Source organism: Seriola dumerili, unplaced genomic scaffold (genome assembly GCF_002260705.1).
Source record: "Seriola dumerili isolate Sdu_G_001 unplaced genomic scaffold, Sdu_1.0 BDQW01000319.1, whole genome shotgun sequence".
NCBI lineage: Eukaryota > Metazoa > Chordata > Actinopteri > Carangiformes > Carangidae > Seriola > Seriola dumerili.
Window position 1 is genome coordinate 267,534 of NW_019174574.1, and position 72,089 is coordinate 339,622.

The following is a 72,089-nucleotide window of genomic DNA, read 5'->3' on the forward strand; positions in this document are numbered from 1 at the left end:
TAGCAAGCGGAGCTGTATGTCGAAGGTAAGACAGCACACATGACTGAAGATGTAATAAACATGATAATCCTCTTCACTGAAGTTACAACAACACCTCACTCTGATGAACAAGTTCATCTGTTAATTCAAGACACAAAGAGAGAGAAAGAGAGAGGGAGAGAAAAGCCAGTGCTAACTGCTTTCTTCAGTACACGGTAAAGGAGATGATTATGAAGAAAGCCTGGAAAAAGAAAAATCAATACAAAGGCAGGGTGCTAATTTTTGAACAAGACTATGTCATGGAAATATTCAAGAAGAGGAAAGAATACATAGGCATTAAAAAAAAGCCTTAAATGAGAGAGGTTTTTCCAGATGCCGCTGTTAAAAATCTAGATCCACTGCGAATACGGCCCTTGGATGTAAGACAATGCACAAGAGTTTGCAAAACAGTTGAACAAGAGAGGGCTGCAGGTGGATGTACTGGGGAGAAGCCTGCAGGGGACAGAGATGGTGGCGCAGCTTCAGAGAGTGTTGCCATGGGAACAGGCTGGAGCGGCAGATGACACCGCTGGGAAGTGGGAGTTTATGCCTGTTTTTGGAATTTCAATTGTTTTTCACTTGATTATGAGCTGCGCAATGTTCAAGCTGCTATTGTTTGCTGTGGTTATGGAAAGCTTGTAAGGACAGTATACAGTATAACCCCACAAAAAGAGCATGAGTAATATCTCACTCCTGTCAATGAATGTGAATGGGTTAAATAACCCAATAAAGCAGAAAAAAGTCATTCTAAAAATAAGAATAGTTAAAGTTATCTTTATCCAGGAAACACCCTTATTCAGGAAGAACATGAGAAGCTAAAGAAATATGGTTTTGAAAACACATTCTATAGCATGTATAGACAGTCACAAAAGAGGGTTGGCAGTACTTGTATAAAACTCAATTTTGAATACTAGAAAGAAACAAATGACAAAGAAGGTTCTTATTATTATTAGTATTATTATTATTATTAATACTTTATTGTCAAAGGAAAATTTGAAAAACTAGATGGTCATATATATGCCCCCCCAGAGAGTGACAAGAATTCCTTTGAAACTCTATTGACAGCCATGGCATCAGAATCAGAAGGCATTGTTATCTGTGCAGGGGATTTCAATGTGATAATAGATCACAAGATGGACACAACAAGTACAAAAAGAAATAAGACTTACCTAACTAAAATCATTACTACATTTTTTGAAAGTACAGGGGATGGTAGATGTTTGGAGAGAACTCCATCCAATGGTAACATTGAAGCAGTTAAGTCACTGCAAGATTCATTAGATCCAATAAGATACATACCCATACACTGAATACTTACTAATTAAACAGTACAAATTAGAAAGGGAAGGTTAAGAATTGGAGAGAGAAATGGACACTGAACTTCACACCTAAAATAAAGAGTAAACAAACAAAATCACAACAATTATGTTGGTGGACATGTGGGAACCAAGTAGCAAATCGTACACGCATTTTTGGAAATGCCAGACATTACGTGAATTCTGGGAGAATGTAAATGCTGCAATTAAAGATGTCCTGGGATATGCAATACTTAAAGAAAGCAAGGTTATGTACCTTGGAAATATAGATGATTACGTCACTGAGAATGTTAGGTATATGACCAGGATATTATTGATCACAATTAAGAAGGCAATAACAAGAAATTGGTACAAACCTGGGCCCCCTTTTATAGAACCATGGTTAGAAATGATAAGAGATCTGTTCTATGAAACTGACTTATCGGCTAAGTGAGCTGAGTGAGGGAAAATGTTTTGCCAGGAGATGGAAGAAATGGCTGACCTATGATACAGTGAGGAATGCCTGTACACCAACTGATTTATAGATGATAGGAATATGGACTTGTATACGACTTTCCTTGAGTATGGATACCTGTAACCATGGCTATTTTGTTTTCTTTTTGTTTGTTTTATTTTTTCAACTGTTTTGTTTGATACGTTTATGTTCGTTATGAATGAAAAAAAGTAAAGATGTACCTTTTAAGGAATCTGATTGTATGTACAAATGAAAACTCAATAAACACTAAAGAAAAAAAGATCGCTAAAAGGAGCAGAGAGCTCTGATTGCTGAAGCAGAACTAGTGTAAGTTTAAATGAAGAGGGGGTAGTTAGACACTGTGATGAAGAAAACAGCAACATTAACTGTGTTCAGGCAGAGCAGGAATAAACGCTGCTAACAGTAACTCCAGTAACTGGAGATAAGACACTACACTGACTGCAGCACATCAGCACATGAATGGCTGCTGACTGTTAGTGAAAAGACATTTTCTACAGTTGAAGTAAAATTACTGTGTAAAAATGGTAAGTTAAAAAGTCAGTTAAAAAGTGTAAACATGTTTCTGCGTCCACTCCGATCCTGTATATCAGCATGCCTGTAAACCCCTCTGTTTCAGCCCTGTTCAGAACAGGTTGTTTCTGTGTCTGTAGCTTTAAATGCAAATGAGCTGTGCCTGACCATACCCCTCTCCCGAAGGAGATACGGCTTGGGTTTCTGGCAAAATGCTGTAATGTTTATGGTGACCGTTACCAGCGACCTGGTGTCAGAAGCGCTTTGGTTCAACCATATGACTTTTATCCAGAATCTGACGTAGAGGGTGAGGCTCCTAAAGAAGTTCAAACTCTACAACTGCAGCAGGATGTTTCTGAATGGTTGGTAACCAATTTTGTGTATTTTGACATTACATTTTCAGTTTGTTGATGTGTGCAGGCACACAGTTACTAACATGTATCTAGGTAGTTAATGCTAACTGTTACTGTCTCTTCATTACTGGGAGCTCTTTTGGTAAATAAGCACTATTGGGAATTGTGTAATGTAGTTATCTGTCATGCCTCCTTAGATATACTTTTACAGTCTATGAAAATGTTTGTTGTCTGACGACTGCTACAGGTGTTCAATGTCGAGACTAGTAATAACACAACACAACCTCAAATAAATTTGTTTAGCTGCTCTTTGATTTGTAAAGTTTTTCTATCAGCAGATAGTGTGCATATAATATATGAATTCAGAGGAGTCATTTCTTTAGAAACGATCAAGCATTCATTTACATCAAATGAGGCACTTATAATCAGTGATAATAAAAAAACTGTAGGATTCACTGGATCCATATAAAAAATTGTGAGACACAACATAAATATGTGTTTGCAAGACTAAATGCCCGATCCAGGTGTTTTAGTCAGTACAGGTATCTCGCCTATAGGAGTCGGTGAGCTGGTGCTGGGGCTTCCTTGGTCGCAGAATCTGGGTCGTCATTCCAGCCTGCGTGGCCCTCGTGCATCCGTGCAGAGTTTCTTGATGCCACAGGCCAGTACGTGGGTTTTAGACTGCCCCATGATAGAACCGGGACACATAGCTGGAGATGACCTCCTCCTTCTCAGGCCGCTCAAACTGTGCAGTGAGGTCCTCTGGGATGGGGATGGCCAAAACAGCTTCTGTGTATGGTCCCAGGTCAAAAAAGACTTTTTCAAATATGATGTCCAACACATTCCCTATTTGATAAAACACAAAATATTTTGTTTACATTAAATATTTTTTGTTGTTTTTTTTACAAAACAATAACTGAAAGTCTGTTTCTAACTACCTCCTGACATTTTCTTTACTGTATTTTGTTTTTGGTGGAACTGTCATAATATGATATGTGCAATACTAAATATAATGTGTACAAAACATTTTTTTGTTGAAAAATAAAATAAAATAACACTTATAGAATGTCGGCTCAGCCTTAACTGGTTTAGCTCTGCATTCTCCCTTCATGGCCTTTTATTCTTGTCCCTTGTCTGGCGCAGTGGATGTTGACAGCGGAAAAGAGGATCCTCATGTGTATGAATGTCTTGGACATGGTTGAGGATGCTGCGCTCCAGTATATATGGTTCTTTATGCTTCTCATCCAATTCGGGAGTTTTTCAGTTTTTCATCCAGCTGATCTTCTCCAGTTTCTTTGAAATTCCTACAGTGCATACAAAATACATTTATTTTCATTGAAAAAGCCTTTAATTGAGTGATATCAAGTGCAGCATTTCAAAATCAATAAGTATGAGGTACCGTTAGTCTCATAGCTTTACACTGTAACTTTAAGCACACCAAGCATCTTTCATATGTTACTCAGACTGTATGTGCAATCATACAGAATACTGCTTTGTGCCTAATGCACTTTTAGTACCTGCTACTATGTGGATGGATACAATGTGCATTTAGTAAGAAAAAACTGATCACCCATTCGGTCACGTCATTTTACACATGAAAATTAAGAAGTCCTTGCAGGACACAGTAGCCTGGACACCTGTAACGAATTATATTTTTTATAAAAGAAACTTGCAATGTGACTCAAACACAGAGCAATATTACATTATAAGTGGAATTATTTAAACCTTGCAACAGGTAAATTACTGTTAGGTTTATCAAAAGTAGATGCACTTCAGGTGGCTACAGACCTGTACTTCTGATGTGAGGCTGAAGAGTCCTCAAGTATAACTGTGTGCTTAGAGTACGCGTCTCCATTGGGTCAGTCTGACATGCAACATCCGTTGTTGCAGGAAGCTGTATAGATGCACTTGATGTGCTGGCCTTAGTGAAATGGAGGTTACACCAACATCTCCTCAAATGTGTAGTTATGGCAACAGCTGCAAGCAGTGCAAAAATGATAACAACAAATGCATTCAATTATGTGTAAATTGGGTTGTCAAAAGCTTGTAAATGTTGAAAATAGCCCACTATATGTGCAAAATGCAAAAAATGTGGATTATAGACTATCCCCTTTCACATATTCCCTGTAACTCTGCGCTTATTAAGACATTCCCTACAGGTACTGTATCTGTAAATGTGATTATAAACGTTAAAATGGCCATCATAAGGCAGGACTCCTAATACTAACTTTAACAGCACTAATAAACAAGCCGAGACATCTATGCTAATGACTGCAAAGCCTATGTTTAGTCTGAATTTTACTGGCTTGACTTTACAGACAGCTAAAACGCCTTTCAAGTACGATAAAGTTAGCAGGGTGGCTCTAATCAACGTCACACAGCGGCGATACCAAGCAGAAGAATTGCATGCAATCTGTACCCGACTATACAGCGGCGATACCAAGCAGAAGAATTGCATGCAATCTGTACCCAACTATACCTGGCTGTGTGGACGAGCAAAATGTTGGCCACATTAGCTGCCATGCTAACAACACACGCAACATGCTCTCGTGTACATACAGTAAAGCAACATAAAATGGTAAAACTTACACCTCCCAAGTTTGAAGTTGGGTCTCGGACAGTCAGTGCTGATCCATGCTTTATCTTCAGAATTGTAGCGAATCCTGCATTGTACTGGCCCTCGTTGAGAAAGCAGTGAAGTGAAATGGTTAGCCCGCCCAATGTCCATCAAATATAAATTAAAACAAATCCACTGGGTCTTTAGATCCTCAGACGTAGGGGGTAAAAAAGATTTATGTGTTGGTTTGTACAGTCAACAACAGAGCAACTACCGTGCTTTGCTCGTACTTTCAACATAGTTTTACCGGAGCCGGTGATGCGAGGGAATAAACGATAGCGGCTGCAAGACGCACTCAGTGGGCGGAACACACACCTAGCTCAGGGAGTGTCACCCACCTGGGGGAGATGTTATTCCCCTACATGACGACATCAAGGGAAAATCTCCAATTGGCCTGTGTGAGCACACATTTTCTGAAAGGTGGAGCAAGCAAAAGATGGAGAGGATGGACTTTTCTCATGTTTGGGGGGTTTGTAGACAGGCTGGGGAAACATATTGCTGTTAGAAAACCATGGTAAAGTGCATTTTGCATAATATGCACCCTTTAAATTAAAGAGCTTCTTCAGGCTGTCAGGTGTATCAGTTCACAGGTGAGGACAACAGCAAGGGCAACCAATTAATTCTTGTCAGGCACTTTGCAGTCTGTGCATACAATTGAAAATTACTAATATGTACTCAGTTGTCAGTTTATTAGGAACATTTAGCTAAAACAGATGTAGTCTAATACGACAGACCTGCAGTAAATCCTCCTTCATGAAGGTTATAATGTTCAGTTTGTATTAACATTGTTTTAGACAGTTTTGATTCAACTGATCATTATGAAGGATGTGGCATGTGGAACTTATAAACTGTACTGCATTACACAGTGTTTCTGTTATTTAGCCTAAACGAGATTGATCGAGACTAATTCATGTGTGATATGAGGGACAATTAAAAAATGGATTTTAGGGGGCACATGGAGTAAACGTGCTTTCAGATGCTCCTCTGTGCCAAATTGTAAGATTAATATTTTGATAGTCTTGCATCTTATTTAATAAGCACTGGAAACTTTCCTTACATAGTTGGGTTAGCTACATTTGAGAATATGCCTAAAAAATCCAAAGACATGGAGCCACTCCTACCAGCATCAACTTCAGCTAATGCTTATGCTAATGCTATCTTCAGCAGCGGTGACTCCTCCACGTTTGTTGAGTCCACCAGCTCTGCCTAATCTACTTATTAGAAGGCTTATAAATACCAGGTGTAAATGAAGACACCCATGATCAGAAAATATCCAGATACCAGTGACGTGCGGTGAGGTTCATGGCTGGTGAGGCACTGACTTCATCACTAGCGCCCTCTACCATGAGGCAGGAGAACTGCGTGCCTCACCCAGTGCGTCTTCGCAGCCGTTTTATGATTGCTCAGCACAAGAAACACGTTACACACATACAGTTGTTGATAAAATACACTGTACATTATATACCTCAGCTAACTAAACTATGGAAATTTATAATATAATTCATATAGCAAAAGTGTTTGAACATTTTAATAGCGACATACAGAGAGATAGCAATACGGTCTCACTGCACAGCAGGCCAGCAGTTAGCCGAGCCATTGCGCAATCCATGGTGAGGCTCAGCTGGCTGCTGCCTCACCGCAAGTCTCTTCTCAGTATTTGAACGGTAAATGTCAAAATTCAGCGATTTTGAATAAAAATAATCTAAAACTGGTGAAGTTAAATGGAAAATAACTTTATAGTATAATCACTGTATACATATAACAATTTAATTAATTTTTTTTCTTTTTACTTTTTTTTTCTTTCCATGATGGCAGGTGAGGCAGTGCCTCACGTGCAGTCAGGGGAGGCAGTGCCTCACCTGCCTCCCCTGACTGCACGTCACTGCCAGATACAGATCAAATGTTATTGTTACCATGTTACCAAGTACTAATATACTAACCCTAACCCTAACCTCTGAGGGGATATCCACTCAACAGTCTGCGTCTGAATCCTAAACTTCTGATTCATCAACATTTCACTTAATCAGCAAAATATATTTAACAGTCCTTCATCACACAAACTTATTAATGTGAGATATTAGAGACACTTTACCGAGGTGCAATAGATGTTTTGGTATGTAAAATGTTAAATGCAAGACAATGGAGACTGAGATCAGTAAATATGACACAAAACATCAAGACTGTTTTCTGTGTCCCAAGAGGATTATGGGTTGGAGATTTTAGATGATATTCTGAGTTTGAGATATCTTATTTATGACCAGTGATTGACCTTGATTATGGATTCCCTTTCTATTGTATTAACCAAAAAAAACATGATTCTAAAGAATAAACAGGGTAGTTAAAGGAGAAGTGGACAGCTGGACTGTCTCCCTGCACTGGGAGGCAGTACACCCCCCCACCACACCCCAATCCACTACGCTCCCATGCCCCGCAGACACAGGGTAGCCATTAGTTTGAGTAATGCTGAGCAGACAGGTGGAAGATAATTCCTATTATTCAGATTGACATGAACCAAGTGTTTCCATCTGCACAGGACTCATGTTGAGTCACCTTTCTTGAAGACCTTAGGGTTGAATGGCAGCTAATGAGCCTTCCTGCTGCTCCAGAGTCCTGCACAATGGCTTTTACAAACTTCTCTATGAAGCAGTTGCTGTGTGCGTTGATGCACCTCCATGATTCTGGTCAGCTCACCAAATTCCCCCAAGATTCTGCATAGTGACACATATAAGACTCAGCAGGAGAAAGAGAAGGTCTGGACCCATGCACTAGGTAATCCATCACATTGAATATTTAGTTCAGTTTATTGTTTTGTCCATGCACATCAGGGCATTGTACGCAAAATTACTAATAATACTAATAACAATTAACTTTGTATTATGCAACATTCATGTTTGCTTTTTGGTTGGACAGCACCAGTTGGCCATCCAGTCTGTTTGTCTTTCAAATAACAGAACCCAGTCAGGGTAAAAACCTAGTTGATGACTGGACTGTGTATGACTGCGGACCAGAGGCTTAGAGCTACACCTCTTGTTACAGGCAATCTCGAGCCGCTCTGGTATCTTGGCTGCTCAGGAACTGCAGGGAAGAGGAGGAGCACTTCCAATACAGTGAGCCTTGCCTCCATAATAGCAAATAAACTATTTTCATTACATGTATCATTATTACTAAAGGAGGCAGAGGAATAACTAAACATAAGACACACTGAGCAGAGAGAGCAGGAGAGAGAGAGGGAGAGAGAAGTCATCGTTAACTGCTAAAGAAGCTAGCAGTTCTGAATAGCATGTAAACAACAGAAACACCAGCAACATGAAATGAGACAATACTCTTACTACAGCACAATAATAACCCAACAATAACACTAAAACGCTAGAGGGCTTTTAATTTGAAATGATTACAGGAAGGGTTGAGTTTGAATTAACACGTAATGCAATAACTTTAACACGGCAAGTGGGAGCTACTAAAAACGAGGCTTCGTACTAAAATACCGCTATGACCAACTCTACATATCAAACAGGAAGTTAGAAATAAAGACCCGCCTCTAATAAAGGTCTGCTAAATTCTGAAGTTGAAGTAAAATAAAAACTAAACTATTATGGAGCCTGATGGAGGCTGTGCTCTGTGTGAGAGACTAAATAGAGCTGAAATCATAGCTCTACTGTGTGACCAAAAATGCCACATATCAATTTTCTTTCAACTACTTTTCAACTACAACTACATTATGCTACAGTGTTGTGTTATGTTACAGTGCCACAGGTAAATTAGCAAAGGGCTGCTAAAATGAGACCACGAGCATCAACCAGCTGATCTGCTGTCCTGTTTGCTCTTCTCTTATAACAGTAAATAACAGAACCGCACTGTTGCACTGGGTGAATGTTCCTTCATTAGGACAAACATGACCATATCATTCAATCTTCTAAATAGTCCCTGCTCTTACCTACAGTATTATAAAACAACATGAACTTTGATAGTACAAAAGACGCATGTTTCCCTGACTCAGGTGAGTTTCAGATTTTTGTGAGTTGGTTTCATAGAAACATGAACAGAAAGCAACAACTTCCTGGAACAAAAGAAAGTGCATCCATAACTCTAAAAATCTGAAATAATCTGCCAATCACAATTACACACGTATACAAATGTATATCTAGCTGTAAAGTGGTTTCATCACTGTCAACTCTATATGCTTACATGTTGAAGTGTTTTTTGGATTCCACCTTGGGTCTGGGATCTAGAGATGTTTTCATTCTCATTACTGTCCGCTTTGCATTCATCTACAAGCCTTCCCACCAGCACACTACCCATGTAGGAGCCTAAATGCAGTTAATTGATGTTGGACAAATTGATAATGTAACACCATAAGTTAATTGTTTATTTATCACTAAAATGAGTGTGTGGATAGTTTAAAATATATATAACTTCTTTTATGTTTGAAATATTAAGGAATAAGGTCATTGCCTTTTAATTACTTCACACCTGAATTGCTTTGATGTTTCAGTAAGGGGAGGGGCAGGGAGTGATATCAGGTCAGTTAGGCAAGCAGAGTGGAGCCACACACTTTTTTGACTTCTTTTTCTTTCTCTTGCTTTTGGTAATTATTTTAATGACCATGGAAACGGACAATGTTTTATTTAATTTTTTGTCTGTTTTGAAGGAAACAGCCCAACTTTACATAGTGTTCTGTGGAATTTTTTAAGTGGATAATGTTTTTTGATGTTGACTAAGACATAGAGACTGAGTAGAGAGTCAAGCTGAGGCTTCATTCCTTAGAAACCTACAACCCCTTCAAACTACAGACGCTTCAAACGTTTTTTCAAACATTTCAAACTGAAGATTAACTTCACTTACTTATGTTTATTTCACAGATGAGGCAGTGTATCAGATTTTAAATGATCAATAATAACTTTTGGAACCTTGTCGGTATAAAATTTGTTATGGTGCTCTTGAATCTTGCACACACATACCCAAACACACAGAATAAAGCCTGACAGCCTAGCAGGTGCTGGTCTCTGGCTCAGTGACAATGAGGTATCACAGTTGTGCTCTCTAACCTCCCACTGCAGCTGTTTAACCTGAAGACACTGAACTGTGCACTCTGTGATGCTGAGCCTCAGGTATTCTCATTAGAATACCGCAACTACCTAGATTTGCATTAAGTGGTCTCAAACAGGCACTAAATGGAGGAAAGCTGCTGTACATCTCATACATGTCATGGAGATGACGCGTGTCTGTAAATGTCTGTGCTTCTGTGTTTGGCAGTGTAAATTGCATGAGGTTTTGTACAACAGAGCCAAGAATTCCCTCTTACCATGTTGAGACTCTTATTTTGAAGGTGAATTTCAAAAAAGTAAGATAGTGTTTGTGTGTGTCTGTCAATGTGCGTGTGTGTATTGTTGTGTGTGGCAGTAGAGTTGTCTACCATAGAGGCTCCAAAAACCCTTTCTTGCCTGGTTGAGACACTTTTTTATAAGGTTATTATCAAAAGGTGGATATGGTTTGTGTGTCTGTCAATATATGTGTGTACATATATGTGTACAAAAACAGGTTTTATACAAAATTGTCCTCACAATAATAGAAAGACATGAACACTGTGACGGACCCCTGTTCCGTCGTCAGCTGTCAGGCTGTGTGGTTGTGTTTTCACCTTGATTGTTAATTTGTCTGCAGGGTGATTCGTGGGCGGAGGTGCTAAGCGGTGGTTGAGGACACCTGGGCCCGATGTCGCCACTACTATAAAGCCTCGGCTTCATTCGACCAGAGCTCTCTCTCTCTCTCACCCCATTCATTTTGGTACACACTGCCTTTCATTCACTCACTCACGTACATTCACTACAGATTTACTGATGCTCACATCCCACCGCATTTTGGTGTTGTTTAGTTGTTGACGTTGGTCTTTTGTTAAATAAATTCATCCTAATTGTTTGTTTTGGTCTGCGTTTCCCTCCTTATGTGCCACGGCCTTAGAGCCGGGTCGTGACAACACACACACATACACAGTGCTGATTTGCCTTATAAATGCTCTCATACTTGAGAGTAATAAGGGTAAGAGTTATGAGTGTAATTAGCCAAAAAGAATCAGCATAGACATAGAGAGAGAGACATAGAGAGACATAGAGCTGGGTGAGATTTTGGCTCAGCGAGCCTCTCAAACAACTGCTATTTCTGAAAAAACAGTAAATCCTATCAGAACTATGAGCGGACTATGAGCAGCACAAGACCTTTGTGCACAGATTATGTGGCTTTGGTGTTTCTAGAGCCAAAAATGTGGACACAGGAGCAAGTTCAAAAAATGGGTCACTTCTGCTTTTCTCTGCAAATCAGCTCGTGAATTTGTATTGCAGTCAATGGGAGAGGTGGATGGTACTCCCATCACTTTGAGGTTCACTATTCAAATTCTATAAGTCTCTGTACTTAGGTAGACACTTTCTATGAAACAGCACAAATTTGTCTACTACAGAGGAAGTCATGATGTGTGAATACGGAAATAGATGTTCAGAAGGACGAGTTACACAGAATTTTTTCAAAAGGAATTCTAGAGCCTTTCACACTCTAGCTGTGATGTCATCCACTCCAGCTCTGATCACTTCAATACACACCCATTATAAAATCTAAAACAGTCTAAAAATGACATAAAACATAAACTGCGAATTTGTGTAAACCTCAATAGTGGTCAAAATACCGATTTAACCCAAAAGAGTCTCAAGTCGTGTGACCCATTTAACATTTCAACCATTTTTCTACGATGAAGTATGATGCAGCAATGGAGCTGATCATGTTTAAGAAGTCTCCCCGTTCATTCTCTATGGGAATTTTTTCGCCTTATATCACCATTTACATCATGGCTACTCGAATCGCTAAAAAAAGTCATAGCACACCATTTCCAATCGAGCCGCACTTATTGACACAGTATATTGTCTGGGTTTTCTCAAAGCTGCGGGACTAGTTACGCACCGAAATTTTGATATGGAAGATGAATAAATTGAAAAAGTATGCAGGGCAGTAATATATGCCTTCAATGCTATTGCATTGCAGTGCGCGCACACACACACACACACACACACATACACACACACACTGTCATGGTCTCAGCCTGGAGGCTCCAGGGTTTTGGTTTTTTGGACTTTTTTGGACTTTCTTGATTTAGTTTTCTGTGTTTTGGGTATTTCTAGTGTTTAGTTTAGTCTTGCCTGTCTTGTGCTCTGTTTACCGTGCACTTCCGGTTTTATTTTGTAATTTGTTTCCTTGTGTGTCTCAGTGTTTTGCTTCCTGTCTTGGTCCTGTTTTCTGTGTGGTGATTGTCTGCCCCGCCTTAATGTGTTTCACCTGTGTTCAATCACCCTTGCCTCCCTTGTCTATATAGTCTTTGTGCTCCCCTTTGTCTGGGTCGGTGCGTCTGTTTATCTCTGGGTTTGTCATCATTTGGTCGCGTTGCCTGTTCATGTCTGGTTCGTCCCCAAGCTGTTCATGTCCGGTTTGTCCTTAGTCTGTTCATGTTGCCTGTTGTCATCCCCTGTGCTTTTCGTGTTTTGGCCTGCTGTTCCTTGTGGTTCCCTGTGCTTGTTTTTTAAGTTCTTTTGTTTAATAAACCTGTCTGCACCGTCTCCCAAGTGTTGACTGCATTTTGGGTCCACCCCTACTTACCACATACCCTGACACACACACATACATTGATAGAAACACACAAACACCATCTCCATAATTGGATTAACCTTCAAAATATAAGTGTCAAAATGGTAAAAGGGAATAATTGGCTCTGTTGGACAAAACCGTATGCAATTTATACTGTCAAACACAGAAGCACAGAAATTTACAGACACACGCTATCCCAATGACATGGATACACTTTCTAGATCGATAGATAGATAGATAGATAGATAGATACTTTCTGCTTCCCCTAGGGGAAATTCATGTGTCCATTACCTAATTGTTGATAATAATAATAATAATAATAATGATGATAACAGATAATAAATAAGCAATAATAAAGATTAGTCCACTTCCTTTGGCTGAGGTGTTGTATAGCCTGACGGCAGTGGGAACAAAGGATCTCCTGAACATCTCTGTTCTACAGTGCAGTGAGATGAGACATTTGTTTCTGTAGCAGCTTCTCTGTTCTGCCAGAATGTTGTGGAGAGGATGGTTGGTATTGTCTAAGATGGCCTCCATCTTACAATGCATGTGTCTCTCCACAACAGTCCTGAGTGACTCCACACTCCTGCCAAGCACAGACCCTGCCTTTTTGACCAGCTTGTCCAGTCTCTTTGTGTTCATGCCGGATATGCTGCCGCCCCAGCAGACTGCAGCATAAAAGAGTACACTGGCCACCACTGACTGATAAAACATGTGCAGCATTTCACTGCAGATGTCAAAGGACCTGAGCTTCCTGAGGAAAAAGAGCCGGCTCGGCCCCTTCAGGTGGATGGTATCAGTGTTCAGGAACCAGTCCAGTTTACTGTCCAGGTGTACACCGAGGTATTTAGAAGTATGCACCACCTCAATGTCCTTCCCCTCAAATGTTGACTGGACCTCCGAAAGTCCATGAATATCTCCTTGGTCTTGGAGGTATTCAGACGGAGGCAGATCTTGTCACTCCATTCAATGAAGACCATCGTCAGATCCCTGTTCTCCTCTTCTTGCCCATTCCTGATAAGCGCCACAATAGCTGTATCATCCGAGTATTTCTGTATGTGGCAGGACTCAGAGTTGTATTTAAAGTCAGTCGTATACAGGGTGAACAGGAATGGAGCCAGAACAGTTCCCTATGGAGCTCCAGTGCTGCTTATCACTGTCCCTGAGACACAGTTACCCAGCCTGACGTACTGTGGTCGTCTTGTCAGGTAATCAACACTCCAGGATGTGAAGCAGGGATCCACCCCCATCCCTTCCAGCTTGTCTTTAAGAATGGGGGGTTGGATGGTGTTAGATGCACATGAGCAATCAAAGAACATAATCCTCATGTAAATACCGACCAACCCTCTTTATTCTGCTTCAATTTTACTCTGTAATTACTACATTTTTTACTCCCAGTAATGTAAGAATGGGGGGTTGGCTCATCCAAGTAAGAATGGGCCCAGTGGAGCATGTAAAGAGCGGCATCATCCACTCTAATATGTTCTTTGTAGGCAAACTGTAGGGGGTCTAGTGCATGTTCAACCTGTGGCTTCAGAAGGTGGAGAAGCAGCTGCTCCAGGGTCTTCATGATGTGTGATGTGAGGGCCACCGGTCTGTAGTCATTTATCTCAGCCGGTCGCCCTACCTTAGGTACCAGAACAAGACATGATGTTTTCCACAAGACCGGGACCCTCCCTGTTTGTAGGCTTAAGGTAAAGATCCTCTGGAGAGGCTCAGCCAGCTGGGCTGCACAAGGAGAAGAAGGAGTGTGTCAAACCTGTTGTAGAACAGTTTGAACTCATTGGCCTTGTCCACATCACCTGGTTTTGCCTGGCTGTTCTTCTCTCTTTAGCCATTGATGGTCCTCATCCCCTTCCACACCTCTCTGGTGTTGTTGTGCTGCAGCTTCCTCTCTACTTTCTTTTTGTCGTCCTCCTTCGCCTGCTTTAATCTCCTCTTCAGCTCGCTGGTTCTTCACAAGTACCTCCAGTTCATCACACTTGTTAGCCAGGGAGTTGATATTTCCCATGAGGATCGAGGATCCTAGCCTTTGGCTTAGCCCCAGCTCTGCATCTTCAGCCCCAGCTCAGCTTCTTCAGCTCAGCCGGTATGGGATCTTTAACTCCATATCTGGTAAACTTTAAAGCCAGGAGTTCTTCCTTTGTGTACATAATTTTCTCCATTGTCAGACGAAACAATGACATAAAATAAAAAACATCAATCGACAAAAAATATACAAATATATTGCAAAAAACTACGAGCTACATGGACTTGCTGCCACTTGTCAGCACATAATTTGAATAAGAGTCTCAAAACGGTAAGAGGTAAGGTAGGTAATAAAAGTTTGATCTTAGAAGCTATCATCTATTTGGGGAGATAGTGGTATAGCTTTAATGCGGATCAACTTCTGTTAGGGCATGTACATGTGTATATACATGACTTGCTATGGTTGTGGGGACAAATTTGAAACCATCAGTGTGAGGTTATTTTGGCCATTCGTGACAGCTTCAAATGGCTTTTTGAGGGACACCTAGTCAGTTTCATTCAGTCTCTATGACTGAATGAAACTGAAAGTCTTGTCCTTTTGAGATTGAAATGTGAGGAGTGAAGTACACGCACCAAGAAGCAGCGCATTCAAAATTTCTCCAGGAATTTTCAAGTGTATGCCTTCAATGCCATTGCATTGCAGGCACATAATGACTATGCTGTCACTATACTGACTATGCCCTATGCTGCTCTCTCTATTTTGGACACAAGGGCAAAGAGCTAATGAGTAGTGAAGGTGTGAGAAAGGAAGATGCTGCACATTCTAACGCATCAGACATGGAGCTTTGAGGCCAGCTCCTGGGTCATACCTCAAAGCGCTGAGAGCTGACTTTCTTCCCTTTCTTCATCCAGGTTATGCGAGGTTTGGGCTCACCCACTGCCTGGCATACGAATGATGCCACTCCTCCCGATATCCCTGTCTGATCATCAGGGGACTTGATGAAGCTGGGCATGCCTAAGGGAGAGAGATGATGAGACAAAGGCGAGGGAAGGAAGAGAGGGAGAGCAGGGAAGAGAGGATGAGTATGAGTATGAGATGGAAAGCCCTGACAGAGAAACAGCTCCAGGCAAGTTACAGGGATTTTACATTTTTACATCTGCTAGTAAGTCTTGCAAAAACAAAATGCTATCTCCTGCCTACAGCCACACCTAGTCAAATGCAACACCAGTGAAAACAGCCGAGCACCATCCTTCCCCTGTTAATAAACAGCATCTGTCAGTCTTATTATGGTGGCAGGGAGCAGACAGAGTTAATGGAAAGATACAAACCTTGAAAACCCTGCTTTGAATGCATGAATAAGTATCATAAACCAACACTGGTTTTACTGAAGCTGTGCACTGGGACCATGATACTGTATATCACTTAAATAAAAACCTGAAATGTTTACTCTTCAATCTGCAGTGAGAGCTGTGCATAGATAATAGTGTAGTTCAAATAAGTAAATCAGATTCACACTTCATGTCATGGTCCTGCATACATTAAAGGTACAATGTCATGGTTTTGACCAATATTGACACTACAGAGTAATGACTTGAACAGACGGCAACTATTTTGTCTGCATTTGGCCCTATACAAGCAAACACACAAGGACACATGCATTTGCTCCAAAGCACCCAGCATCACACAGAAAAGCATCTCTCAATATAACACTATTTCAGTGGTCAAGGGTTGGAGGTGGTAAAGGGAGAATAAATGTTGTATTTCATTTCCAAAAAGGACACATTAAAGTGATACATTTACATCTCTTGGACACATTTTCAGGAAATACATATATACATTATTATTACATTATACAATTAAATTTATTCTAATTTATTCTGTATTTCATGCCTTGTACTTGATTATTTTGTATTGTATGCCTTGTACTCGTTTTTGATCTTTTACTGTGTTGTAAGGTGTCCTTGACTACCTTGAAAGGTGCCTGTAAATAAAATGTATTATTATTATTATTATTATTATAAATGATAGGAATGATGGACAAATATACAAAATAAGAGCCAAAGTTGTATCTTCTTTTTCTATTTTTGGTATGAAAATAACAAAACAAAAACAAATTATTCTTTGATGAAAGAAGATGTCATTTTAGATACAAGAGCTTTAATGCAGGACAGTTACAAAGTACTACAACAGGACCCCCAAGTTCTTTTGTAGTACTTTGTGGTGGTAACACTCACAAAGCTCTCCTTGGAGACAGACAGCAGTAAATGTGGAGTGGTGACAACTAATTCCACGTAGGAGCAACAAAAGCAGGACAGAAACCATGTTCCACCTCAGAGACCACATTTTTATTCTGCAAGAGAGTGTCATAATGTCTGCGTTCAGAGATATGCTGAGACAGGTCAATGACCCTTCAAGTGTTGGGTGCTTGAAGGAATCAAAGTATTGTCATCTACCCCCCCCCCCCCCCCCATTTGAGTCATTTGAGTCAGTAAGCTACATAAACACAAATGCACATTGAGTTAAAGAGGTTTGCTTATGCGCCCTTGAGCAAGGCACTTAGCTCCCATTGTCTCAAGTGGAGCTGCTCTGTGGGAAACTCATCACCTCTGTGGTTAAGGTTAGAGAAAGATGGTGGTTTAAGTTAAATGTCTGAAGTCAATGTGAACTGTTTCTGTATTAAACCAGACCAGGATCGTTCCCCTGTCGCTATAGGTGGAGATTGTTTGTTTTCCACCAGAATATCTGGTCCTGCAGCCCTTTGTCTGTGAACATTTTACTGATGTGTTCAGTATCAATGTACTTGTAAATTATAAGCATTACGTTTCTAGAAAACATGATCTGGTCGCAGTTACGTTTCCTAGAAAACATTTTAGCGATTGCAGATTAGATGTATAGAAAAGTAATTTCTAGGAGACAGGGTTGCCTGAAAAGAAACAGGTCAATCAGTATTCGTTTTCACAACATTTTCAATATGGCAGCATGCAAAGAGCAAGATGAATGTTCCAAACAGGGATTAAATCCTGTTTACCCACTAATGAGCCATGAAGAGCGTTTTGCAGGCAAGACATTTCCGCAGCAACTTTTGGCAAATAGTATAATGCATTTTTGCATAGTGCTGCCCTCCAACTAGCATCTCAGAGTCAAGCCAGCACAAAAGGTTTTATCAGAGGTTTCAGAGGAAGAGGAGGTGGGTGGAGGAGAAGCAAGTGGATTGTACAGTTATTGAGCTATTAATTTCCCATGGCTGCTGTTAGGTGACCTTGAGGCTTGGAACTCTTAATGTAAAACATGCTGGTGCCCTCGCCTCACTTCACAGGCAACTGTTAGTTGTCTCTCACTTGCATTCGTCTCTCAGCCCGTGCTTGCTGTTTTTCTTGAAATGATTTCCTTAAAAATATGACAGTTTGACTGCTCACGTGTAATCCACAAGGACAGGCATTTATGATGAGAAAAAAATGAGAAAGAAAATGTAAGATTTGTCTCCATTCAAAAATGTATGTCAGAGAGGAAACTTATGATACAGCTGCAGTATCTGTGCAGCTTTTTCCATTTTGTTGTCATCTCCTTTGTAGGTCTGTCCATCTAATGTTATCAATATAAATATTGTGGATGGCTTTCTGCAAAATAATATGTTTTTGAAACTAAAAATTCAGTTCTGTCTCAGAACAGACTCAAAACACACTCATAACCCCATCTACTATTACACCTCACAAATATAACAACCAAACACAGCAGAATAAACCAAGCATCAGATTCATAGTGACACAGAGATTGAGCTCTTTAACACATTAACAACACACAGCTAATGGTTCAGCTCCTGCTAACTGCTTGACCGAAGAAAAAAAAAGGACTTTTTAAGCCACCATCCTGTACTGACTGATTCAACATTTATATTGTGCATCATGTGGCTTGTGTTTTGTCCAGTCCAGTTATGTGGCTGGGTTGGGGCTTTGGGAGTTACTCCAGGAGTGAATCTTATATGTTTATATGCTGGCCATCTAATCTGGCCATTGATGACTATTATTAGAACTATTATGGACACTAACAGAAAAGCCTTTGACAATGTAAATATACATTTAAACTACAACTACAAATCAGATTCTCCAGATGTAAGGGAACATGATTGTTTAGTACAAGAGCCAAGAAAAATCATCATTATCATTTTTATATTTTTTTTCAGTGAAAGTGAAATGCAAAAATGACCATGGCATTTAATATATATATTTAATACATATAACCATTGGCTATAAATGGCCAAATCTTTGATGGAAGATTTGACTTGACTTACTTTGGGAAAGCTTTCAATAAAGCAAACATGAAAATAGAAATCCTTTTCAAAAACATTCTTCTAAATGGAAGAACATTGTTGGCTGAAGGAGGTGAGAGATTGAACATTAACTGACGAACATAATTATTCAGCACCCCTACAGTAAATGGAAAACCACAAAACAGCTGTAGATACAGTATGACTACTAGCATTGCAAAGCCACTAAATGAGCTAGTAGATGTCTTTGCTCTAGGCCGGGGAGGCTTGGGGCTTCGCTCAGGCAAACCGGTGTGGAGTAGAGCAGGTCCCAAGGAAAAGAGAAAGCTAGTTGTGGAACAGGTTCGTAGACAGGAGGAAATATTAAGGGGTGCAAAGGCAGTGGCCCAGGCTAAGCAGGGACAGTGTGTGAATTGGGAAGGTGTAGACAAGAAAAAGCTTAGCTGGAAAGAGCTGTGGAGTATGGAGGAAAGTAGTATTAGATTTTTGATAGGGGCAACTTATGGTGTATTGCCAACTCCCCAGAACCTAAAACTCTGGGTAAATGGAGACCCGTTATGTTCATTGTGTTCAGGTACTGCAACTTTAAAGCACATTTTGTCAGGCTGTAAGGTTAGTCTGTCGCAAGGTCGGTATACGTGGTGACATAACCAGGTTTTAAAAAGCTTAGCTGCAGGAATTGAAGATTTACGGAGGCAGGCAAATTTAGGAGGGCCTAAAATAAAGAGAGTTGCAATCAAATTTGTTCAAGAGGGAGAGAAAGTTGGTAAGACAACAATGAGGCAAGGCAGCTTAGAGGATGCTTGTGATTGGGAAATGCAGGTAGATTTAGGAGGAAAGCTTGTTGTTCCCCAGGAAATAGCCAGTACAAAGCTAAGGCCTGACATAGTCTTGTGGTCTAGGAGTAGAATGAAGGTATATTTCATAGAGCTGACTGTTCCGTTGGATGCTTCAGTTGAAGAAGCATATGAAAGGAAAAGCTCAGGTATGTAGAGTTAGGGGCAGCATCAGAGCAGAGAGGATGGAAAGTTAGGATTTGTCCAGTGGAAGTAGGATGTAGAGGATTTGTAGCAAGGTCTGTTGTTTTCTTTGGTGAGGGAGTTAGGAGGAAGTGGACAGAGTGTGAGGAAAATAGTAAAGGACATGTCAGATGAGGTAGTAAGATACAGTCAGTGGATTTGGATGAGAAGAAATATGGTAGCTGGGGGCCCAGCAGGGGGAGCACTTAGGATAGACAGACTCTTAGGAGAAGCAAGGAAGAAATCCAGAAGAGGATGTGTTTTTAAGTGGGGGGTGTGGCCTGTGTTGAGCCTCTTTGAGACCATGCGGTTAGTCCAGGTGAGGTGGCCTGTATTGTTTGTTTGCATTGTTTGAATTGGTTTGTAGTGTGCTTATTGCTTTTGTCTTTGGCTGTTTAGGTGAGCTTGTTTATTTTAGGTGAGTTGTTGGAGAGCTCAGGGGATGATGGGGGGGGGGGGGGGTAGAGCACAGCCTAATCCGGCGGGGGAGAGCTAGCCCAAAAAGGCACCTCTCCCTGACTCTATCTCCCTCATTCAAAATGGCCGCCACTTTCTCCAACTGGTTAGGGGAGTTTGTTTGCTGAATCTGCTAGTGTGTTTTGTCCGAGTTGATGATGTTGTTTGTGGTAGCATAGGCAAGATAAAGGAGAAAATAGTCATGGTGTGAGGAGCAGTGATGGCTGGCATTAGCGGAGTGACTCTGGGACGCCAGTGATCACTGTCTAGCCTCCTGGAGGTGTCGTGGGACCAACTAGACGAAACACTGGTGAAAGGAGGTTCCCACCTGATGACCCCAAAGACATGTTAGTTATCATTGCTCATTAGTCTGTATAGCCAAATTAATACTTATCATAGGACTTAGGATGTTAAGCTTAGGGAACTATTCACTGAGTCTGGTCCATTTTCTGTAGCACAAGTTTCTTGTGTTTACCTTAAAAAATATGCCAATCTCACAGAGAACATGCATAACTAGAGCCACAGAGGGGAGAGAGGCAGAGAGAGGAAGCAGCCCACAGGAGAATGACCTGGCAATGGCTCTTTATGGAAATCATGAGGTTCCCAGATGCTCGAGGGGAAGGTCTCTCTTCACAGAAGGAAATGTCTTTGTCAATGAAAGACAGGATTAATTCAAATACTGTTGGCTTTCATAAAACGTTTTTCTGTATAATGGACAAAAATGAGACACCCATGAATCAGAAATGTAGGTCTAAGACCATGAGTTGGTTGCCAAGTTGTCAAGCTGTGGGTTCTTAAACAAAATACAGTTAACACACCCTCTATCACAACAAACAACAAATTGCCTCAAAACAAGTCCAGATCATGTCTTAGCTCAATGGAGAACAGTGTCAGAGCAATTAGGACAAGTCCAAGTCAAGCCTCAAGTCTTGTGAAAGTAAGTCTCAACCAAAGCCTGAGGGCTGTGAGGGTGAGTCCAAGTCACAGGTATTATAAGCAAACGCCAAGTAAATTACAGGTTTTTAGGTCTGTAAATGCTGACCATTAAAATCATTTTGAAAGCAGTGTTATTAGTGTTTTTATACAAATTGTACCTCATCCGACTCTTCCGACTCTCTTCCGACAATTCAGAGGAGCAGATTGATTCCAGTGTTAAACTACCGTATTAGCATTATATATCACCCTCTCTTCTGAATCAGGGTGCACTGAGCCTGGTCAGGGAGACCCTGCTTGACATGCTCTACCTTAGGGCCTGTCCGCCTCGTCATGTCAGTACCAAATCTAACACCAACATTGCCAAGACATTATTCTCTTCCCATCACAGACTCTTAACTAAAATTACAACCTCACAGTTGTATGCCTCAAGCTAAAGTCTAATCAGTTCATCCTCGAGTCCAAGTGAATGTACCAAATATGAATAAATTCCCTGAAGGTATTCCTGAGATATCGCATTCGAAAGGGACGGACAACCCGAAAACATAATGCCCATGGCTGTCGCCAGCCTAGCCATATGCTGACCGTCATACACCAGCCAAACTGCAACTGAAAACTGAAAACTGAAACTAGAAACCATATTCTGCATACAGAAACACAATAAGGAGGGAGGAGCCCAGCTTGTCTTTGTCAATAATTGAAAGGTCACCTAAATCCCTCTGAACTCTTATTCCTACTTCATCCTACTTCGTATTTCCCTCTGAAATAAAGTGGAGTGGAAGTATGAAGTTGCATAAAATTGAAATAGTCAATTAAAGTACAAGTACCCCAGAATTGTACTTAAGGACAGTACTTAGGGTAAATGTACTTAATAACTTTCCACGACTGCTCATACAATTACTTATGTAGCTGTAGGAAAAAAAATATTTCTATCAAATTGTGACTATGTGAAGCATTTCATCATGGGCCACCTGTCTGTCAAATTTAAAGTTATAATCTGTAACCTTCTACATTAAAATGTCTAAAAACAATTAGAACATTATTGTGTATGTTGTAGAGTTGTGTTCTGACATTATCCCAAATGTTTCCATCATTTCTCAAACCAGAGAAATCTGTGATTTTAATCATGGCAACAGTCCATGTCATTGGTTGCCTGTTAATGACATCATATTTTCTATGATCATGTCTCAAGCTAAACATTGGTTTTTCTCTAGTTTTGAGCCACATACACCTTTTACACCTTGGTGGTTTTCGACTATATATTTGTACCAGATGAAGGATTTTAGTCATCGGACGTCTGGATCTTAAGTTATCAGAGAAAAAAGCTGATTAAATGTTAGACAGCTCAGATCCCAGCCGCTGGAGACATCCTGTCCCGTGTCCAGTGAAGAACAACCTGAATCTCTGATATTTAAAGTGAAACTACTTAATGGGTGTCTCTTGTGGTTTTAATCCCCCAGCCTGTTTATTGTGGAGAGGAGGACACCTCTGTGGATAATTCAGCTACTGGTAAAAGACTTCTGAATGTCTGGTTCATAAGTTATCAGAGAAACAATCAAAACAAAGGTTACCAGTAATCTCTCGTCTCTGTCCTCCGTACAGCATCAGTGAAACACCGACATTAAATGTGAAACTGCTTTATTCAGTGTTTTTAATGGTTATAATCACTGGGTCTGTTTGGTTTCCTGAACCACTGACAGTGAACGAATCCAAACCTGGAGAAGTTCACAATAATGGTGGTGAAGACAACAACTCCTATGATCCCTTGCTATGTCATGACATCACCCAACACCGTTCTTTGTTATTGTTTTGATTAAGACCCCTAGAGGAAAAAATTATGGACTGTGTTTAAGTCCTGTAGCCTTTACAGTTTGTGAGATATTGATGATTTTATACTTAAACACTTCAATAACTCATTAATTATGAGATATATATATATATATATATATATATATATACGCTGTTTCCAAGCTAATATGGCCTGGTCATGCTTGATTTTAAAAAGTGGAACCATGTTTCTAGCCTGTATTATCTCAGAGCAGTACTGATTTCATGACAGAAATTGGCGTAGCTTATGTCAATCTCTTGTGCATCATCCACAGAATCCATGGACGGATTTTTTCTTCTATACGCCTATCGGTTGTGGAGATATGACCGAAAACATTTTGCAATATTTGTAGGAGAGGCAACATTACTGTAGATAGATGGATAGATAGATAGATAGATAGATAGATAGATAGACAGATAGACAGACAGACAGACAGACAGACAGACAGACGAACAGACAGATACTTTATTTATCCCCTAGGAGAAATTCATGTGTCCATTAGCTCATTGTTGCTAATAATAATAATAATAATAATGATAATAATTTAAGTTAATAATAAATAAACAATAATAATTTGATTAGTCCACTTCCTTTGGTTGAGGTGTTGTATAGCCTGATGACAGTGGGAACAAAGGATCTCCTGAACCTGTCCTGAATGTTGTGGAGAGGATGGTTGGTATTGTCCAAGATGGCCTCCATCTTACATTGCATGCGTTTCTCCACAACAGTCCTGAGTGAGTCCAGACTCCTGCCAAGCACAGGCCCAGTCTTTTTTACCAGCTTATCCAGTCTCTTTGTGTTCATGTCTGACATGCTGCTGCCCCAGCAAACTGCAGCATAAAAGAGTACGCTGGCCATCACTGACTGATAAAACATTATCGGAGTATTTCTGGATGTGGCAGGACTCAGAGTTGATTTAAAGTCCGCCATATACAGGGTGAACAGTAACAGAGCCAGAACAGTTCCCTTTGGAGCCTCACTCGACAAGATAAGAATACATTGGAGTGATGGCGTGAAAACATAGGATGATGCCAAGGGAGCGACACGGGACTTGAGAAAGAGGGGACTAGCAGTGGAAACTCTGGAGGAGGAGAGGGACGCGCCGACAGCCAGAGGAGGAGACCGCGCACCGGCATTGGAGTAGGAGACGGTCCGGCGGCGAGGAGAGGAAGGCGCAGAGGAATGGCAGCCAGTAGGTGGGGAGAGAGAGCGGATGAAAGGCGACACGCCGAGCAAAGGAGAAACTACAGGAATTCAAGAAAATATAGCGGATGTTTTATTGAGACTAAGAGGTGAAATGGGGAATTTATCAAGCATGACTTATTAAGAAATAAGAGGGAAACGGGGAATTTGCTAAAATCCAGATATAGGCTAACGTTAGCCCAGGTTCTGTTACATTTTATTCTATAGAATAACATATGCATCGGAAAAGATGCTAAACCCGCTCCCTCACAGCAAGGTGCAATAAAATCTTCAAAATGTTATATTTTGGCTAAAAGAAGATAGAAGGATTCTTTATTTTTGCTCATGTTCTGGATATTCAGTGAGTTTAACAGTAATATTATAAATAACTGTAAACAGCCTAAGGGCACCATTGACAGAAGAGGGGGAAAGGTAGATTGGGTAGTTTGTTATGTCTAGACACAATAATGTTAAGTCTAGGGAGAGGCCTTCTACTCAGAGGACTACCTCTCCACTCAGTAGCAGGGGCGCTGGGGAACATGGAAAATGGCCCCGGAGTTTGGAGTCCTCCTCATTTTATGTTTTTGTGTTATCTGTATATAGTTATCTAGTTCATACCTGTTCGGGAGCACAATTGAGATCACAAATGAATTGGAAAAATGACTAACAGCATTAAGATAATATCATTGAATGTAAACGGTTTGAGCTCACCAGCAAAGTGAAGGAAGGTTATGGCAAAATTAAGAAAGGAGAAAATACAAATTGCATTTTTGCAAGAAACTCATTTAACCCAGTCAGAACATGAAAAACTTAAAAAGTTTGCCTTTAAGAATATATATTACAGTACATACAGAGACGGCCGCAAACGAGGCGTCGTAATATTGCTGGCTAATTCAATACAATTTGAATGTGAGAAGGAATTCAAAGATAAAGAAGGAAGGTTTATTATGATAAGAGGAAAGATAGCGAACGAATCAATAACACTAGTTAATGTATATGCGCCTCCTGAAAGTGATAGGCAATTCTTTAAATATTTATTTGATGTTATAGCTGTAGAATCGGAGGGAATTACGATTTATGGTGGGGACATAAACGTGGCGCTGTGTCATAGAAGTGATACTACGAGCCTTAAAAGAAACAAAAAACAACTATCAAGATTTGTCAATATGTCACTGGAGAAGATGGGTTTGGTTGATGTATAGAGAACTCTGCATCCATTAGAAAGAGTGTACACATATTATTCTGCTGTCCACAAAACACATTCAAGAATAGATTACTTCTTTGTGAGTGTTGGAGACTGCTACCTGGTAGAGGAATGTAGTATTGGAGGGGCAGTAATGTCAGACTACAACCCACTCTACTTGAAAATTTGTTTAAACAATAGAAAACAACAAACGGCATGGAGACTAAATACAAGCTTATTGAACAGTGAACAGAGAAAGGAAAGGATTAAAACAGAAATTATGACATACATTGAGGAAAATGATAACGGTGAAGTGGATCCAACAATATTTTGGGATGCCATGAAAGTTGTTATTAGGGGAAAATTAATAGCTGAAACAGCACTGATTAAGAAGACAAGACTAGAAACATACAAAGAATGTACTAAAGACTTGAGAGAATTAGAAAAAAATTACCAGAATACAAAAGACCAAAAAGTGCATCAAGAAATCAAGGATCTAAAAACCAAAATAAGTGACATATTGATGGATGAAGTAGAAAAAAGAAATAATTGTCTGAAACAGAACTATTATGAAACAGGCTCAAGAGCCACCAGAGTATTGGCAAAACGTATACGAGTTGTTGCGTTCACCGGAGGACATAGAGAAGGCCTTTGAGGATTACTACAGCAATCTATACTCTCAACCTGCTTCAGCAGGAGAGGAACAGATTTTTGAGTTCTTTGGATTTACCTTCAATTGGCTCAACACAAAATGAAAAGTTAACGGCTGAAATTACAATGGAGGAGGTGACAGAAGCAATTTAAAAGCAGAAAAACAAAAAGAGGCCAGGTAGTGATGGTTACCCTGCAGAGTGGTATAAGGTTTTCATGGAGGAGCTGGCACCACTACTTTTGACATCATTTAACTGGACCCTTAAGGAAAACAAAATACCACCCTCATGGGATGAAGCAATAATTACAGTATTGACAAAACCTGGAAAAGATAAAGAACAGTGTGGGAATTATAGGCCAATTTCATTATTGAACGTGGATTATAAGATATACACATCAATTATCTCCAACAGATTGAACAAATTTGTAAGACATAATAGAAGAAGATCAGACGGGATTTATGAGAAATCATCAAACACAGGACAACATCAAGAGAACCTTACATATTGTAAATCAAGCTCAGAAGAAAAAACAGAGTACTCTATTAATAAGTGTGGATGCAGGGAAAGCATTTGACTCTGAATTGGAAAGTATGAGAACGATTCAGGCTCAATAACAAATCAGTGGGATGTATAAAAACACTCTACCATCAACCCAATGCCAGAATCAAAATCATTGGTAGCCTGACTGATAGGATAAAGCTTCAAAGATCAACTAGACAAGGATGTTGCCTGTCACCGACACTATTCGCTCTTTTTATCGAACCGTTAGCTCAGGCAGTTCGACAGAATGATGAAATCAAAGGAGTCATTGTAAATAGAACACAAGATAGGTCTTTTTGCTGATGATGTCATAGCCTATCTTGAGCACCCAGATGACTCACTCCCTGCACTGATAAAACTATTTGAAACATTTGGCCACCTCTCAGGATACAAAATAAATATATCAAAAATGCAAAGGTCTTAACACTCCATTATATTCCTTCAAGATTGGTACAAGAGTCATTTAATTTCAATTGGGATCTAAAAAAGATTAAATACTTGGGGGTCTATATCACTAAAAATCCAAATAAATTATACAAGGCAAATTACAATAGTATTAATCAAGATGTCCAGAAGAATATTGAAAGATGGTCTACACTATCATTAGACTTCAGCTCAAGAATAGAGATTATCAGAATGAATATACTACCTAGGTTCTTATACCTGTTTCAGTCTCTACCTATAAATGTTCCACAGACTCAATTTGTGAACTGGGATAGAATAATATCGAGATTCATATGGGGAGGCAAAAGACCCAGAGTAAGGTACGAAACCCTCCAGCTAACTAAAGACAGGGGAGGCATGGGCCTCCCAAAATTAAAAGAATATTACCATGCAGCCCACCTCAGGTATGTGGCATGCTGGTGTAAACCAGATTATGTGGCAAAGTGGAAAGATATGGAAAAAAATTTTGATGGTTACCCTATCCAGAGTATCACTGGAGATAGAGAAATTACAAAAAAATACAGAAAGATATGGACCCGATCACCTCATTCACTCTAGAGCTGTGGTTCAGCGTAACCAGACAACACAAAATAGAGGATATAAACGAATTAAAATGAGTAGCATTTGATAACAGTTTTAAACCGAGTCAACATGATAAGGGATTCAAACTATGGATAGCTAAGGGAATTACAGCATGGTGTACCTTAGAAGAGAAAGGAGAGCTGGAGAGTTTTCAAAATATGAAGGACAAGTACAACTTGGGGACACATGACTTGTACAGATATTTACAGTTAAGGGATTATTATAAGAAAGAAATTAAAGAGATTCTTCCATAGAAGCGAGTGGTGTGACCCAAATCATAATCAAGTCTTACAAAGGAAACCCAATCTGACTTATATCTGCACTATATCAAGCATTAACAGCAAATAAGAACTCAACCAAATATATTAAGGAGAAATGGGAAGCAGAATTTGGTATAGAAATCACAGACATAGAATGGCGAGATATGTGGAAGATGCATCAAACATCCACCAATTCTCAGACATGGAGGGAGTTTTCCTGGAAGAACTTCACATGCTACTTTATCACACCTAAGATTAAGAATAAATATTCAAATACTAATCATATGTGCTGGCGAGAATGTGGTGAGTTAGATGCGGACCATGCTCATGTCTTTTGGAAATGTTATAAGTTGTCAATGTTTTGGGAAATGGTGCATAATACTCTGCAAAAGATACTAGGATATAATATTCCTATGGACTGTAAAACTTTATACATGTGTAATTTCAATGAGGGAAATGTGCATGTAAGTGATAGCTATCTGGTAAAGATTTTACTGATAGCCAGTAAAAAGGCTATAACCAGAAAGTGGTGTAAACCAGATCCCCCTAACCACGACCAATGGTTGGAAATAGTGGAAGAAATGTACGTGATGGAGAGGAGGACATTTCGCATGAGACTGCAGGAGGAGCAGGGAGAGCAAAAATGGGACAAAAAGACACAATTTAAAAACATAGACGAAAAATGGACATGACGACTCAGGAAATGAGGACTTCAAAATGCAAAGAATGAGACTCCCCTAATGTTATTGTTCTTTTATTTAATTTGTTTGTTCCTTTCCTTTTTTGTGATGTCCTTTTGTTGTTGTTAAAAAATAAAAGGAAAAACTAATAAAAAGTTAAAAAAAAGAATGAAGGGTTGGATTGTGTTAAATGCACTTGAGAAATCAAAGAACATAATCCTCATGTAACCACCTGGCTCATCCAAGTAAGAATGGGCCCGTGGAGCATGTAAAGGACGGCATCTTCCATTCCAATATGTTCCTTGTGGGCGAACTGTAGGGGTTCAAGTGCATGTTCAACCTGTGGCCTCAGAACTTGGAAAAGCAGCCGCTCCAGGGTTGTCATGATGTGTGATGTGAGGGCCACCGGTCTGTAGTCATTTATCTAAAACGGTCGTCCTACTTTAGGTACTGGAACAACATGTGATGTTTTTCACAGGACTGGGACCCTCCCTGTTTGTATGCTACAGATCCTCTGGAGAGGCTCAACCAGCTGGGCTGCACAGTCCTTTAACAGCCTCGGACACACACCATCCGGGCCTGTTGCCTTTCCAGGACGTAGCCTCTTGAGCTCACATCCTCCATTGTAAAGGACAGAAGACTTGACCCCAGTGTGGAGGGAGTTGCAGCTGCCGTTTCAGGTTGTGGAGGAGATGCCATAGGAAAAGCGGTAGCTGAAGCAGTGGGAGAGAGAACAGGTGAGGCTGTGTCAAACCTGTTGTAGAAAAGGATGAACTTACTGGCCTTGTCCCCATCACCTGGAGTTGCCTAGCTGTTCTCCTCTTTATAGCCAGTGATGGTCCTCATCCTCTTCCACACCTCTCTGGTGTTGTTGTGCTGCAGCTTCCTCTCTACTTTCTTTTTGTCGTCCTCCTTTGCATACTTTAATCTCCTCTTCAGCTCATATTGCACACACCTGAGCTTCTCCCTGTCTCCATCCCTGAAGGCCTCCTTTTTCTGGTTGAGGAGGGTCTTGATGTTACTGGTGATCAAGGGTTTGTTGTTTGGGAAGTAGTGTACAGTCCTTGCTGGTATTACAGTGTCCATACAGAAGCTAATGTAGTCCGTGGTACATTAAACCATTCTATCAAGGTCAGGGTCCTTGCTTTTATCATCATTTATCATTTATCCTGTGACTCCACAGGACATTCCAATCTGTGCACTCAAAACAGTCTTTTAGAGACTCACTGGCCTCCGGGGTAAGGTTCCTGAATGAGCGGGTGGTTGCAGCCTGCCTCAGTACACAGGGTTTGTAGGAAGGCTGAAGAAAAACCAGATTATGATCTGATCTGCCAAGTGGTGGTAGAGCTGAAGCAGTGTAGGCCTCCTTGACATTTGCATACATCAGATCAAGTGTCTTATTTTCCCTTGTGGGACAGTGAACATACTGTGTGAAGCCAGAGAGGTGAGAGTGACATGATTAAAATCCCCCAATATTGCAAGGAATGCATCAGGGTGCTGGGTCTGTACCCTCGCAACAGTCTTGTGGAGCGACTGCAGGCTCAGCTCGTGGTTGAATGTAAACAACAATGGCGACAATGTGCGAGAACTCCCTCAATACATAGGACGGTCTAAGACCAACTGCAAACAGTTCAATATCCCAACAGCACATCTTCTCCTTCACTGTGATGGGACCGGGGTCGCACCATCTATTGTTCACAAGCAGCACCAGCCCTCCACCTTTATTCTTCCCACTTGCTCTGGCGTCTCTGTCCACCTGTACTGCAGTGAAGCCACGTAAATCCACACAACGGTCAGGAGTGTTGTCGTTTAACCAGGTCTCCGTGAAACACATGAAACTACACTCACAATATGCTTGCTGGTTCTTCACAAGTGCCTCCAGTTCATCGCACTTGTTAGCCAGGGAGTTGACATTTCCCATGAGGGTCGATGGTAGAAAATGCTTATATCTCCATCTCCTAGCCTTTAGCTTAGCCCCTACTCTGTATCCACGGAACAGCTTCTTCAGCTCAGCCGGTATGGGATGTTTAACTCCATATCTGGTAAACTTTAAAGCCAGGAATTCTTCCTTTGTGTATATTATCTTCTCCATCGTCAGACAAAACAACGATGTAGAATAAAAAACATCAGTCAGCAAAAAAATACACTGTAGCGTACATACCTGGCCTGGCATCAGTCACAAGCCATTAAGGAAGTTCATTGTAAGGACATGCAGAGTTACGGACCCACTATTGACACTTTGCGACTCTTCCCACCATCAAACTATCAAATTGATAGGAAACAGAGACAAAGGACCCCTCTTCCACAAACAGACCATGCTTTTAGCATGTCCGAACGACACAGAACCAGACCAAAGGTCAAAGGGTCAGCTCCAGAGGATCAACCAATGGACATCAGGCAACTGAAGACTATAGGCAAAATCTCCAGTTTGTAACAATAAGACTCTGTATAATGATATTTGATTGTTTCTTATATAGGACAAGTAACAACAAAAGGACTGATTAACACTAACCACTTGTATCATGATTAATTCCAGGTTTGAAGGATGTAATATGAAATCAACACTCCTATTACTCCTCTCTTGATCACAACTGTTTTATCCCTTGGGGGGCTGGCGCATGTTTCAGGGGCGTCACCCGTCTTCTCCTGTATTTCCACTTGGAGAAGAAAGTACTTTTTCACTGAACTTTGGAATAATTTAATTCTAGAGTTTATTTATAAACTCGCACATCCGTCTTCCACCATGACCACAAAACATTAAATGAAATAACATATAAAACTACTTGCACTAATAATGGCAGAGAGGAGTAATAGCAGTATTTATTTCATATTACATCCTTCAAACCTGGAATTAATCATGATACAAGTGGTTAACTGATCACAATATAAACATTTCCCAAAGCTAGTAGTCTGTAAATGTGGATTACACAGCAGTTCTTTGACTAATAATAATAATATGAACATTCTGGATGTCGTGTACTGTGTGTTACCTCATGTGAAGGATGCTGACAGTATGGTCATATGAAGGACATTGTCTTAAAATCTACATGTTACATTTCAAACATAGTATGGGATAGAAGTTTGGGGTTAAACTATTGCATAGGAGCACCTCATGAGTTACAGAATGCATAGATATTTAATTATATATTCTTCCTTAGATCTGTGTCTGTGAAGAGTGTTCTGCTGGTCACTACCCAGGATTGGAATGTGGGTTGTAGTTTATGACTCTTATCTAGAGAGGGACAGAGGAAGGGAGGTTGATGTGTGTGTTCATGCATGGCACAGTGAGGCCAGGATTCACACCTTAGTATTAATCAGTCCTTTTGGTGTTACTTTTCTATATAAGAAACAATCAAATATCATTAGACAGTCTTATTGTTACAAACTGGAGATTTTGCCTATATTCTCCAGTTACCTGGTGTCCATTGGTTAATCCTCTGGAGCTGACCCTTTGACCTTTGGTCAGGTTCTGTGTCGTTCGGGCATGCTAAAAGCATGGTTTGTTTGTGGGAGAACAGGTACAGGTAATACACTAAAAACTTGCACAACGTTGCTTCACTCACGTTATTACTTACTTTTGGGTTAAAACTATACGAAAGCAGCAGAGGAGACAGACCCGCACCCCGGGACATCAACAATAAACAACACATGGCCATTTACAGGTAAGTGAGTTAACTCTTGCGTTTAGTTTTCTTGCCCAAAAGCATAGCTAACCGTTAGGTAACAACAGCAGATAGCCGGTGCTAGTTAATTGATTTGGTGGGCAGGCAAACTGAAAGCTAACTGTTGTAGCCGACACACAGCTGTATGCTAATGTTACTTGTTTATTATTACTGTAAGCTCTTCTGCATCTCAGAGGGTATTCACCAACATAAGGCTGTGGGAAATGTCTACATTTACTGTAGGAGTCAGCCTTGTCATTACCATCACAGCTGTAACTGCTGACTGACTTTGACAGTTTTTATTTATTAAGCCCTAGTGTGGTCTTTATGTTAACAAATGTGCATGTCACCAGCATCATGTATGAGAATGCTGACTATACAGACCAAATAAATGTTTGGACTAATTTAATAAATGTCCTGTGTTTCTGTTTGATGGGTGTGGATCCTGCAAAGCTGATGTATAACTCAACCATGTGAAAGGCTGTCATTGACAACATGGACTACTGAGGCTACCTACTGTACAACTGCACCAGGATAACTGGAGAGAGCCAGGCTGAAACTGGCAACACGTTCTCCTCCTGCTTCTGTTGGAAACTAAATGTCAGTCTTTTTAAATAATACATATGAAGAAATAAGATGTTTTTTCTTAAATTCTAATAAATGATGTGAATGGATTGTTATGATTTAGGGGTGTTAATTAAATGTATTACCTTCACATTAAATAGGTGTTTTGTAGTACAACTCAACGTTTTATAATAAGTGTGAACACAACAAGAGTAGTTATTCTGTTTCCAATTCACAGCAGAGATGCAGCCAGTGTGGGCACCAGTGCAGGCCAGTGGGGCGAGGACTGATAGGGCATAAATGACACAGAAATCCACTAACTTTGTGGTCTCGCACTATTGTGAGTTTAAACAATGTTTGATCACACAACACAGATTTGTCATACAAATGACCGTTATTTCTTTCCCATTCCTAAATACTCATTTCAAATTTCAAATTTCAAATTACAAATTCGTTGTCCGCAAAGTACACAGACCAGGTCGTTACTGTTATTGTACTTCAAAATAAAAGCATGACTTTCGCAATAACACAAACAGGACAAACAAAAACCATAGGCTTCAACCGAAACGCCTTCCGTTTCAACTGAAATGCCTTCTATTTCAACTGAAATCCTGAGTTTTCAGTTGTGTGTATGAGAGTGTTTCCGTTGTGTGTGTGTGTGTGAGTCTTTCATTTGTATGTGTGAGTGTTTCATTTGTGTGTGTTAGAGCATTTCAGTTGTGTGTGTGAGCGCATTTGTTTGTGTGAGTGTTTCAGTTGTGTATGTAAGCGCATACTTTTTCAGTTGTTTGTGTGAAAGGATTTCAGTAGTATGTATAAAAGGTTTCATGAGTATATATGAGACCTTTTCAGTTGTGTGTGTGAGTATAATTTTTCACTTGTATGTGTGTGAGGTTTTCAGTATAGTATGTGAATAAGTATGGTTTCATATGTGTTTATGCATGGTAATTCTAGATAATGTCCCTGATGCCTCTCATATGTGCCTCCCTAAACCTTTTTTAGAAATGTTCTATCAGAGGGGAACTGAACCGTGATCTGACGAAATAGCAGCAGCAGCTGTTTTAACCACCAAAAGCTGGAGGAATGAGACCATGTTAGGCTCTAAACATTCCTGTTCAGCACCCAAACCCACAGACACTGGCCTCTCACCAGGTAATTACTGATCATTCTCCATGGGAGATAGAGAGCATCCTCACATGGACGACCTGATAACAGCTGCTTCAGGAACAGGAACCATGATGAGCGTCTGAGCTCCAGATCTATCAGGGTTGCTAACAGCTGTTCTTCCTGCCCCCCATCCATGAACTGATGAACACGTTCATTTATGAGCAGTTAAATACTCCAGTAGGTTCCATTTCAACTCATACCTGATGGAACTGGTATTGGCATTCTATTCACTTTTATTCATACATTTTAATTGCTGAATTTATATTTATGTCTTACAGATAGCAGAAAGGTAAGCAGGTGGAAAATGACTGTTGTAAAGGACATCCTAAAATGACTGGGCTTTAATACTACGTCACAACTATTTTTCTACAGACAGAAGTGTTCCTCAGTTTACAGCCTATTGTTTCACACCTCATTGTCAGCGACTGCAGCACACTTCTTTACAGGCCTGTTTCTCATTTGGGCTCAAGAATTTAATGGTGTCTAGGCAGGTAGCCAGGCAGTCAAATGTTGTGTAAAGTCGAATAAAGCTGTGTTTCATAGGCAATTCACAGTGACAAGTGACAGTTTCACACAAAGTGTTTTCTCCGCACAGAGGCTCATTAAACTGTGGAGCTGAGAGAGGGTAGCCATGCAAATCAACCTCTGATCAGTCAAAGTGACATATAAACAATCTGGTTCCCTGCTCCTGGACACCCGAGGTAGAAACAGTGCAGCCCCTTTCAGACTTCTCTTAGCCTTCATCTGAGCAGCAGGGAGCTGTTCATGCAAAGTTCTTCAATAACAAGACAGGCTGACATGGAAAAAGGAATCAATTAAGCTGTGCCGAGGTCAATAAAGTTTGCCTTTAGCAGGAATAGAACAAGTGGTCATCAATGCTGAGTCAAGGTTGAAATGCTGAAATGGGCAAAGTAAAATGCCACCAATATTGCCTTGTTACCAGTTACATTCAAAGTAGTGAAAAGAGAGACTGGTTTACTTTAATAGAAAGTGATTTGTACAATTAAGTTATTACAAAATGCTTGGAGCAGCAGTAAGTTTGCATTCTGCCACAGAACTACAATAAACATTTGCTTTGCTTTCCATGGCCTTGACTAAGTGTTTTCGCTGCCTGGGTTTAACCAGTCCTTAACCACAGCTAACCATGTCCTTTCCTTAACCTTAACCATATCATGGTCATCATGCACAGATATTGTAGAAAGAAATCATTTTGAAAACAGCAATAAATGTTTTAAAACATAATTGAACGTTGTCCAAATTTGCAGAATTGTCCAATCTTTGGGTGACAGGGTTGAAATTGTTGAACACAGTGATATTACAGATTGAAATAAAGCCCAACTTGTAACAAACCATAGTTAGCCCTTCATTTATCACTGAAAAACTACTGTCTAAATGAATGGCATTGTTTTCCCATAAGCCATAAAAAGTATACAGAACAGAAACAGAATATTTACATAACTTATCAAGTGAACACACTCTGTGGAGGGTGGAGAGAAAAGCAAACATTTGCTCATTACGTTTTATGGCACAACTGTCCTGCCCTCTAATACAGAAAATCCTCCCAGTTACCCAGCGCTGCTCTCTGACAGGCCTGTCAGCCACATACTGCCCATTACGTCCCTCTTCCAGGGTGAAACAGAAAGCAGGCAGAAATCTGATACATGACTGCATTGAAGGAAGACAGGAAATGTCTCTGAAGAGCAAGCTGACTGCTTTCACATCTCAGATATACAGAGGGAATGAACTAAACAATGCACCAAAACAACTTGAAGGAACACCTTGACTCACCAGGCCACTTTTGCGAAATAGAAATACTTTAGTAAACTCATAAGTTGGTTGTTAGCTCTATAGTTATGAGTAGTTATAGTATGGAGTTGAGGACCTTATTTCTTAATTTCAGGTATAATGTTTTCTTACAAACCCCTGCCATCTCTCTCAAAAAGCTGCTCCAGTGTTAATCTGCTCTGCTTCTGTTCAGAACTGTTTGTCTGTTCTTATATAAACTCCTGTGCCTCAGTCTGAGTCCTCCTCCTCTCACTCAGGCCTCTTCTGTATGTTCATGAAACTTCAGCTTTCAGATTTCTGCTCTCACTCTCAGATTCTTGTGAAATGGCCCTGTCAAAGTTCCCTACCACTTACTGTTGTTCATAATCAATTAACCGTTAACCGACAATAAGAATTTAGATTTATTAATACTATTAGTTAAACAGTTCAAATATGCTGGGGCATCAACAACACCACAGCATGTCCTCATGTCTGTTGCTGTGGACTGAGGTCTCTTTATTTTATTCTGAGGTCTGAAAAATGCAACTGCAAATTTCGTTTTGTTCACCTGTTGTTTCTGATCATTAATCAGCTGAGAGCTGAGGAGGAGGAGGTTTTCATTACAATGCTCTTGGCGTTGGAGGATTCAGTGTGTGTTTTTTGTTAATCTGTTTATACATTAAAAATTCTGGCTACTATTTGCTATTTATCTTAATGGGTTATTTAATATTTTCCTACACAGGAGAAGATATAATGATGGTACTACAAAGCACACTCAGCACCGGCGGATTCAATGTGTAGTAGTAAGATAAAAATATAATGTTAGATTATTAATAGTGAATAGAATAACATAGAGGAGGATGATTCAGACTGAAGCACAGGACATTGGTGCAGCAATAGTTACAGGAGCAGAGCAGATTAACGCTGGAGCAGCTGTTTGAGAGAGAGGGAAAACCTTACAACACATGAAGAAATAATGTCCTTAGATTGAAAGACCATGCACTTAAATAAAAGTAAGAAAGAAATTCATATACATTAATTTTTTTCCTTTCAAATCAACAGCCACATAGTTAGGCCACAAATCTCTGACAATCTAATGCAATCCAACAGGATACAGAATTTTACTTTTACTTTGTTTTTCAGGTTTTGCTGACTCTGAGGTCATGCCTGTGGTTCATCATTTGAAATGATATCACAATGTCACAATCATTTGAAATGATGAACCATTTCAAATGTATTGTCCCCCTCCTGTATGTCAATGGGGAGGGCAAAGTATTAGAATATTATTATTAATAGTAGAATATTATTATTAAAATATTATTGCTTGCCCGAACACACAAGGAAACACACTGTACATGCACTAGGCACAAATAAATGCATGCAACATGTGCCTCTTTGTGATTTCATCATAACATAATGCTTTTATCCAATCTGAACTGACATTGTGACATTAAATGACATTAAATCACAGGGTTCTTTCAATTGTTTTACGAGAAACAGACAAACTAAAAGTATACCAATAGTCTGAAAATACATTTTGCTAAAAGAGAAAAACAAATCATTTTCCAATTCCACTTTATGACATGATAATCCACACATCAATCCTCTGCCAACAACAGCATTAAGATGAAGCTTTACCTCCTCATCAACCAATGGGTTGTCTTCTAACAGTGGTCTGAGCCAGAGCAGCAGGCTGAATGGGGTTATGAACAGCAGAACAGTAAATGTCAACAGTTCAATAAGTCTCACCAAATCGTTTCTGTAATTAGCTAAGCCTGAGTGATTGATAATACATTACAATGTGAGGGTCTTTTGTTGCAGTGAACTCCTTCAGTACAGTTTGTTGCAAATGGGAACCTCCACTCACAGAGCACGCTTGATGATTAACCGCTAGTAAGAGGGAGAAAGCACCAAGGTGGAATTTAGGATTATTAAGATATGCATTTAAGTCTATACAGCCATACTAAATAGTCATACTAAACAATTTTACCTTCCTGTTTTTCCCCATAGTCTAATCCCCACAAATAGGCAGTCAGTCCAACAGAGTCAATACTCTTCCACTGGAGAGAAACATTGCTGCCACTTGTATTTGTTCTTATAAATAATACATTCTTCTCTCCTGCTCCTTGTTCATGACCTGTAAAATTGCCTCCCACACAGCAGTACCAAAACGCTGCATGAAAGCTGGAAGGCAGGAGGCAAAGAAACAGGGAATAAACTGAATTTATTTTTCAAATCATTAAATGTCATGCATGGTTACAGCATACTGGCCTTAAAGTGAGCCCTGGTAGGAAGAGAACACTGCGAGTTCTTGAATACCAATTTTTGTGCACTGAAATTACACAGGTGCTACTGTACAAAATAGTGAATTAAGTGAGGTATTTCAACCCAGAGGGAAAAGTCTGATGATGCTGGTGATCACTAATTTAATCTTCATCTTAGCGTTAGTGAATGATAATTAGTAAAACTCTAACTTGTGTTCTAATAATGATATTATTTGGGGTCTGGCATTCAAAACATTTCTGAAACTGTGATTTTGCTGAGAATATGTTAGATCAGGCTGCAAGCATTAATGCCTACAACTGCCACTGCTGCTAAATGCTAATGGATGTAGCCTGTTGGCAAGCAGCGCAGGCCAGTAGAAACCCTATGACCTTATGGTGGAACCATATTAATAATGGGTTCTGTACATGAACCAAAACTTGCAGCTGCTTCACACCCACACTTTCACAGAAACATAGTCTCACTCATAATAAGTTAAATGAATGCCCCCCTCTTCTCAATGTCTCTTTTCTCTGCAAGCTGCTAATTACTAGGTTAGTAGTAATTACCAGAGCACTCTAATTCTCTCTCATTGTTCTTTTTGTTATAAAAGATACAAGGATACGTGCAAAGAAAAGGCAGAAGAAACCTCATTCATTTTTCAAGTCAAGTAAGTCATATAGTCATGTAAGTGGTGTTATAGTGACATGGGGCTGCTAGGTCTTTGGAAGAAAACAGAAAGCGATTGCAGTCATTTAGTTTTATAGTAGTACATTGATTTTGTTCTTGCATTCATGCTAAGTAGGTGTTCATTCATGTAACTTAAAGCAATTTGAGCTTAAAACCTTTTCAAAAAAAAAAAAAAAAAAAGATCTCATCCCTGTTACTGGCTTCTGCTTGTTTAAGAAATCACATCAGGCAACAGTGTTAATGAGGATGAAGGTATTACTGCACAGGTGAGCCCTCATCTTATCAGAATCAGAAATAATTCATTGATTCAAGAGGGGAAAGAGTGTTTGTTAAAGTTGCTCCAGCATAGAGAAATTATAAGAAAACTAAATGTAAAATATGTATATATACTAGAACAATATATATGGAAATAGAAATATGTAAAAATGTGTAACTCTACCCTGTGTAACTGTGTGAATAACATTCAAATAATACACATCAGTTACATATTTGCCCGGGGTATTGCACAGAAAAATTTGAAAAAAGTTTGAAATGTTGTGCAAAATAAAGTCCTGTCCGGGACGGAGTGATCCGGTGCCTGGCTGTCCACCCCCTTGGCAGCGACGGGCTCCCCGCCTGGGGTGCCACTCCGTGGACCTTAAGGCAGAGACCCACTGCTTTTTCCGACCCAGTGCACGAGGTGAGTGATATAAATACACAGGGTGTGTGAGAATGATGTGAGAGAGTGTGGGGAGAATGTTTTGAGTGAAGCAGGAGAAAAAGAGGTGGGAAGGGACAAAGAAAGGAATGGAAATGATGTGTGTGAACCAAGTGGCAAACTGCCGTGACGTCACCCATTGGTTTGTGAACTGCCATTTTGAAGCCTGGGGTTTGGCTTAATGGACGTCGCCATCTTGGTTTTTTGGAGCCAGAAAAAGTGAGGGGAGTGAGGGTTAGATCTGACCTGTGTCCCCGAAGACAATAAGCACGCCCACACCTACACTGGCAACCTAACCACAACAGGCTCCTGGCTGCACCATGCGAAGATGCTAACAGCGTTAGCTTTCACAATTCGAGGTAAACTTTAGCAGTAGTCCCTAGAAGCTATTTGTGTAACAGATATTGTTAGGACCCAGTTGCAGCACCACACACCATAGGTACGATTGGTAATGCCCTTTAATTATGAACCAGCAGAGGTAATGCACACAGGTGGGTATTAGGGGTAGAGGAAGGGGTCCGGGGCTGGAGAGCTGTGGATCAGGTGAGTGGAGCGAGGTGACTGAGCTCACATACAGGGGAAAGTTCGTAAACCCGAAGGGGCTGGCGGTGCCGTGCGTTAGGGAACAGGCTGGAGACGTCGTTGAGGGAGCAGGAGGATCTGAACGAGGTGAGCAGTCAGCGGGGCAGATGAACCAGGAAGGAGCAGGCAGGCGGGTAATCAAAGCCAGATGAAGGATCAGGAAACCAGCAGGGAGGCACTCATGCAACGTCGGAGCTGGAGAACGCCAAACAGCCACAGGGACAGGCAGACGGGGACCAGGAAACTGTATTTTCAGTTACAGTTGATTGTAAATTGCACACATTATTTAATTCATCCATTTATTAGATTATTTTGTACACCTCTCCCATGTTGTAAATTGTTGAAATAAATGCAGTTTTTAATGTGAAATAAACTTATGTATGAAGCTTTGCTTTAACTTTTTTGATGGTTGTCATGGAGCATGCACAGTACATAATCATACAAGAACACAAGGAAAGTTTTTCCTGAAGGCTATTTGTATGTTGGCTTTAATCAACAACATAAATAATAGAAATGTTTAAATGTTGCTGTCATTGAACATTGACAATGAATGATCCAAAGATAGATATTCTAATGTGTCCTTTCTACTTACCAATTTTAATAGCACTGAAAACACTAATTCACCAAAGTGTCCTGTTAATTCATCATGAGGCATATGGTAAATTTGGAAAAAAATACTCAGTACAATTTAGTCACAGTAGGTTTATTTATTAAAAACCGTTTCAATGACAATAACTTAAGTTATGAATAAAAACTAATGTATTTGAGCTGTACTATACTGACAGCTGCTTCAAAATCTTAACTGTCTATTTTTGTTTCACACTATTTAGTACGTATGGTTAATACATATGTCTATGAGGTAACAGCAGCACTCATCTATTAAGAGTCACATTTTGCTCCAGGTTGCACTTCTGATTGTTCAGTTCTAGCTGTTTCCTACTAAACACCATTTTGATGTTAAATTCACCTGTGAAGGTGGTGACTGTGCTAGAGTTGATCCATGACTTAATTCCAATTTAATATTTATAAATTCTGTTCTTAAAAATGTTAGTGAGTTTGGTGTTGCTCCACATGAACCAGTTCTCCACCTGAAACCAAGAACCACCGTCAACAGCTGCAGTCCAAGACGGTGGAGTTATAAGACCAGAGACCTGCTGCAGGCAAGGAGACAGGAGTAGGATTGCCCACCCCTATATGTGACTGTGCTGCCTTTAAAAAAGTTAATGAGTGAACACTCCATTCTTTAGTTTTCGGAAACAGCAGCAGAGTGAGTGCTCTGTCTTTCAGTTTTTGGTAAGAGCATCAGAGTGAGTGCTCTTACTCTTATATTCAGCTCTTTGCAGTTTTTTGTCCTGCTTTGTTTTGAGTATATGCAGGTTAGCCAGGGAGCCTGTTCATGTTGCGCTGAGGTTTTTTCGTTGTTTCTGCCTTGGAGAACATTTATCATTTATTTTAAGTACTATGTGTGTGAATTACTAGTGATTGTGTTTATTTCAAATGTTTGAGTGGAAATTTGAGGTGAGCAATTTGTAGAACATGTGTTCAGCTACCTAATAATAGATTCTAGCTCCGTACATTTATTGAGTTAATCGATGATTAATAGTAATGTGTTTTGTATAACGCTAATTTATGTTCTTATTTATGCTATGTTTTTCAGTTTTACAATCAATAAACAAAGAAGACACAAGAAAAGCCAAGCCTTGTGATTTTTCAACTTTAATTGTTAACTGGCTGTCTAGTTGCGCAGAAGTACGCGCTGCAAGGGCAGTACAGTGACTGTGGACCACAGCTCCACACATGTAAACAGTAACAAAGTAAATTCTAGTTGCATTTTTATCAATCAGTTTCTTAAATTAGCCTTTGATTATGTTTAGATTAGAAAAAAATTGGCCCAAGGCCAAACTTACTTGCCGACTCCTGATATATGATGAACATCATTTTAAAACAAGACAGTGATTATCTAGTCTCTCAGTCAAGGTTTAGTTACAACTCTGAACTGACATTGACTATTGATTAAATATTGAATTTAAAATGTTGATTGACTGGAAATACTGGGCAATATAGATACACATCTCTCAGCAAATAATAACATCATGTGTTCAGCCACAGTATAACGTCTGGTACATCTGGTATATTCATCCAGAATAGTAACACTCAAACCTCTATGTGAGGGGGTTGATGCTGAAAAAAAGGCCAAGAAAACTTGCACCAATAAACATGAGTGTTGACAGTGTATCTAATATTCATCAGCACTTTATTCCTGTGCTCACATCAATCTCAGTGTTAAGTGTTGTAATTTGATGGCACCCTTATTCCCTGTATTATGGTAGACTGATATACTGCACTGCTGTATTGTATAAAGTTTACGGTACATACAGTACATGATGTCACCACGCTCCCAGTGAGCGCCAGTTCATCTGTGTGAGCCATGATGAGAGGACAACACAGCCGTCCGCATCAGTCCGCACTTTATTATTAAATAAATATGCCAAGAGGCTAAAGATGATCCGAGTATGTTCTGCTTATCCTCCATACGCAGTAGAGGACTGCGCACTCCAATAAAAACCTTAACAGGTTATGGGCCCAGGCAGAGTTGGACAGAAGATAGCATGAAGAAATATAATGTGAAGTATTACACGGAGCTTCTATGGACTATGTGAGTGAACCAGCTTGGAGATAAGTGAACAATATAATCTTGAAAGAAATTTTAGCTAATGAGCTAGTTTAGTAAAGACAAAGGCCACAGTAAAATTGGTGCGTCGACAGAATGGCAAGCAGAGCAGTAGGAGCCTTAGCACCACAGCTTCTGCAAGAAAAAGGAGGGACAAGACGGCGCCAGAAAGGTCGTAGAGGAAGAAAATGGCAACCAAGATCATCTCCTCAAGGCCAAGCACACAAAGAATGAGAGACCACCAGACAACGTAAAAATGAAAGGCATCATGGTGGATGGAGGAGCGACATCCCACATCGTGAACGACATAGGAAAGTTTAAAAGCTTTGATGACACCTTCCAGCCGGAGACCCAGTCAGTGGAGTTAGCTGACGGCACCAAATGCAGTGGAATAGCACGACGAAGGGGAACGGCGATGATAGATCTACTAGACAGTGCTGGACGACAGCTCAGAGCACAGCTACGGGATGCACTGTACATGTCTTCATACCCACATGACATCTTTTCAGTGAGCAGGTACTTTTGTTGGCTATGATAAAAACAGCCCATCTTACCTAGTGTACTATCCAGACACAGAGAGAGTCCAAAAACACAGGTTGGTGAAGTTCACAACCAAAACAGCCGATGAAAAAGGAACACAAACATCTGAGTCATACATAGGATATGGTGATAGGGAGGTACATCCCAAGGTCAATAACAGTGAAGAAAATGTTGATGACAAAATGCAAAATGTACCTGGTCAAAAAATGCAGAGTGGTGTTTCTGGGGCTTTACCTGAACAGACTGAGAGCACACAGCTGGGTAGAGTCACTGAGACTGTAAACAGAAGGAACCCACAGAGAATCAGAAAGAAACCAGCTTACTTACAGGAATTTGAGACTAAGGATACAGTGGACAAACTGCAAACGTGTGGACTCTTGTTATAGAGCAGTATGTGGCATTCCTCAAACTTACCAGGATGCCATAGCGTCAACCCAGTCAAGGCAGTGGAAAAATACCATGAACGAGGAGATGCGATCACTGGAGGAGAACGAGACCTTCAGCCTCACCCAATTGCCACCAGGCAAGTAGGCAGTGGGGGGCAGATGGGTCTACGCACTAAAAAGTGACATAGACGGATAAGACCAGATGGATGTTAAAATGGCCTATTTGCATGCACCAATTGACTGTGAGCTCTATATAGAGCAACCAGAAGGTTATGAGAAAAAGTCAGAAACAGGTGAAAAGCTAGTATGCAAGTTGCAAAAGTCTCTCTATGGTCTAAAGCAGTCAGGCAGAAACTGGAATGCTATGTTATATACATGTGTGACTGAGAATGGTTTTGTACAGAATCCTGCAGATCACTGTGTATACAAGGGAAAAACATAGGTGATGTTACTTGTATGGGTTGATGATCTTATCATTGCAGCTAGCAACGAGGGTGTACTCAACAGTGTAAAGATGATGCTCACTGAAAGGTTTAAGGTGAAAGATCTGGGAAAATTGAAGCATTTTCTGGGGATAGATTTTAACCAAACAGATGGTCAAGTTAAAATGTCACAGAAGAGATATGTGACCAACTGGAGAGATTTGAAATGCAGGATTGCAGGTCCAGAGAGACCCCATGTGAGCCAAAACTAGAGTACATAGAAGATGCTGAAAAGATGAAAGAGCCAAGAAAGTACAGAGAGGCAGTGGGAAGTTTAATTTACTTATCCACATGCACTAGACCAGATATCACTTTTGTGGTCAGTAAACTATCTCAGCACTTTGCTGAACCAACAGAAGAACACTGGAACACAGTAAAACATGTTTTCAGATACCTCAAAGGTACAGCAGAACAGGAGTTATGCTTCAAAATGAGTGGGACAAAGAAACTAGGTCTCAGAGTGTACAGTGATGCTGACTGGGCATCAGACAGGTGTAGTACATAAGGATATTCTGAGTGAGAGAAGTTCTCTGATCTCATGGAAGACAAGAAAACAAGCGACAGTAGCACTGTCTACTTGCAAGGCAGAATACATATCCTTAGCATCAGCTATACAGGAATGTATGTACTTAGAGCAACTACTCAGGGGTATAGACAAATACCAATATGCACAAACAAAGGTGTACAAAGACAATCAGGGTACTATAGCACTAGCCAAAAACCCAGTAAACAGGCAAAGGTGCACATTGACATTAAGTACCATTTCATAAGAGAAACAATTACCCTTCCACTGTAAACAGTGGAATACTGTCCTACTGAGCAAATGATTGCTGATCTGATGACAAAGCCAGCCACCAAGCTAAAACTAAAGAAATTTGCTCAGGATTTGTTTGGCACTTAGACATGCAGAGTGTTTTGTTTACATGGCTAAAGGGAAACCATGTTTTTGTATTTTATTTTCAGATAAACCAGAGAGCTGAGAGCGAGTGGGGGTGTTAAGTGTTGTAATTTGATGGCGCCCTTACTCCCTGTATCATGGTAGACTGATATACTACACTGCTGTATTGTATAAGGTTTATGGTACATACAGTACATGATGTCACCAAGCTCCCAGTGAGTGGCAGTTGTTCTGTGTGAGCCATGATCATGAGAGGACAACACAAACATCCGCATCAGTCCGCACTTTATTGTTAAATAAATATGCCAAGAGGCTAAAATGATCTGCTTATCCTCCATACACAGTAGAGGACTGCGCACTCCAATAAAAACCTTAACGCTCAGGAAGGTACATACATCTTGTACATTTTTTAACAGTACAATGGGAAGATTGGGTGACTGCAGTGACAACAATGTGACACTGAGAATGGGACTCTTGTCGAGCTCCTCAGATGATCACCAGGTATGAGTCCAACCCAGTGAGAAGCATAGGATCAAAATGTGGCAAACATCACATTCACATTCAACACATCAGTGCAGGAGGGTTACACATCTTCAGTGATGCAGCTGGAATCAGTAAACAGTAATTCATCTTCAAACTGCTGCAACATTAATTTATTGAAGTGAATATTTTTTTGAGTAAAACCTTAAGGGCAGTACAGTAGTTATGAGTGTCAATCACACAGTAAGGTTCCATTTAAAAGCAGCTCTGCAGCTAATAGAACCTGTCTGTAAACCTCTTAACATGTGGGGCAGCCTGAGCTGTATGGATGACATCACTACTCACTCTCTGTGTGAGAAAGCAGCATCAGTCTGGTCAGCAGCAGGAGATGAAGAGCTCCCCTGGTGAATCTGAGGTCCATGCTGTGACTGTCAGTACGGCCCTCTGGTCCTCACACTCCTGCTGATTGGCTATGACCTCACACAATCACAGGGTGACACCTGCAAAGAAACAAAACATGTTAAAGGTAGAAGTTCAGTGTGTGTCAGAGTTTTTGCGTCTATAGCTTTTTCTTAGCGATATTTTTATCGTTTTTATAAATACTTTATCACAATGTTTTTTCTTCAGTACACCACACTTTATTATGAGGAAAGTGTTATTCAGTTCCCCGCCCAGTGACAGTAAAGTCCAGCACTCCTGCAGGGCAGCATCTCACTCTCAGCTCACCTGTGATGTGATTTTGCCAAATTATTAGGGAGAAGTGTCTAAAACTGATGCAGTGCAGTACAACAGCCTTGCAACAAACAATACTTTTCTTGATGGTAGTAATGTTGTTTCGATCTTTTTGGCAGCTGCAGTTGTTGAACTATTCAACTACAGTTGTTGTTGAATTATACCATGTTATAATATAAAATTTATATATATTTTTTTTAATATTATATTATTTTGATCATCCCTTTATATCAATAAAGATAGACCAAATATTAAAACAGTTTGGACTGTTTCTAAATTTTAACACAATACAATTCAACAGCATTTCAAACTACAGCCTCCAAACTGTCCATGAAGAAAAATTACCTCTGTAGAGCAGCTTCACCAATAGTTCAGTGTTAAACCTTCATGAAGGCGGGGTTTACTGCAGGACTTATATTGGACTACATTTAGTTTACCTAGTTTAACTTGATAATGTGGTGTTATGACCCAGAGGTCATTTGGAGCACGTTTCTGATGTGTAATTTGTGTGTGCTTTAATGTTGTGCTTGTGTTGTGGATATCTCTCTCTTTCTCAAGGGTTCCTGCTGAGATGTGTGTGTGTGTGTGTGTTGGGATGTAGGTGTGCAGGGGCTGATTGAATGATTGACTGTGTGAGTTTGTAGGTTGTTCCAGGGAGCTGATTGGTGCCAGCCTCCAGGCTTGCAGTTTTAAGGCCGGCTTCTTCCAGCTTCTGCAGGGGCTCATCTCTTCCCACTTCCAACCAGCCTGCCAGCCAACATGTTCTGAGATTGTATATAGTTGCTTATGTGAAATGTCAGCCCAGGTGCCGTAGGGGTGGGTAGCAATTTTGTTTAACCCAATTTTCTCCTGTTTTTGTTAGGTTAGGAGTTAGGCTAGTGGCTTGTTTTTTTGTTCCTCTTTTGTTTGAGTAGGTAAGTTTAGGATCCTTAGTTTTAGTTCTGTTTGTTATTTTGCTCTTAGCCCACCCTGAAGATAAAGAAATCTTGAATAAAAACCCTAATGGGCTGTAATTCCTTGTAGCTGGTGGTTCTTGGGAGCTGGGAAGAGGGGAGTCTCTCAGTATTCATGTTGCGCCAGGGTTACCCTTAGGCCGGGTCGTAACAGTGGCAACTGGGTGTATACTTATAAATACCTAGGTGTGCACCTGGATAGTAAACTGGACTGGTCCCTGAACACGGGTGCCATCTGCCCTCTCCACAACATTCTGGCAGGACAAAGAAGCAACAACAGGTGCAGCAAATGTCTCATCTCACTGCACTGCAGAACAGAGAGGTTTAGGAGATCCTTTGTTCCCACTGCCATCAGGCTATACAACACCTCAGCCAAAGGAAGTGGACTAATCTAATTGTTATTGTTTATTTAGTATCAAATGTTGTTATAATAATAATAATAATAATAATAATAATTATTATTATTATTATTATTATTATTATCAACAAAGAGCTAATGGACAAATTAATTTCCCCTAGGGGATAAATAAAGTATCTATCTATCTATATTTGTTAAATGCATGCTTTACTGATACAGCTGTTGGAGTGCACAAATATCATTTAAAGGTCCATATAGTTTGAAGGTAGATGTCCATGTGTTGTTTGATCAAAATCAGGTCTAGGTTCTGTATTAATACTGTGAAAGTATCAAAGCACTCAGTCCACAGAGAAATGTACAAAGCCTGTATTCATAAACTCAACCTTAAATACAGCAATCTGGATTTCTGGAACTTTGTGATGTCAGGAGAAAGCAGTGTGCTCTTAGCCAAACCCAAGCCCCACCTACCTCGACCCACCATCCAACCTTGTAGGATTTTGTTTGTTTTGAGTGTTAACCTAAAGTCTGCTATATTTTTATTGGAACACTCAGAAAACAGTCAGCCAATCAGAAGAGACTTTCCTCTCTTACCAGACCTTGGTTGGTCGAGTGTGGGGCTTTTCTCATTGGTTGTTTGATTTGCTGTGAACGTTTTCTATTATGTCATCAGGGAGCATTTACAGCATTTTGACAACAGTTTTTAACTCCATCCCCAGTATCACACATTGGTCCAGACAAATACTGGTTTTGATCTTGTCTTGCTTTATTTATTTTTTATTTTTTTGACAAATGAAGAAGACAGGAAACATGCAAGATGACATATAACAACACTGTATACTTAAGGTATGCTCTTACACAATGAGGCTGTGGGGACACCCCAAAAAAATTCACCCTGGTATAAGAAGATTAATACGCTCCCACTCCTGAGGTTAATAAAATAATACACTTAAAAGGTAAGCCTGCATGACTTTATAATAAGCAATGGCTTCTTGATATTTTTCCTGTGATTTCCATGTGACCACTGGAACACCAGCCCAGCCACTAGGGTTGTCACGATACTAGAATTTCAAACTCAATACTGATACCCAGGAAAATATTTGATACTTGATACTGATTTTGATGCCACAGGGAGAAAATATGACCCTAACCCTTTTTTAAAATAAAGATTAAAACAATACAAACAATAACATCAATGGCAACACTATTTTTAGGTTGTCTGAGGTAGTGCAAAAAAAAACAACTGTAACTTTACTGTAAGGTGTATATATATGACATGCAAATGTATTCAGCTACAGCCATGTTTATTTTTTGTGCTTCTGGTGACTTGGCACCATATTTTCGTTGCTGATCAAATAGAGTTGGTAGGGTAGGCTCCCGCTTTTTCTGTCTAGTTGCTGGTCGACTTTTCTCAGTTTTAATCTGGGACTTTAAGAAAAATATAACACTTTTCAGACTCAAATAATTGTGTTATCCTGTTAAATTAACACTGTCTACTAACGTTACAGACGGGCAAGACTGATAACGTTTGCTGCCTTTGCTTAACATTAGTTGTTTTATCATTAGCCATAGCCACTAGCCACTAGCTTAATGGTGACTTAATAGATGGTTAATGTGGCTATCGGCAAATTGCTAGTAGTTAAACGACTAATGTTAACGTGTGCTGCCAGCCAGGTAAAATAATAATGCAAAATAATTCCAATATCAACTAAAACAGGTTGCAAAGGCCTTTCAGCAACAGCGCTTGCCATGTTAATTTAGTTTTATGCTGTCAACGCCAGCTCAGTGATGTGAACGTCAACTAGCGTTCATGTGTTCAGCTGTGAGTGAGGGGAGGGGCTGTGTGCTTGCTTGTCTGCAGTGGTGCTTGTATGAAGTTGTGTCAACTGGAGGAGGCGAAGACAGCACTCTTGGTATCGATACTGTTGCAAATGAGTATCTAATGCGATACAAATTTTTAGTATCAATTAGTATCTGAGTATTGATTTTTTGACAACCTTACCAGCCACACTTCTCCACATACTATAGCAATAACTGTCACAGAGGCAGTATGTGTCTACTTTGGCAGGTGTTTATATGTCTGTGTCATTCAGTATACTGTATGTTAAATATACTTGACCACTGAAAAGTTTATACTGTGCAATACGTTTAAAAGAAAAGAAAACCTACACACAGTTCATAAAAGCCTTGAATGTTTCCACACAGTTGACTAAAAAGCCACTTTTCAGTCTGAAAGTTGAGCAATTGGAGAAACTCTCACAGAGGTTTCACAGGAAGTTTGGGGAACAAACAAGTCATTAGGTATTGCTCTGACAGGGGCAGGAAGGAGATGAAGTACTGCATTTCAACAGCATCAACAGCTTTTCTTCACACCACTATGTCATGTCTGCCACCAACAGTGCAGAGCCAGGTGCAAAACAAATCACAACACATCCACTGTACAGCACCTAATACTCTACAGACAGCCATCTGTATGATTCATGACAAATACACAGATCTGGTTACTGTTTACATTGCAGCAGTGTTTTAGTTTATGCTGTATGCAACATAACATTAAACATGTGATAAATGTCAAGCTGTGATATTAAAAGTGTTAAAGGACCAGTTAAAGCAGCATATTCCTGCTGTAATAACCTGATAGAAAACAGAAAATATGAGTCATAGGTCAGTTTGTTCAGTGAATTCAAGTAGTTTTGTTGGTGTTATATTATGGACACCTGTTATGCACTAGTACTAATGCTATGATATGTAGCATGTCTAAGAAACTTATGCGATGATAGAGAGAGAGAGAGAAATAGAGAGGGAGATAGCATTTTCCATGACTTATAAAGAGAACACTCCTGCGTCACAGTCAGCCTCAGCTCCATCTCTATAATGTTCAATGCAAACCTTGTGCCTTTTGAAAAAGATTAAAATTAATAGTTTTAAACCCAGCAGGTAACACTGAGTACTGGTTCTTCCAACACAGAAAGTTCGATGAATGATTGCTCTTGATTATAAACTGAGTTTTATCAGCAACATGAATGTGAGCAGAGACTCTTAGATACACAGTGCTGCATTTGAAGTACTCTCCAGTCAACTGCCCTCAGCTTCTAACAACCAACAAGCTTTTGTTCATGGTGTCATCTATTAGCAAAAATGGTATATAATATAAATAAGAATTTCTTTATTAGTGTATAATCACCTAAAAGTAATCATAGTTGTGTTTTCGTTTGCTTAGAATGAGCCATTTATATCTATATAGGGAGCGGGTCCTCTTCCTCAGAGTCTGCCATGTTGTGCCACCATGTTTCTACAGTTGCCCAGACCGGACAAACCGAACCAAACAGTGGCTCTATATGGGGCCTTTCCCGTTTTGTATACGATTGTATATGGAATACGAAAAGGAAGAAAGGAGAAAGTGGTTGCTGCAATGTTTTGACAAATGGAAGATCACATGGGAAAAAGCAGGGGTGTGTGAACCCTTGTTGTCAAAGAAGCTAAAACACTAAGAAGCCAAACAATAGCAGGACAGGTGACAGCAGAAAACAAGGATCAAAAAGGTGTGGCCTTTTCGAGAAGGAAATTGCTGATGAGGGACAATTGTTTTCAGAGTTACACTGAAGTTGCCTTCTATCTGCAGGACAGGTAATTTAGCCTACCAATCTAATTGCAATCTGTTGATTGATAGCTTTAGCTAATGCAACAACATGGCTAACACTAGCTAATGCTAGTTACAAGTACAAGTTTCCTTTCCCCCGTGTTTGTATTGAAAATATGTAATTAATATCATGTTAATTAATTTACAATCATGTGCCAAAAGTATAATTTATCGTTATGTGGATCCAAAATATCCAGTGACCTTTCAGAAATTGGCCCACAGCTGCTGAAAATCATTGCCAATTAAAGTGTAGAGCTCATGTGCTTATAGTAGACCTTGTAATTGCTGAGCTATTCTTCATTTAGTTTGGTTATATATGTCCAGGTGAGCCGACCCTCCCTGCACCTTGGGATGTAAATGAAAGGGAAGATGGCGCCGTTGTGTGTGGCTGGCCGTCTACCTCTGCTACCTTTTTTGTGTATTGTCCTGTGTTTATCACTTTTATCTCACAAAGTGTCATCACTACTGGTGTATGATCACCTGAGTCTCTTAAAAATCCGCGTTTCTGTGGATAAACTACTGATCCAGGACTTTAACCATCAGACAAAGCCACCGCCACCTGTTCTGGCGTCTGTACCCTCTTATCTATGGCGTCTACCTGGTCGGTTACCACGCAACAGCCGTCGCAGAAGATGAGGAAAGAGAGGTGGAGTAATATGCCGGCTGAAAGATCGCCTGGCATCATCCTCCACGTACATTGCTCGCCATCCGCTGTTTGGTTTCTCCAGTGACTCCGCCGGTTACAACATCCGAGGCTCCGTGGTTTACTCCTACCGATGGCTGCTGCCGGTCGTATCGGAGGCCGCGTACCCACCTCCCTACCGCCGACCCGTGAGGATCCGTAGATGGGGCCGCGCGCTGGAGAATCTCCGTCCGGTTAACCGGGCTTCCCAACAGACAGATCGGCATTTGGTTCGCATGGCTCTTATCAACACCAGATCTGTTGCAAATAAGACTTTTATCCTAAATTACTTTTTTATTTCGCATTCCTTAGATTTCCTCCTATTGACTGAAACCTGGCTGAAACCAGGTGAAAATAGCGCCTTCTCTGAGCTCTTCCCACCCAGCTGTTCTTTTTTCAGCTCCCCGCGGTTGTGGCGGGGGGGGGGGGGGGCGGGGGTGTTTTCATTAGGAGTTGGTGTGTCAGGTAAGCTCTCATTCTGGGCTTTGTAATTGGATGGTGGGGAGCAGGTGGTGGTGGGGTTTGCAAGTCCTGTGTTGTGTGCAATTGTCTATCGCCCTCCGAAATATAATAAGGGTTTTATTCATGAGTTTTCCGAGTTTCTGGCTGACATGCTCTCAAAATATGACAAGCTTCTGATCTGTGGGGATTTTAACGTTCATGTTTGTTGCCTATCTGACCAGTTCGCCACTGACTTCAAAAGCCTGTTGACAACTTTTAACTTGAGTCAATCCGTGGATAAACCAACGCACCATCTTGGGCACACATTGGACCTTGTTATATTTGTTATATCTATCGGGCTCTCAGTTTCCCTTAAAGAGATTTCTGAGTATGCAATCTCTGATCATCTCCCTATCGTTTTTGAAGTGTTAGCCCCCCAACCAGTCAGCAAACCTCTTGCTTCATCTTGTCAACGGCGTATCTTCACTCCCTCTACGGCCGATGAATTTACTGCTGCCTTCAATGACTCACAGTTTTTTCCCTTGATCGGCCTGGCTCCCCCTCTCTGTCCTGATCATTTTCTTTCCTCCTTCCACTCTACCTGTGCTGGGATTCTGGATGCTATTGCCCCTTTTAGGCAGAAATCTGCCAAGCCAAGAACAGACCCCTAGTTGAACGACACCACCCGTGCCATCAGGCAACGCTGCAGGCAGGCAGAACGTAGATTTAAGAAGGACAAACTGCATGTGTCTCTGGAAATGTTAAGGAACTGTCTCACTGATTATCAGAGAGCTGTACGCAAAGCAAAATCTAAGTACCTCTCTAATATTATTTCTAGCAGCAGTCATTGTCCTAAGGTGTTATTTGATACAATTAACGCTGTTGTTAACCCATGCACTTCTGCTGTGACTGATGTATCAATAGCCACTGTGGGGACCAGTCTCATGGTTTTTATTAATTCCTGCCTTAGATTAGGAACTGTCCCAGCTGCCTTTAAACATGCTGTGGTCAGGCCCCTTCTTAAAAAGCCTAATCTTGACCCCTCAGTTTTATCAAACTTTAGACCTGTTTCCAATTTGCCCTTTCTTTCTAAGGTTTTAGAAAAAGTTGTCTTTATACAATTACAGTCCTTTCTTGAGGATAATTCTGAAGTTTCAATCTGGGTTTAGGGCTCGGCACAGCACTGAGTCTGCACAATGACATTGCTCTGTCTGTGGATGCCCTGTTGCCCTGCTGTCTTGGTGCTGTTTGATCTCACAGCAGCATTTGACACGGTGGACCATGCAGTCCAGAACTATGTTGGCATCCACGGCACTGCATTGAAGTGGTTTTCGTCTTACTTGTCCAGTAGAACCTTCTCTGTTATGGTTTGTGACCTTTCCTCTTCCAGCGCTCCCCTCTTCTCTGGAGTCCCACAAGGATCTATTATTGGCCCTATACTCTTCTCATTGTACATGCTACCACTTGGGTCAATTATAGCCAGGCACAACCTTTCTTTTCACTGTTATGCAGACGATTTACAAATCTACCTGCCAGTGAAGCCTAATAGTAACAGTGCTCAATGTTCTCTGTTTGATTGTATTGCTGACATTAAGCAGTGGTTGGCCCAAAATTTTCTTCATCTAAATGATGATAAAACTGAATGTATTGTGTTCGGGGATACTGTGACGGCTGGCTTTGGCACCTTGTCTTCAAAGCTCAGTCCAACGGTCAGAAATCTGGGAGTGACCTTTGACAGTCATCTGAGGTTTGACAAACAAATTAACAATGTTGTCAGGACTAGTTTTTTTCCAGTTGCGTCTCCTGGCCAAAGTTAAAATGTCTTTAAGCCGTCACGACCTTGAGAAAGCCATCCATGCACTAATAAATTCAAGCTTAGACTACTGCAATGCGCTTTATGTCAGTGTCTCCCAGTCTTCTCTCGGTCGCCTTCAACTTGTGCAAAACGCTGCTGCCCGTCTTTTAACATACACTAACAGACGGGTGCACATCACTCCTGTTCTTAACTCTCTTCATTGGCTTCCTGTCTGTTACAGAATTGATTTTAAACTTTTATTGTTTGTTTTTAAAGTTCTCAACGGCCTTGCCCCATCGTATTTATCTGATCTTTTAACTGTCCGAAATCCTGGTAGACCTCTGAGGTCAACAATTCAACTTTTGCTGGAAGTGCCCAGATCAAAATACAAACACTGGGGTGACCGAGCCTTTTCTGTTGCTGCCCCTAGGCTCTGGAATAAGCTCCCCACCGAGATCTGTCTTATTTCTGACCTGGGCCTCTTCAAATCTAGGCTAAAAACCCACCTATTTAGGATGGCCTTTAATACCCAGTAGTATGATAACACTTTTATCTTATCTTAATCGATTTTGTTGTATCTTATTGCTCTCATTGTTCTTTTATTATTTTTTTAATTGTTTTTCACTTATTTATCTTTTCACTTATTACCTGTTGTAAAGCACTTTGGTACACCGAAAGGATTGTTGTAAAGGGCTGTATAAATAAAGTACATTTACATTTACATTTACATTTATTCTCCTCAACTGGCTGAAAGACATGGTTAACCATTTTTGGTGGTGTTGTAAGATAGCTGACACCATCAAGCAGTTTCTTAGTACAGAATGTATATATATATTTTTTTCTCTTATTAAATTCATTCAAAATTTTAAAATGCTTTTTTATTTTTCGCACTCTGGGTTGAGGGATGTACATAAATATCTCCACTTCAGGTGCAACTATGTTTCACATTATGACTATTTGTGATTATTTTCAAAATTATACATATAATATACATATACTGTATATATATAATTATATTTTCATTATCTCTCCAGCCACTGCAGTTCAAAGCCACTCACTCTATGTTTTTCAGAACATCTGGGAAGATTAATAAAAAACGATGTTAAAATCATATATATGTCAGCTTTAATACACTGGTTGATACACTCCTAAAGACTTGGTACTCTCACCTTGACTCCTTTCTCGCGCTCTGATCCTCTCCTCCACCGGCACCTTCCACTTCGGGCTGAGAACTAGGCCTACTTTCAGTCCTGACAAATTAACTGTATCTCGTCTGTAACATGAATTAACTTTTTTTCCCCATATTAGAAGAACTAAAAATGTCTGCACTCTGCATTTTTTTCACCTGTTCTTGCTATTCTCCTCCTCACAAACCTTCTTTTTAAAATAATATGTGATTTGAGACATTTTTGCAAAAAAAAAAACATACATCATAACATTAATTTAGGGGAAGTTTTCAAGGAGCTGGGTGTGCTTGGATGTAAAAGATATAATATTCATTCCACCTTTTGTGTGAAAAGAGGTGGCAACTGGTTTGGTTTTACTTGACATTACACTATTCACAGCACTTTCATAACATGAACCAAAATATGGGACAAATTGCATCCCGTATTGATTAAAATCCACCAAGTATCGAGAAAACAAGTACTAGAAGTTCTATTCACCTATTCTACTCTATTTAGAATAGATAATCTGTTAAGTTTTTCAGTAATTTTTCTCTGTTTGTTTTCCAGGTCTTTGTACTCACACCACCACACACAGGCCCCCTACAACTTGTTCATCTGTCCCAGGTTGATGAGATAAATCAACATTCAGTCCTTATTAGCCTTAGAGATGCAAAGGACCAGATCAGAGGGCTTGAAAGGCACCAACATTGACTGTTGTGGATGGAATCACCTAGGATTCATGTGCTGAGGTTTCAACACATGGCTGCTATCTGAGTCCCTGACTATAACTACCATGCGACAGCTGACACCTGAATCTGGCTTTCACAGAGAAACATATGTTGCTCAGTGCAAAAGACTAAGGTACTGCTGGGACTTTACATACCAAGTTGTTACAGAAAGCATAACATTAATTATGTATTAATCAGTAATGACAATAATTGATTATGTTTTTATGGTGTGCTCTAAAGGCTGTCAGTTGTTAATAATGAAAAACTGATATTGATATTTGTGTGTCAAAGTTTCAGAAGGCTGCACAAGAAAAACGCCAGAAGATACAGAGTGTATGCCCTGAAATGTGAAAAAAAAACTATGTACAGTGGCAAGAAAAAGTATGTGAACCTTTTGGAATTTCATGTTTTTCTGAGTAAATTTGTCATAAAATGTGATCTGATATTCATCTAAGTCAAGGGTATTGACAAATATAATGTGTCTTAAATAATACCACAATAAAAAATTGATCTTTCATGTCTTTATTGAGAATAACCAAAAAATCCTCATAGTGCTTGTGGAAAAAGTATGTGAACCCTTGAATTAATGACCTCAAAAAAGCTAATTGGTGTCAGGTTTTAGCATACCTGGAGTCTCGTTAAGACAATGAGTTTGGGGGTGTGGACTAAAGCTACTTTGACTGATAAAAAACCCTCAAACTTTTGGAGTTTGTTTTGCAAAAGAAGAACACGTTTATGTGAGCCATGCCTCGCCAAAAAGAGCTTTCAGAGGATCTACGATCAAGAATTGTTGATTTACATAAAGCTGGCAAGGGTTACAAAGTGATTTCAAAGACTTTAGAAATTCACCAGTCTACAATTAGGCAAACAATCTACAAATGGAGACACTTTGGGACTGTTGCTACTCTACCAAGAAATGGACGCCCACTCAAAACACCAAGAGCACAACGAAGACTCATCAATGAGGTAAAAAAAACAACCCCGAATGATTTGAAGGCATCATTGGAACTGGCTAACATCTCTGTTCATGAGTCTACAATACATAAAACACTGAACAAGCAGGGTATCTACGGCAGGACACCACGAAGGAAGCCACTGCTTACTAAAAAGAACATTGCTGCACGCCTGAAGTTTGCAAAAGAGCACATTGACACTCCACAGCAGTATTGGCAAAATGTTTTGTGGACTGAATAAACTAAGATTGAACTATTTGGAAGAAACACCCAGCACTACATCTGGCGTAGAAAGGGCACGGCATATCGTCATGAAAACATCATCCCAACCGTAAAGTATGGTAGAGGAAACCTCATGATTTGGGCCTGCTTTTCTGCATCAGGGCCTGGCCAGCTTGCAATCATTGAGGGGAAGATGAATTCCCAAGTTTATCAGAGAATTCTTCAGGATAATCTGAGAATGTCTGTACATCAGCTGAAACTCTCTAGAAAGAGGGTGATGCAACAGGACAACGACCCAAAACACCGGAGCAAGTCCCAAACAGAATGGTTCCAGAAAAACAAAATCCGCCTTTTGGAGTGGCCAAGTCAGAGCCCAGACCTCAACCCAATAGAAATGCTATGGATTGACTTGAACAGAGCCATACACATGAGACGTCCAAAGAATATGGCAGAGCTTAAACAGTTCTGCCAGGAAGAATGGGCAAAAGTTCCTCCTCAATGATGTGCAGTTCTGATCCAGAGCTACAGGAAGCGCCTGGTTGAGTTTATTGCTGCTAAGGGGGGTCAACCAGTTATTAATTCTAAGGGTTCACTTATTTTTTCCACTGCCATTTTGAATGTTGAATGAGTGTGTTCAATAAAGACATGAAAGATCAGATTTTTTCTTGTGTTGTTATTTTAGACACATTATATTTGTCAGTACCCTTGACTTAGATGAAGTTCAGATCAGATTTTATGACAAATTTATTCAGAAAACCATGACATTCCAAAAGGTTCACATACTTTTTCTTGCCACTGTATACATCTCTGAGTTGCAAGATTGTGAAGAGAGAAGAATCAGTAGTGGAGTAGGGGTGCTTCGAAGGAGGAACCTTCAACCAGATGACCACAGAGGGCTCAGTTTGGTGCCCCCCCATACCTGCACCATTCATTTCAGAATTGGTGCAGACACAAGTCAGGAGAGGTGTAAGTAAGTGACACACATTTGTTAGCTTTCATTGTGGCATATTACTTACCCTGTTTGTCATTCTCTTCGTGAAATAGCTTTTCTTTTACATAACTGTATAAAACAATAAAATAATATACTAACGAAATGTCTAATGACATTGTTTTCAACAAGACCTGTTTTTGATGCAGCCGCTGTTTTGGAATGAGCCAGGTAGGAGCTCACCATGCTTCTTCCAAAGTGGAATCATTGAGCTTCACAGAGACGACCATAGAAGAGTTGGTGCCTTACGATAAGCTCATAGCTTTTGTAATCAGACAGACAAATATGTCCACTGCTTCTTCTGTCTTTATCCAATTCAACTCTGAGGACAGAATGGGCTATCGAAATGTTCATCAGTTTGAACACTAAATGCTGCAAGCTTTTCATTGTATCATTTTCTCCTATCCTTTTTAATTTGTTTATATGTATTTAAATTACAATAAATATAGTATGTATATCTGATGACCATCTTTTATTTATTAATTACACTTGAATTCCAACTTCAATGGATCATTGAATAATAAATACTTGTACTTAAAATAAATTACATAATTTGAAGAACAATAATGGACTAGAAAATTTCTAAAGAAATTTTGAATGTGCCTGCTGCTTGGTGCGTATCCATCACACATGTTCCAATCTCTACAGAGGACATGACGAGTTTCATTCATGTTGTAGAGAATTATTCTAACTCTGACCTCAGTCACAATCCCTCAAAAAGCTCTTTGAAACAGCAAGGACTGGCCAAAGTGACCTCAAAATTATGGTTTTGAAATTAAATTTGTCCCCACAACCACAGCAAGACATGTATACACACATGTACATGCCCTAACAGAAGTTGATCTGCAATAAAACCTACTGTGATTGTGATTGTGAACATGAAGGACAGTAAAAAATGCCCTGAGTTAATCAGTCTAGTTAGTCAATCACAGCCAGCTGTGTGAAAGTTTGGGCAGCAACTGCACTTGTGCACTTGTGTGTGTCTGTCAAAGTGCGTGTATTGCATTGTGTGTATTGTTGTGTGTGGCAGTGGAGCTGTCTACTGTAGAGCCTCCAAAAAGCTTGTGTTACCATGTCGAGACATTTATACAGTTAATATCCAAAGGTGGAGATGGTTTGTGTGTCTGTCAATGTATGGGTGCATGGTGCCTAAGCTTAACCTTCAAAAAGTCTTTTGAAGTTGTCAGGACGAGCCAAAATGACCTCACAATAATGGTTTTAAACTAAATTTGTCCTCACAATTATAGAAAGGGTTAGGGTTACGCAAAGAACTAGGGCTGCAACTAACGACTATTTTTATAATGATTAATCTATCAACTATTTTATGGAATATCTGATTAATCTAAACAACTAATTTTCCTCCAGAAAATCTAAATGACATGCTGGCATGAATAAACATTTTCTCAAACACTTATTCAGTGTAAATTCTCATGCAGCAGCAGACGACTTTATAACTTTATCAGAGAGAGTATTTATCAGCTACAAGGAGAAAGGATATTAAAAAGCTCCGTCTACTAATGAACAGACAACACTAACATGAAGTAATCCTTCACATGCTTTAGACTGATCTCACGGTACGCCATAAAAATAACAATCACAAAATAACACTGGTTAAACAAGACTTAGAGTGAAGGGATTTGAACTGTGATGTGCTCATCCTCCCAAAGTCAAACATTAACCAGCTGTAGGGATGGGTATAGTTACGATTTTATCTTTATCTTGTCCATATCCTGATTGATTCAGCTCAGACTATAACTGGCTAAAGTCCTCTCACTTCTTCTTTGGGCTGGAGAGGAAAAATGGACAGAGGAGGTTGATGCACTCTCTGCGCTCTGGTGATGGGCAGCTGCTGCAGGAGTCTGCAGAGATCCGCAGGTATGACCCTGCGACCCTGTTGGCTAAAGTCCAAGCCATGATTGTGAACTTTTTCTGGGATCACCTGCACTGGGTTCCACAGAGTGTCCTCTTTCTTCCCAAAGAAGAGGGGGGTCAGACACTCGTACACCTGGCCAGCAGGGGGGACTGCTTTCCGACTCCAATTCATACAGAGGCTGCTGACTGGAGCTACAGACCTGGTGTGGAGGCCCACAGCTTGCGCTGTCCTGGCCTCGCTTGCTGGGGACTAGGACTGGAGGAATCCTTTTTTAATTGACTTGAGAAATCACAGACTGAGAGATCTTTCAGGATTTTAGTCTTTTCAAAATCTGGGGCCTCTTTAAAAAAGAGACTGCAGAGAATTCGCTATTCTAGATTTTAAAAGAACCTGTTGTCTTTGGAACTCGATTTAAAGTGAGCCGGACTGTGTTCTGTTTCAGGAAAGTTCCTGGCTGCAAACATCACCACACTGGGATACATGGTGGACCGGTGTGGACCGGTGTGGATCACACATGGACGATGCTGCTGCTCTCTCCTTTGCTGTTAGGGTCTCTTCAGTGAGGCTCATCAGTAATATGCTGAGAGTCTGGAGGAAGCAGCTTTCCTCAGATGAATGCTCCATATTTGTCTCTCAGTCTGACAGACTTTTAATGCACAGAAACACAGATCCCTTTCCTGTGGAGAGCCTGTCTCTCGATTTTAAAACTGCTCTGGCTGGTTTTTGGAGCACGGTGTGTCTGGATCCATACATCTCTCTGACACAGGAGGAAAGACTATATACAAACTCCTGGTCAAAGTGATTAATAAAGACAAACTCAAGGGTCGGGCCGACACACCGTGGAGGGTTCACCTGGGTGTAGGTCCAGATGTGGACCCTTCATGGAGAGCACTGTACAAACCACTGTTAACTAGAAGGGTTGGAGACTTACAGTGGAGGATTTTACATGGGGCTGTGGCTCAATGTTTTTGTGTCTATTTTAAATCCAAGTGTTGATGAAAGGTGTCCATTCTTTTCCCTCAGAAAAACTGTGTTTCATTGTTTCCTGGCCTGCAGCAGGCTGAAGGCTCTGTTCCTGTTTTTAGAGAGGCTGTTTCTTTTTTGTATGGAGAGGTTTTTTTACCAAATACGTGTTCATCTGTGCGCGCGTGTGTGTGCATTTATGTAAATATTTGTGTACATATGTATGTGATATCATTTATTTATTATTTTGGGGGTTTGTTTAGTTTGTGTTTTTTTAATTATTATACTTTGTGGAGTGCAATTTTGACTTCTGATTTTGATTTTTGACTAATTAAATAAAGACAGTTGAAAAATAAAAAAAAATCTCTCTCTCTCTCCCTTTTACTGTAGCAAACGTTTTATATACACTCTTGACCCGAATTAGTTGACTTTACTCGCAAATCGCGTGGAAACCCGTTGCCCTATACCACTTTAGTTTTTACACAAGATGAAACTAAATATGTTGAGTTGTAGTAACATGGAATGTTTAGTTTTTATACAAGCTGAAACTAAATATGTTGAGTTTTATTAACATGGAATGTTTAGTTTTTACACAAGCTGAAACTAAATATGTTGAGTTTTACTAACATGGAATGTTAAGTTTTTACACAAGCTTAAACTAAATATGTTGAGTTGTATTAACATAGAACCTGAAGTTTAGTATTTATATTTGTTAGTAGTGTGTACTCAAAATTATTAAATATAACTAGCTATTATTCTCCTCTCATTAAATTACCTTTTCTTAAAAAAAAAAAAAAATATATATATATATATATGTATATATATGTATATTGTAGAAAACATTGTTTCAATTAAATTGGATGGAAAAAAAATAAACACCTTTAAATGCTCCAATGCATTTTATTTTCAAGAAAAATGGCAAAACACAGCCAATCTTATTATTACAAACTTATCATCAGGTCAACATCAACGCATCCAACCTGAAATGATTAATCTGAAAAAGGTAATTTCAAATCATTGAAACAATTACGTGTGTGGCAGTTGAATGTGTCTGTGTGTGGGTGTTGTCTGTGTCTGTGCTGTTTGTGTGGTTGTTGGTGTTGTCCATGCTGGTTGTATGTGGGGGTGTTGAATGCATCACAAATTTACAAGAAAAAACATGGATGTGCCCTGAGATTATAGTGGTAAATCCATAAAAAAACAGAATTCACAAGAAACCTCTGCTCACATGTACAAAAAATTACAAACAAATAGAATCTGTTTGATTTGCCTAAATGAAGGGAGGCCAGCACATGAATCAACAGAGACTATCATATCAGAACAATATCTAACTCCATCTACAAAGACTGATGATGCAACAATAACTGAACAATGTCTTATGTCTTTCTGCTACAACTCCTCTCAATTTTCACAGAAGTCACATCCTTCAGCCCGCGTCCTACAACATTTAAGTGTGTGTAGGTGTGTATGTGTCAGTGTTTTTTGTGTGTGGGACTGTGTAGTGAGTGGGTGTTTATGTGTCTGTTGTTTGTGTGTGTGTCTGCGTTTTACGTGTGCCTGTTTGTCGGCCTGTTTTACAGAAAATAAAAAAGGTTCACCCCACTGGTCAGAAAGTGTTTTTACTGGTGTGGCAAAAAAAAAAAAGTAGTCAACAGCTTATTACAGTAGTGCTGACATCTCTTTACATTGCGAGCTGATTTTTCAAAGTCTGTAGCTTCGGTTTTAGGTCAGTGTGGCCTAACGAGAGCAGTACCTGTTGGATGAACTGAAATGTGAGCTTCATAGTCTTGGGATAGTTAAGATGGAGTGCATATGTGAGTCCAAACAGAATGCACATTGCTTTTGGCAGATCTTGAATGTTTCTTCTCCCTCAATGATGATTTTCAATGAAGCTGGACTAAGATGCTGGGAAGATGTGGGCACATCGCCTTCACGCTCGATGAGAAGTATCCCGATGTCAAGGTCACGGAAAGAATCATCATCATCAGATTCCTTGATAAAGAACAACAGAAGAGCAGTGAGGATGCCGACAGACCGTCTGCTGTAGCTGCCTGTGCTCGTCCCGCCGAGTCAGTGCAACCTCTGTGCAAGCACCGTTGCGCTGGCCTTGTCATGTGACCAGGGACGTTTTTGAATTAGGCCCCTCCCCTTTCTTGCAAAACTTAACATACCAAGTTATCTCTACTAAACCCGATTAGTACAATCAATCTTTCAGCTAAATAGTACAATCAACTAATGTTGTTTAGTAATGACAGCAGGTTTTTCCAAAACATAAAAGTTTAAGTAATGATCACTCGGAAGGTTAAGTAGAAACAAAATCTGGGTTTACAGTGTACACTCTATGGTATTAACTGGAATCAACTGCCTAGAGGAACATCTCAATAGTCAGGGCACAAACGATTCTGGGCCTTGTAGTAGGCTATTTTACGCTTTTGAGCAATACAGAAAATGTCACCCATTTTCACTGATTCCTATGACCATATAGACAGTGATTGACAGCAACAAAGTTAATTTACTCTAGTTCTGTATACTGATGTACAATTTTGTGGTACTCTTACTTCACTTGAATATTTCCATATGGCGCTACTTTATACTTCCCACTTCACTACAATTCAGAGACCTATGCTTGCAGACTGCGTTGTCTTAAGTCAATATTATAGAGCTCCTGACTACAAGTAATTCTGTCTTTTAAAAAAAGTTACATTTGTGTTTTTCAGTCCCATCCCATGCAGACATACACACAAAAACACATACAGACATTACTAATAGATCTTAAAAAAGTGATTGAACTAACTTTAGTCAATAGTGTGAACGGGAGATAAACTCGAGTCTACAGATTGATAGACCAGCATTTAACCCACACACCCCCAACACAACTCCTCGTTAACTTTCGTCATAGTAATTAGCATTGGTTTGTTTCATTCAGCTTCATTATTTCAGAGTTTATCTAGGCGCTCTCTCTCTCTCTCTCTCCCCCTTTTACTGCAGCAAACATTTGGTATATGTTACGCCCATGAAGTTGCGTACTCCAGATAACAAAGGCACTGTGGGTGAGCTGGTCTTCAGTTCCTTTACTTAAAAAACATTAGCTTCCAACTAAATCAATATCTAAACTAAACTAAAACTAAACTAAATCAAACAATAATCACAATATCAAAATTACACTATTTCAAAAATGCAATAAAACTATTCACCAGATATTTACAATGTTAATTCTATATCATTTTATTATTTACAATTATAATATTTCCCTAATAAAAACAGTTATCTTATTCCCCTTTATATATTAAATCACAAAACGATCATATTTACAATGTATCTATAAGAAAATCCTTTTTCCTATTTCGGCAGCACTGCAGCCTGTACGCTTTCTGGTTGCCGAGCAACAACTGCGCTGTGCTGTTAATCAGCTGTGGCTTGCGCTGTAGCTGTTATATATCGTTACTAACTGCAGTTAGAAAATAACAAATTAACAAAACTACTGGGAACTAGTGACAAAATATACGAAATATAAACTACAAAACACTGTAATGTTAACTTTCTCACACACACACACACACACACACACACACCTACCAGTGGAGCAGGGCAACTTCACCTCTCACTCGCTTCCGTTAGAAACACTAACCTAACACCGACAGTTACACATTTAACATATAAGCAAAATTATTGAAAGCACATAACAATACACAAAACAGAAAGCAGACAATATTTACAACATGTACGACCCTTTTTCACCTAATTTACCCACCTGTGAGGACAAATACCAAAGGCACTGTGGGTGAGCTGGTCTTCAGTTCAGTTGCTTTACTTAAAAAAACTGCCAACTGAAGAATGCAGCTCACCCACAGCTTAAGCCTCACAGGTGGAGTGGACTCCCTAGAGGGACATTGCAATCGTGGAGGCTGGGGGGTGCTGATTTGTCTAATACATGCTCTCATACTTGAGAGTAATAAGGATAAGAGTTAATGAGTCTAATTAGCCAATAAGAATCAGCTTTGCTCATTTCTGTCCAGATACTGTTACTACACTCAAATGATGCACTGGCAACAAGTGGCAGCAAATCCGCATGTATAATCATATTTTCTGTCGATTGATGTTTTTTTTTCTACATCGTTGTTTCATCTGACGATGGAGAAAATAATGTACACAAAGGAAGAACTCCTGGCTTTAAAATTTACCAGATATGGAGTTAAACATCCAATACCAGCTGAGCTGAAGAAGCTGTACCATGGATGCAGAGCCGGGTCTAAACTAAAGGCTAGTAGATGGAGATATAAGCTTTTTCTACTATCAATCCTCATGGGAAATGTCAACTCTCTGGCTAACAAGTGTGATGAACTGGAGTCACTTGTGATGAACCAGCAAGCATATCATGACAGAGACCTGGTTAAACAACAACATTCCCGACCTTTGTTTGGATTTACCTGACTTCACTGCAGACAGACAGTGTGACAGAGACACCAGAGCAAGTGGAAAGAATAAAAGTGGAGGACTGGTTCTGCTTGTGAACAATAAATGGTGCAACCCCAGTCACATCAGAGTGAAGGAGAAGATCCGCTGTCAGGATATTGAACGGTTAGCAGTTGGTCTTAGACCGTACTATGTACCGAAGGAGTTCTCACACATCATCGCCATTGTTGTTTACATTCAACCACGAGCAGAGCCTGCAGTCACGTGACGTCATCCATGAGACTGTTGCGAGAGTACAGACCCAGCACCCTGATGCATTCATTGCAATATCGGAGAAAAGTCACTCTCACCTTTCACGTGACTGGCTTCACTCAGTATGTGTGTGTATGTGGCTGAGTTTGTGGCTGTAATTTTAAACATCACAGAGATCAAAGAGCCTCTTAACGAGCTGGTTCAAACACCTCTGTCTGAAACTCCTATCAGAACCGTGAGCAGACCATGACCGGCACAAGACCTTCGTGCACAGCATATCTGGTGTTGGTGTTTCTAAAGCCTGAGTTACGGACCCACAATTGACACTTTGCGACTCTTCCCACCATCAAACTATCAGATTGATAGGAAACAGAGACAAAGGACCCCTCTTCCACAAACAGACTATGCTTTTAGCATGCCAGAACGACACAGAACCAGACCAAAGGTCAAAGGGCCAGCTCCAGAGGATTAACCAATGGACACCAGACAACTGGAGAATATAGGCAAAATCTCCAGTTTGTAACAATAAGACTTTGTTTATTGATATTTGATTGTTTCTTGTATAGGACAAGTAACAACAAAAAGGACTGATTAGCACTAAGGTGTGAATCCTGGCCTGTCTGTGCCATCCATGAACACACACACCAACCTCCCTTCCTCTGCCCCTCTCTAGATAAGAGTCATAAACAACAACCCAGATTCCAATCCTGGGTAGTGACCAGCAGAACTCTCTTCACAGACACAGATCTAAGGAAGAATGCAAAATTAAATATCTAGGTGTTCTGTAACTCCTGAGATGTTCCTATGCAATAGTTTAATCCCAAACTTCTATCCCATAGAATGTTTGAAATGTAACATGTAGATTTTAAGACAATGTCCTTCATGTGACCATACTGTCAGCATCCTTCACACGAGGTAACACACACTACATGACATCCAGAATGTCCATATTATTATTATTACAGTCAAAGAACTGCTGTGTAATCCACATTTATAGACTATTAGCTTTGGGAAATGTTTATATTGTTGTTTGATCAATTAACCACTTGTATCATGATTAATTCCAGGTTTGAAGGATGTAATATGAAATCAACACTCCTATTACTCCTCTCTGCCATTATTAGTGCAAGTAGTTTTATATGTTATTTCATTTAATGTTTTGTGGTCATGGTGGAAGACGGATGTGCGAGTTTATAAGTAAACTCTAGAATTAAATTATTCCAAAGTTCAGTGGAAAATTACTCTCTTCTCCAACTGGAAACACAGGAGACGACGGGTGACGCCCCTGAAACATGCGCCAGCCCCCAAGGGATAAAACAGTCGTGATCAATTCACACAAAGTCACAAAGTCGGAGAAGTGCAGAAAAGCCTGAAAGGTGAGAAGAGGTCAGATGTCAGTTCCAAAAATCAGTTCAGAAGAGAACCAGAGAAGAAAGAAAAGAAAGAGAAACCCAAATGACAAGACGATGCGAGAAACGAAGCTAAAAGCTAGAGGCTGAAAAACTGAAGCTAGAAAACGATGCAGAAACTAGAAGCTGAGATCTTTGCTCAAAGCTTAGAGTCCCAGCTCAAAGCCCGGCTCTGTAGCCATGTAAACTCTTAGCTCTAAGCTGCTAGCCACAAACTCATGGTTCTTAGTCATTTTTGCACTTTTCGCATGTTTTATTTTTCTTTGCCACAAGCTACAAGTAACATGACTTTTGTCTACATGTGCGATCTTTTAATTTTATAAGCCAAGTCAAGACCAACTGAACCAAAACAACAGAAGAGCCTCAGAGTAATTTTCTAACTTTTAATCATCATCAAGTTTTCCTTTTTGAAGATTTTGACAGCTTTAGAGTTATCTGGTCAACGCCAGTGTCCTCTAAAGTTATCCAGCCAAAGTGAAGAGCCTTAGAGTTTATTTCGCATCAACCCGCAAGAGACACCAGCAGTTAACACCTCTGCACGACCGCCTGCAGAGAAGAAATCAAGAGTGCCCGAGACATAAAGTCTCCTGGCAAACTCCACCAGAGCTGAATCGCTGAGACACTGGCAGAATCCGTCATCGTGATAACGGGACACGGCCTCCAGGAGAATCCACCTAGATCCCGCGTCTCCGGGGTTACCACGGCAACCACAGCCACCTGGGTTACAGCCGAGGGTCTTCAGCTACAGCGCAACTCACAGTAGGCCGGTCTTAACACTCTGCTCATGACTGGGTTGATGTCGAAATATAGCAATATTTAATCATCAAACCTAATTCGTAGATATAGTGTCATTAGCTGTATAGCCATAGTGTATAGCCATAACATATCCTCTCCCACCATTGCCAACTCATCACACTGCTCATTTCATTATTATTTTCATCTTTATGATTATTACATCTTGCATTTACTCTGTAGATAGTAGTTTGGTTAAATAAACTCTTTTATTTACACCCAGTTGTTGTCCTGTTGTATTCTTTTAACATAGAGACTGGAGATTCATTGAATCGAGAAGTCATGGCTTCCGATATGAGATTGATAAATTTGGCAATGAAGTAATTCATTGTTGTCCTCCTAGAGGACTGGTGCCCCATTTCAACGAGAGTAAATTCTAAAATATGGCGTTAACACTACACTTTCTATCTGTCCGTTTGTGTGTGTGTGTGTGTGTGTGTGTGTTTGTGTGCAAGAGAGAGAGTCTGGCTGTTGAAGACACAGAGCTCATACAAATCTATGGGAGGAAGGGGTCAGTGAACCTCTCAAACTCTTGCCATTGAATATAAAACGGTACATAATATCATCAAGTTATCACACGGTCAGCGTCGCAAGACTCTCCTGAACACCTGTATGTGGTTTTGGTGTTTCTCAAACCAAGAATGTGGAAATAGGAACGAGTTACAAAGAAGGGTCAGTTTTGGTTTTCTCCTGAAATCCACTCCTGAATTTGTATTGCAGTCTGTCGGAGAGTTTGAGGCTGCTTGCATCACTTGGAGGGTCACATTTCAAATTTTGTTTGTCTCTGTACTAAGGTAGTCACTTTATATGTGTAGCGTTAACGCCATATTTTAGGATTTACTCTCGTTGAAATGGGGCACCAGTCTTCTAGGAGGACAACAATGAATTACTTCATTGCCAAATTTATCAATCTCATATCGGAAGCCATGACTTCTCGATTCAATGGATCTCCAGTCTCTACGTCAAAAGAATACAACAGGACAACAACTGGGTGTGGATAAAGGAGTTTATTTAACTAAACTACTATCTACAGAGTAAATGCAAGGTGTAATAATCATAAAGATGAAAATAATAAGGAAATGAGCAGTGTGATGAGTTGGCAATGGTGGGAGAGAATATGTTATGGCTATACACTATGGCTATACAGCTAATGATACTATATCTACGAATTAGGTTTGATGATTAAATATTGCTATATTTCGACATCAACCCAGTCATGAGCAGAGTGTAAAGACCGGCCTACTGTGAGTTGCGCTGTAGCTGAAGACCCTCGGCTGTAACCCAGGTGGCTGTGGTTGCCGTGGTAACCCTGGAGACGCGGGATCTAGGTGGATTCTCCTGGAGGCCGTGTCCTGTTATCACGATGACGGATTCTGCCGGTGTCTCAGCGGTTCAGCTCTGGTGGAGTTTGCCAGGAGACTTTCTGTCTCGGGCACTCTTGATTTCTGCTCGGCTTCTCTGCAGGCGGTCGTGCAGATGTTATCTGCCTGCGTCTCTTGCGGGTTGATGCGAAATAAACTCTAATGCTCTTCACTTTGGCTGGATAACTTTAGAGGAGACTGGCGTTGACCAGATGACTCTAAAGTTGTCAAAATCTTCAAAAAGGAAAACTTGATGATGATTAAAAGTTACAAAATTACTCTGAGCCACTTCTGTTGCTTTGGTTCAGTTGGTCTTGACTTGTGGCTTATAAAAATAAAGATCGCGCATGTAGACAAAAATCATGTTACTTGTAGCTTGTGGCAAAGAAAAATAAAAGACGCGAAAAGTGCAAAATGACTAAGAGTCATGAGTTTGTGGCTAGCAGCTTAGAGCTAAGAGTTTACATGGCTACAGAGCCGGGCTTTGAGCCGGGACTCTGAGCTTTGAGCAAAGATCTCAGCTTCTAGTTTCTGCATCGTTCCTCGCTTCTCCCATCTTCTTGTCTTTAGGCATTGGCTTAGGCATTGGCTTTTGGCCATGTGTGAATTGTTCACGACTGTTTTATCCCCTGGGGGCTGGCGCATGTTTCATGGGCACCACCCATCTTCTCCTGTGTTTCCACTTGGAGAAGAGAGTAATTTTCCACTGAACTTTAGAATAATTTAAATCTAGGGTGTACTTATAAACTCGCACATCCATCTTCCGCCATGACCACAAAACATTAAGTGAAATAACATATAAAACTATTTGCGCTAATAATGGCAGAGAGGAGTAATAGGAGTGTTGATTTCATATTACATCCTTCTAACCTGGAATTAATCATGATACAAGTGGTTAACTGATCAAACAACAATATAAACATTTCCCAAAGCTAATAGTCTATAAATGTGGATTACACAGCAGTTCTTTGGCTGTAATAATAATAATATGGACATTCTGGATGTCCTGTAGTGTGTGTTACCTGTGTGAAGGATGCTGACAGTATGGTTACATGAAGGACATTGTCTTAAAATCTACATGTTACATTTCAAACATTCAATGGGATAGAAGTTTAGGGTTAAACTATTGCATAGGAAAAACTCATGAGTTAGGGAACAGTTAGATATTTAATTTTACATTCTTCCTTAGATCTGTGTCTGTGAAGAGTGTTCTGCTGGTCACTACCCAGGATTGGAATGTGGGTTGTAGTTTATGACTCTTATCTAGAGAGGGACAGAGGAAGGGAGGTTGGTGTGTGTGTACATGCATGGCACAGACAGGCCAGGATTCACACCTTAGTGTTAATCAGTCCTTTTGTTGTTACTTGTCCTATACAAGAAACAATCAAATATCATTAGACAAAGTCTTATTGTTACAAACTGGAGATTTTGCCTATATTCTCCAGTTGTCTGGTGTCCATTGGTTGATCCTCTGGAGCTGACCCTTTGACCTTTGGTCTGGTTCTGTGTCGTTCGAACATGCTAAAAGCATGGTCTGTTTGTGGAAGAGGGGTCCTTTGTCTCTGTTTCCTATCAATTTGACAGTTTGATGATGGGAAGAGTCGCAAAGTGTCAATTGTGGGTCCGTAACTCTGCATGTCCTTATAATGAACTTCCTTTATGGCTTGTGACGGATGCCAGGCCACGCATGTACGCTACATATGAATGAAATTTGTCTACTAATGAGAAAGAAATAATGTGTCAAGATCGAAATATGTGGCCGTAAAGACAAGTTACACAGATTTTTTTCAAACAAATTTAGAGCTTCTCCCACTCTAGCAATGATGTCATCCACTCTAGCCCCAAACATTCCGTGCAATACACAACCATTATAAACTCAAGAATGATCTGAAAAAAGTATGAAACTAAAACTGTGATAATTGCTATACAAGATATCAAAAAGTTGAATACAAGTTTAAAATCTGAATGTCTTGTGAACATTTTAAAGTTCAAATGAAGTCTGTAGCTGAAAGTATGCTGAAATAGTTGAAGTTCAAAGAGGCTGAAGCTTTCAAGGATTTGAACATTCTCTCCGGTCATTTGAATGGTAAAAAAATTCATAAAAAGCTTAACAGTTCAAAAAATGGCAAAAGAATTGTATACATCTGATAATCTACAGAACAAGCTGAATGTTTTTATCGTTTTTAAGTATGAAGGAGTTGTTAGAGACCATAGAAAGGTGGAAGAAGCAAGAATAATAATATGATTAAAATATAAAGATGCCTCAGTGTTTACACTAACTAGAGAATGCATTTCCTGATGAAAATGCATGTGAATGCTGAGAGCTGAACGAAATTGCTGAAGCAATGCTGAAGAAGCTGAAGCAACTGCTGAAGCAATGCCAAACTAGCTCAATTTTTCCAATTTATCTTTAATGAAAAGGAAGTATCACCTCATTCCTTTGCTGTATGGCCTGTCAACTGCCCTCGAGGTCGTAGCTCCTGTTGGGAGGGGTGAGTGCAACCTGTAGAACCTAAGGGTCTATGGTGAGTGTCATCTCATGTTGCATTCACTTGCACATCAGTGTTTCACTGCAGCTGTGACCCTAAGCCACTCCGGTTTATCCCCCCCTGGTGACAACC